Below are 62482 nucleotides of genomic sequence, written 5' to 3'. Positions count from 1 at the left end.
ATTAAGGGAAGACAGGTTGTAAATCTACATTAGCATTCTTGAAGACACAGGTTCTTTTCCAATCCTACTTTTAAACTGATAATCGAATTACCAGAAAGTGAAACGCTGCAGTGTGGACTCCTACTAAAAGGCTTCATGTTTGAGTCTTTCTACAAGTTGAGCCAATCAATAATGAATCAAGCCATTGCTTTGCTTTTGTTCTGCAATAAATTCTGCTTCCATTTTTGAGTTCTCATTATCTGTCCCTTTTGTTTCTGGTACCTAATGAATAGCATCATGAACTTAAAGGTTCCTATCCAAATTAATTGATATTCGCACCTGATCATTTAAGAGTCTCAGCTGTACTGCTGATTCCATTTAGATATTAACATTTATGTGATATTTCAGCCTTCTTCGTGAATCCTATCTCCTAAGTACATGGTCCTGGATTTTTACAGCAGGAGCCAATGTATGCATGAATTTAACTGTTCCTTTGACCTTATCAAATGTGCTTAGCTACATAATAAAGTCGGTTCCAATGGAATTGTATTGTTTTCTGCAATCATGCTCAGCTAAATAATTAATACTGATGAGCCTTTGAAAAATTTCAAGGATAGCACTAACCTCGTTCTATTTGGAGTTTTCGTTCTTTGACATGTTTTGCCAAAATGATCTGAATAAAACATGTCCATGCCAGTCTGAACAATAAAAGCAGGTGAGAAGACACGCAAAGAATTTTCAATATGTTTTGAAGAACTTTCACGAGATCGATCTGTCCCCCCCCCCCGTTTACTTTCCAACCGCACCGAAGAGTTAACTGTTAAAGCACGGTTAGTGACGAATCTAAAAATATTTTTTAGGGTGGACACAAATATATTAATGACACAAATTTTAGTATAGAGTGAGCACAAATAAAATTTCAGGGTAAGCATAATCAATAAAATATATAACTAATCAAACAAAAAATTCAAGTTTCAGAATGGACAAGTACCCACCCTAAACCAAGCGTGGATCCTGTTGAAAATTGATAAATTCCCCCCGAAAGTTGGAATTGAAAAAAAAATCAATTCCACCTAAAACTTTGAAAAAGGGAATGGTAGGCATGAATTAGGTGTTGAATATTTTGAATGGAAAAATTAATTTAGGCATTAGACTTTAGGGTATTTACAAGATTAGTCCTTAAAATTTAATATAAATACCCTAACTCATTTAGCTTCAAAATCATCTCAAAGCATTCTAGCTTTCTTCCAATACTAGAGAGAATTTAGAGAGTTTCTTGATAGTTGTTTTCTCCTTTTTATCGAGAGAGAATTATCATTGTTTTCTCCTTGGTAGATCGAGAGAGTTGTAATTCCTATTTTCTCATAGTGAAATTCTTCTACCGTTGCCCGTGGTTTTTACCCTATTTTATTTAGGGTTTTCCACGTAAATTTTGTGTCTCCTTTTATCTTCATTTTTATTTTCTCAAATTATCAGTTGCGATTTTGCTCTATCCGATAGCCGTCTTCCGCAACAATTGGTATCAGAGCTAGATTTGAGTGCGTAATATCTGCTTATTGTCTTTGTGGTTGCTACCAAAAGGTGGATCCTCCAACATAAGAAAATAAGAAGGTATTACCCATTCTTTGAGGTTCTAGAGAACTATTCACGATAGTGAAATAGTGGGAGCTATCAATAATAGAAGCTATGGCAAAAATTTGATATTGAAAAATTCAATGGGAGAAATTTCTCACTGTGGAAATTGAAAAAGGTGGATCCTCCAACATAAGAATAAGAGGTATTACCCATTCTTTGAGGTTCTAGAGAACTATTCACGATAGTGAAATAGTGGGAGCTATCAATAGAAGCTATGGCAACAAAATTTGATATTGAAAAATTCAATGGGAGAAATTTCTCACTGTGGAAATTGAAGATGAAGGCCATCCTGAGGAAAGGCGGGTGTCTAACGACTATCAATGAAAGGCCGATGGATTTCGCAGATGACAACAAATGGAACGAGATAGACGGAAATGCTATGGCAAACTTTCATCTAGCATTAGCAGATGAAGTATTATCAAGCATCGAGGAGAAGAAGACAGCTAAGGAGATATGTGATCATCTCACCAAATTGTAGGCCAATCGTTGCACATAAAATTTTCCTTAAGAGGAAATTGTACACTCTTCGGGATGTCAGAATCTACTTCAGTGACGGAGCACTTAACACACTGAACACTTTATTTTTCTCAGCTTACATCCTTAAGCTGTAAAATAGTAGAACAAGAACATGCTGAACTTCTACTTTTTAAGTCTACCGGATTCGTATGAACTCATCATCAACTTGACAAACAATAATGTCACCAGTCTAGTCTTCGATGACATTGCAGCTGTTCTACAAGAAGAAAATCGACGCAAGAACAAGGAAGGCAAACAAGTAAATCTGCAACAAGCAGAAGCGTTGACAACGATAGAGGGAGATCAACAACGTGGCCAAAAGCAGTAGTCACAAACATGGTAGATCAAGTCGAGGAGCAAGAAGAATTTAAAGTGATACAATTGTGGAAAGAATGTCACTTGAAGAAGGATTTGTTGGAGTCTAAATAAAAACTCTAATCCACAAGGCAATACCGCAACACTTCAGATGATAGAGATGCACTATGCTGTGAAGCGTCAACCACCGTAGAAAGAAGAAAAAGATTTGCAGATATATGGCTCATTGATTCAGGAGCAACATATCACATGACCTCAAGAAGAGAATGGTTCCATCAGTATGAACCTGTCTCAGGAGGATCTGTGTATAGTTGCAATGATCATGCCTTAGAGATCATTGACGTGGGAACCATCAAATTGAAGATGATGGAACAATTAAAGTTGTTCGAGATGTGCGGCACGTGAATGGCCTAAAGAAAAATTTATTATCCACGGATTGTTGGATAATATGCAAGCATATTGAAACACATAAAGGAATCATGAAGGTATTCCGTGGAGCGCTTGTGGTGCTGAAAGGCGAAAAGATAGCAGCAAACTTGTACATGCTGAAGGGAGAGACTTTGCTAGAAGCAGAAGCCTCTATTGCCTCATGTATTTCAGATTCTGCAATGCTATGGCATCAGAAACTTGGACACATGTTAGAACAAGGAATGAAAGTCCTTGTGGAGCAAAAGCTACTTCCCGGCTTAACAAATATCACTTCCTTTGTGTGAGCATGTATAACAAGTAAGCAGCACCGGTGAAATTCAACACGTCAAATTCTAGAGGCAAAAAATGTTCTAGAATTGTTCATTCTGATGTATGGCAAGCACCAGTTACATCCCTAGGTGGAGCAAAATACTTTGTCTCATTTATTAATGACTACTCTAGGAGATGTTGGGTGTATCCTATTAAGAAGAAGTCAGATGTGTTTTCAACTTTCAAAATCTTCAAAGCGCGGGTGAAACTTGATTCTGGAAATAAGATCAAGTGTTTCAGAAAGATAATGGAGGGAGAATACACAAGCGAAGAATTTGATGACTTTTGCAGGAAAGAAGGCATCAAAAGATAGTTCACATGGCAAACACTCCTCAACAAAATGGAGTGGCAAAGCGGATGAACAGAGCCTTGTTAGAAAGAACAAGAGCAATGTTGAGGGATACAGGCCTAGAAAAATCATTCTGAGCAGAAGCAGTCAATACCGCTTGTTATTTGGTGAATCGAGCTCCATCAACTGCAATAGAGCTGAAGACACCAATGGAGATGTGGACTGGTAAACCAGCTGATTATTCAAACCTCCATATATTTGGAAGTATTGTGTACGTGATGTACAACTCCCAAGAAATCTCAAAGTTGGATCCAAATCCAGGAAATGCAAATTCTTGGGGTATGCTGATGGAGTCAAGGGTATCGCTTGTGGGATCCCACTGCCCGCAAAGTGATCATCAACAGGGTTTCTTTGTAGAGGATAAACTACAAAGAAAAGAAGATAATGATAGCACTGAAAAGTCAGAGACTACACAGATAAATGTGGAAAAGGAGTTTGAACAAGGAGATTCTTCATAAGCAGAACCAGCACATGATGAACAAGAACCAGAGAGTTCTGAAGCACCAACAACTCGTCAATCAGATCGTGTAAGAAGACGTCCCAATTGGCACTCAGATTATGTTATAGAAGGTAATATTGCATACTGCCTTTTAACAGAGGACAATGAGCCATCAACATACCAGGAGGCAATAAACAACTCAGATGCTTCATTGTGGGTGATGGCGATGCAAGAAGAAATTGAAGCCCTTCATAAAAATAATACATGGGACCTTGTGCCACTACCACAAGGAAGGAAGCCAATTGGTAACAAATGGGTCTTCAAAATCAAGAGAAATGGTGACGATCAAGTTGAGAGGTATCGTGCAAGACTGGTGGTCAAAGGATATGCTCAAAAAGAAGGTATTGATTTCAATGAAATATTTTCTCCTGTGGTTCGACTAACAACAGTTCGAGTAGTTTTGGTAATGTGTGCTACATTGAACTTACATCTAGAGCAGCTAGATGTTAAAAAAGTTTTTCTTCATGGAAATCTTGAAGAAGAGATTTATATGCTCCAGCCTGAAGGTTTTGAAGAAGAAGAAAAGAAGAACTTGGTTTGCAGGTTGAACAAATCTCTGTACAGTCTAAAGCAGGCGCCGAGGTGTTGGTATAAGAGATTTGATTCCTTAATTATGTGCCTTGGATACAACAGACTTAATGCAGACCCTTGTGCTTATTTCAAGAGGTCTGGTGATAACGATTTTGTTATATTGTTGTTGTATGTGGATGACATGTTGGTTGCAGGACCCAACAAAGATCGTATTGAAGAATTGAAGGCACAACAGGCTAGGGAATTTGAAATGAAGGACTTGGGATCAGCAAACAAGATTCTAGGGATGCAAATTCACCGAGACAGAAGTAATAGGAAGATTTGACTTTCACAAAAGAATTACTTGAAGAAGATATTGTCACGATTCAGCATGCAAGATTGTAAGCCAATTTCTACCCATCTTCCTATTAACTTCAAATTATCCTCTAGTATGAGTCCTAGCAGTGAAGAAGAGAGGATGAAGATGTCTCGAGTACCGTATGCATCAGCAGTGGGAAGTTTGATGTTCGCTATGATATGCACAAGACCAGACATTGCACAAGCAGTAGGAGTGGTTAGTCGCTACATGGCGAATCCAGGAAAAGAGCATTGGAATACAATAAAAAGGGTCTTGAGATACATCAAAGGGACCTCAAATGTTGCATTATGTTATGGAGGATCAAATTTACTAATCAATGGGTATGTAGATTCTGACTATGCAGGGGATTTGGATAAAAGCAAATCTACTACAGGGTATGTGTTCAAAGTTGTTGGTGGAGCTGTAAGCTGGGTTTCAAAATTGCAGTCAGTTGTGGCTACATCCACAACAGAGGCAAAATATGTAGCAGCTACACAAGCCAGTAAAGAAGCAATTTGGTTGAATATGCTATTGGAGGAGCTTGGGCACAATCAAGAGTATGTCTCTCTGTTTTGTGATAGTCAAAGTACCTTGCATTTAGCAAGGAATCCAGCATTTCATTCAAGGACAAAGCACATACGAGTTCAGTACCATTTCATTCGTGAAAAAGTGGAAGAAGGGATGGTAGATATGCAGAAGATCCATACCAAAGACAACATAACAGATTTCATGACAAAGGCGATCAACACTGATAAATTTACTTGGTGTCGATCCTCTTGTGGTCTGTCAGAAATGTAAGCAACATGATGGTACAAGGTAGAAAGAATGGTGTGAAGATATGATTGTTCCAATCAAATCTTCAAGTGGGAGATAGTTGAAAATTGATAAATTCCCACCGAAAGTTGGAATTGGAAAAAAAATCAATTCCACCTAAAACTTTGAAAAAGGGAATGGTAGGCATGAATTAGGTGTTGAATATTTTGAATGGAAAAATTAATTTTAGTCATTAGACTTTATGGTATTTACAAGATTAGTCCTTAAAATTTAACTATAAATACCCTAGCTCATTTAGCTTCAAAATCATCACAAAGCATTCTAGCTTTCTTCCAATACTAGAGAGAATTTAGAGAGTTTCTTGAGAGTTGTTTTCTCCTTTTTATCGAGAGAGAATTATCATTGATTTCTCCTTGGTAGATCGAGAGAGGTTGTAATTCTTATTTTCTCATAGTGAAATTCTTCTACCGTTGCCCGTGGTTTTTACCCTATTTTATTTAGGGGGTTTTCCACGTAAATTTTGTGTCTCTTTTTATCTTCATTTTTATTTTCTCAAATTATCAGTTGCGATTTTGCTCTATCTGATAGCCGTCTTCCGCAACAGATCCGCCACTAACTCCGGTACGAACAAGAAGGCAACATGTTTGGCAATTGCTATAAAAAAATTCGATCATGCAAACCAGACGAACAAAGATACACAAAATTAAGTTATTTGGGTACTGAAGTAGAATATATACAAGGACATTTATAAATGACACAAGGCAGCAAACTTGATTGAAGAAATGGAGGTCAGCAAACTTTCAAGAAGAAAACATTCACGACAAACATGTGATTTTATTTTAGGAGGATAAATTTATAAAATTTTAGGAGGGATTTTTTTTTTTTGATAAATCCTAATTCTAATCCTAAACCTATCTAGAATGAGGGTAAGGGAGACTCTAGGGAAAGGAAGGGGGTACTCCTAGTAAGTTTAGAACCCATCACTTAAGGTAATATGAGGGACAAAGATGATTCACTCCCCTACCTGACCTTTTGGACAAAGGATAATAATAATAATAATAATGTGAAGCAGTAAGGTTTAAGGCCCAGAAACAGCATTGTGACCTTATTCTTGTTGATAAGGGAACCTTAGTGGTCCTTAAGAGAGTATCAAAGGAGATAAGAGGAAAAAATCATTCTAATGGATCACAATCAACAAATTTTGATTAGAAGAAACACAATCAAAGGGCCATTGCGTGTTTACAAGTGCTTGAGAACTTCATAGCTGGTAAGACTTTTTTTGGTTGAATCAGAAACTTGGAAATGGATTCTCTGCCTTCATCGTGGATTATGGATTTTGCGTGGAATTGGGAGCATTACATCCATGTCAGTCCTAGTATTCAAATACGTGTCTGGTAATCTCCCACCAAACCTGATCTCGATTTTATCATAACCAAGAAGGTCATGAAACATATGATGTGCGACCTCTAACAAAAAGCATAGTTCATCATTTGAATCTCTGCAATCGGAAGCTTCAGCATGCAACCGGATTTCCTTGCGTTCTCTCTCACTCCCTGTCTATCAAATATTTCATCATCCTTTTTTAAATACGATGAAGCACAATTTCAAGAGTAGCTACTGTACATACAAATGATCTTATTAAAGATTATGACATACAATTGAGTGCAATCATATGGGGGAAAACTGCTGAAAATGCTAAATTGGCACGGGGAAAACATACATAGAATAAGTTAAAATCATGTAACTTAAACAAGTCAAGACCGCCAGTTCCATGAGTCATAATCATAGTAATTTGTGGGGGAGGGGCAAAATTAAGATGATGACATAAAAGGCCAAGATAAAGAATCCGCAGCAGGCTTTTCATGGTTTATGCTCATCTTTCACTTGTAAAATGTAAGTAGCTTATTCATCACCCATGGCTAGCTCCAATGCATAGTCATCCCTTTCCTGCCAAAGTTCCACATATACAATTTTAAGACCATTTCAAAAGAGTTAATTAAGCATTAAATCCTGAAAGGGGCAATAGCTGTGCATCAGCTTAGCTCCTTTTAAACTATCCTTTTGTCTTCTACTACTACTTGTTGCATATTAAATGGTACAAAATTTTCAGAAGTCGTGGGCTTACAATTGGTCCTCGAGCAAAATATCTTCCAAATTGGAGCCAATACACCTGCACATGCCAGCAAACTCAAGTTATTTTTGACACGTATAAATAAAGGTTTAAAGACACTCGAGAAATCCTATATGAGTTGGCAGTTCTCTTTATTTCTTGGACATCAGATAAATGCCGATGAAGACAAATTCAAATGCCCATATCACAAGAAATTTGAGGCTTATGAGTCGGCAATCCACCTTTGACGGGTTACAATGACTTCATTTGGTTATCATACAAAGAACAGATAACAGTTCTCCTAAATAAATGAGGAGGGTTTTATACATTACCTCGTCCTCATCTTGTGTTTCCACCTCAACATCAGAAGAAGGAAACCCCACACAAAGAAGCGCATATCCCTGCATTTAAGCCCCGAAAATAAGAAGAAAGAAATACACAGTACACTCAGAACACTAAATAGAACAAACATGCAAGAAGTTTAACATGAGGTAGTATAATTTCTCTCTCTCTGTGAGTGCGTATTCGGTACATTTTTCACTTATGAATGCTGTTACACCATTTCGTTGTTTTCAAAAAAGTCCAGAAGCACATGGGTAAAAAATTAGGAGTCCCGCCACTTACCGATGACAGAGAGAATAAACTTAATGTCTCAGACCTCGATCTATGAACTAATCCTAGGATAACCGCAAGTTCCAAGAGAAAGAAGTTATAAATGGGAAAGATGGGCATAACTCAAAGAGAAGAAAAGAAGCCCAGAAACTACCGTGTAAACCCTAAACTCATAATCACCGTGTAACTGTTGTAAAACACCACCTCACCCGTTGTACATCAATATTGATGTGGTGAACATGGACGATCTTCTTAGCCGATAGAATCAATCAAGATACTTAACCCATAGTAAACCCAAAACAAATCCCATGACTCGGAAGCTTGTGAAGAAGTATAATAAAACTAGCACCCAGGTCAGGATCTGCCCAATAACCCGACGAAAAACATGCAAGTGAATTTGAGTCATATTCGCAATCAACCAGTCCAACGACAAGGCTTTTATGAACATCAAACTGACCGGTACAAGCAATATTTTCCGGCTTATCCTGGGATTCAGCATCTTCATCGCAAGAAACAACCAACTCAGGGCTTTCACAGGATTATAGTTCCTTCCAGCTAATTTCGTTGCCGGCAGAGCTCAGACAACTCCAAGAACAGTTTAGGACTTCCCAAGTACTCCACCAGCAACGTCAATTGTATGGGAAACAATAATAGAAAACCATGCAAAGTGCTCTGAATGAACTCTTAGCTATCAACAGACGAACGGTCGGGGAACAAGAAGATGAAAACGCTAGAAATTCTGCAACAGAGGAGCAACAACAACCAGATGTTGTAGACCCTCCGCTCGAAGACCTCCAATTGAGCCACGAAGATGCCCACAAATCCTCACCATTAAGGGAAATGTATTAATTTTTGTTACTCTCGGCTCAAATCAAAAAGAGTGAACCACCACAAGTCCTCTGCTATTAAGAACATCAAGATGACTATGAGTTTCAACACAAGTTTATGGAGATGCCTCTGTAAGTCATGTCTCTAAATGAGATGCTCTTATTAGAATGCTAGTTAGTGAGATGAATCTACGACTCTCTGCCCACACCAAAAAGAGTGGAACGTCAAAGTCCTCATGGTTTATACCCTCTGTCTGTACAAGCGAAGATGTCATAGACTCCAACATCGTTAGACCGGTGCTAAAGAGATCGTAGGGATGTCTCTGCACACTCAGCGAAACTGTCCCGAAATAAGATGTCTCACTATAATGAGATGTAAGACATGAATCTCCACCCAAATCAAAAGAGGTGAATCATAACCTAGAGAGGAACAAAACAAAATGTCGAAATATCGGAACAAGTAAAAACATAAAGAGGATAGTCGTAAGTTCTAAGAGAATGGAGTTATAAATAGGAGGGCCCACCTCTTATCGACAACATAAAGAATAAATATGGTATATCATACCTCGAGCCCCGACCAATGAGCTGGTCCTGGGATAGTAGTAAGTTCTAAGAGAATGGAGGTATAAATGAGAAAGATAGACACAATACAAAGAGGGGAAATAAAAAGAAGCCTAGAGTCCACCCTGACTTGCGGATCTCCACTAAAACCAGAAAGTGTAAAGCTCAAACCCTAAACCATTGTGTAAACCGTCATAAACCACTACCTCACCCGTTGTACATACAATTGTTGGTTAGAAAAACCAATAATAAACTAAGCTTGTTAAAAAAGAGAAAGTTACTCGTTAATTTAAGAATCAAATGAACCTAAAATTGGTGGTGTGACATTTGTTCAGTTATGACCTATAGAAATTTCAGCAAAATTTAGCATCGATGTGAAGAAGATTACTTCCAAATTATGCTAGTAAACTAATAAAAGAAGCCTAGAGTCCACCCTGACTTGCGGATCTCCACTAAAACCAGAAAGTGTAAAGCTCAAACCCTAAACCATTGTGTAAACCGTCATAAACACTACTCACCGTTGTACATACAATTGTTGGTTAGAAAAACCAATAATAAACTAAGCTTGTTAAAAAAGAAAGTTACTCGTTAATTTAAGAATCAAATGAACCTAAAATTGGTGGTGTGACATTTGTTCAGTTATGACCTATAGAAATTTCAGCAAAATTTAGCATCGATGTGAAGAAGATTACTTCCAAATTATGCTAGTAAACTCTTAATCTGGTTAATCTAAATGATCGAGGCCATGTTATGAATATTCTTCCGTTTAAGTTTACGTTCCTTGTGTGTCTACAAAACAATTATATATCTTTGGATACCTCGCCCATTGGTTAAATGACTACGATTCTTAAAGTTGCAATGACTTGATTTCAAATAGAAACCTATGATATGATAAATTTGATGAGTAAGACATGAAAAGATGATGAAACAGTATTTGAAGGCTTGAATACAATGAAATAGCATTGAAGTTTTGATTTGAAACTAAAATTCCAGAAAAGGAAGCAAAACAAGCAAATGAATTCATAACCCAGAAATCAGAAACATAAAAGTCATGCCTTTGCTTTCAGTTCAGCAGATATCCCAAGAGCTTCAGGCTGTCTAATTTGTCCAGACTTTACACGTACGGCACAGCTAGTACAACAACCTGCCATGTAAAGAAACTATTCATTGAACACAATTTCATCCAATAAACAAAGATTAACATTCAAAACAGACTTAAAAGTCCAATAAGTAAGCTGAGCTCAACTATAATGATATAACCCAAAACTCAAATCATCGATAAATGTGACACCGTTTTATTTCATTTAAAAATAAAACTTAATCGGATTTTAAATAACAATACCGTGCCTGCATGCGAATGGAAGTGTGATATTTTGAGATTCAGCCGTATGTAGTATGTACTGGTCCTGCAATTTCAGTCAAATATCCCTAAATCAGTCTCTAATCAATCAATTAAGTTGTTCTATCGAATAAATAGCAAGCAAAAAAAAATATGCAAGTCCTAATTATCTTTTTTACTAATTGAGAATTAATTGTTTTATTCCAACTACAAAGTAGATCAATCGTCTCTTCCGCATTTTTCTAAGGAATAAGCGGAGTGAAACGCCGTACCTCAGGAACAACAAACTCGTGAACGACACCTTGTTTTCTGTCGTGGACGGTGACTTTATGAGTAGGAATTGAAGGGAAAGGATTACCGTTGGGGCTGATAGCGCTCACCGGCGACTGGAGCTCAGACGTAGTTTTGCGTCGGCATCTGAAGGAAAAAGCACCACTTTTCGGAGATGAGATTCGGGGGTGAAGTGGCTTTTGCCGGTAGAGGGAAGTGAAGGAAGTGCAGGTAACCACTAGGTCCATTGACACCGGTTTCAGAATCTAAGCAGTTATTGGTCACGACGAGATAAAACAATTCAAAGGAGAGAGGTTTAGATATCCTACTTTCCTTTTTTCCATGCATGTTTTGGGCGTTTATCCCAAAAATCACTTTTTTCAATTAATATTTTTATCGGACACATATTATATTTTTTTATCTAACATTTTTTTTTTGTAAAGGAAGCGTCCTTGTAATGCGTTTAACGTTAATTTGGCGTCACGTGGGATAAGACGCGTCTTATGCTGACATGGGATATACGTGTGTATAGTGCGGCCCCTAAGGCATGCCTTAGGCCACGTAGGGTATAGCGCAGGGCAGGGGCCGCGCTTTACCTGTGAATCTGCCACGCGTCAGTAAGGCGCGCCCCTACGACGCGCCCCTACGACGCGCCTTAGGTTTAATTATCCACTTACCCCGACGCTTGACTCCCCAATCTTTCCCTATAAATACCTCATCCTCAATCACTTTCATCATACGAACTTCTTTCAATTTCTCTCAACTTCTCTCAAATACTCTTATATTATCTATTTAAGGTATATTTTATTATATTTTTAATATTTTGTATTTAATTTATAGGTAAAGTATAGTAATGGTCACTGAACATTTCTAAAGTTTACATTTAGGTCTCCCGACTTTTAAAACTTACAATACAGTCCCTCAACATTTATTCTGTTTGCAATATGATCCCCCAACTTAAACCACCGTTAAAAAATTAGGATAAATTATATAAACGATCATTGAACTTTTTAGGCACTTGAATTTAGGTCCCCAACTTTTAAAAACTGACCTGCAATTTGAACAACGAGTTCTTATTTGTGACATTCATAAGTTCGTCATCACATTGTCCTCTTCGGTAAGCCACAACTGCCAAGGTGGGATCACGTTTCTCACAGTACTTACCACAACTGTCAAAAGAATATGTTAGAACGAGTGGCTTTAGACCCTTTGGAGCTCGAGTAGCCAAATGATCTCCTGGCATCCCTCCGTGATTGCATACCACTGCTTTTATCGAACGAATAACTGTAACCATCTGCAACTGCTCTGGATGTATGTGCAAAATGTTTCTTCTACAAGTTCCTTGTCTCTTCTTCAGAGTCATACCTTGAGGGCTGCAGAAAGACAATGTTGCAAGATAAATGCCATATTTGCAAAGAATAACATATACCATAATAAATAAAGTTATTATAATGCTCCTCCAAAATTCGAAGAGGATAACATATACCTTGGTAGGGTCTAAAAGTACTGCATATGTTTCTCCAATTATCTTAAATAGTTTGTCAGCATCCTTGTAGACTTCTTCTCTTATCTCCTTCCAGATTTTATCGTCTCCATTTTCAGTTCTTACCAGGGATTGAACAGCCTACATGTGTAAAAAACCTATCAGATAACCACCAAAATTCTAAAAATATGCGTATAGCAGCAGATATAAGAAACCTTGTCAGGATGATGCCTAAGAGCAGCTTTCTGATATGCCTTCTTTATTTCTGCTGGTGAAGCAGATGGTTCAATCCCCCTGCCATTACAGTAAAAATAACATACATGGTTATAGATGAATGGAAAGTCTTAAACCCCTTTCATGAAATCTAAAATTTACTACCCACACAATTATATTAGAAAGGTTTAAGGTAAAAAGCTAACGAAGTATTTAATATTAAGCCAAAGAAGATATTAGCATCAAGATCCAAGTACATAAGAAACTCACAAGATGAGATAGAAATCCAAAGGCACTTCCTTTTTGCTTTGTTCCTCAATTTCAGAAAGCCACGAACGAGCATGTCTAGTATCGTTTGCCAAGTTAACAGATCTTTCAGATAATCCAGTTTGATTGGTCATCTCCGTTTGCTTCATGAGAAGAGAAAGAAGTCTTTCAAGATCACTATTTGCTTTCCCATAATCTCTAATCTTCTCATATAATGTGGCACGTCTAGAAAGTGCTGCAAGAAATTTTAAAATGATCTAAATTTCACAATAAATCTAACCATTTATGTTGACTTTGGTTCAAGCACGCATCCTATACAGTATAAAATCAAGAAATTCCCCTAGAAGGTGATAGAAAGCCAAAAAAATGTATTGAAAGTGGATAAACACACAACAAAGGATGCGCCTGAAGCTCCAATCATCAGAAAGCAATATTTTCCAACAGTGAAAACTTGCAATAGATATCTAAAAAGAAAATAATAAAATGTAGTCCCAAAGTCCAGAGTCCAGAATTCATACAATCATTTTCTGTTGCTGCTTACTTTTGAGATCCATACAACACAATACTAAGCCAAACTTATCAGGCATACATGAGAACTACTGGAAAAAATAATTGTTGTTAATGAGAAGAGAACAAGGAATTCCCCATTTTAACCAGCAAATTAAAAATATTTTCTAGTAAAGGGATTGGTTAGCATTTTCTATGTCCTTAGTATTCAACATTTATAATTTCCTTTTTTTCTTTTGTTCATATTCAACATTTATAGTTTATTGCACCTTTCAGTAACATTTTATGTGCCAACCACTGCTGCTTAGAACAGAATAAACAATAGGCTGATAAGAAAGAATCGTATGCTTGTCAATACAATGATAAAATTATCCAGGCAGTCCTACAAATTGAGCTTGCGCATATGCTTAGTAGCTATTAGATGACTTCATTCACTTTCTCCCTTTGGAGGTATTTTTCAGTTAGATTAACCAATTTTATTTGGAATACACAATGGACCGACTGATTCAATCTCCCTACTCAAATTCCTCAAACCACTTCCTTCGATAGAAAATCATATGAACAGGTCAGAGCACAAAGATAAATCAGTTTGCAGGAAAAAAACCTTCAAATAATTGCCATAAAGTGTTATGGCGAGGCTGCAATCAGCAATAGCATCAGCAATAGCTGCAAAAGGATGTGACTCTACATTGCAAGTTTTAAAAATTGGGGGACCTAAATTCAAGTGCCTGAAAAGTTCAATTATCATTTATATAATTTATCCTAATTTTCTAACGGTGGTTTAATAGCGGGGACCATATTGCAAACGGAATAAATATTGGGGGACTGTATTACAAGTTTTAAAAGTTGGGGGACCTAAATGCAAGATTCAGAAATGTTCAGTGACCATTACTATACTTTACCCTTAATTTATATAAGTATTTAATTTATTTAATATTTTACTTATATAAATTTTTTTGCAGATATATAATGGAAGGCAGTCTACTTCGCTTGGATGAAAATCATATATCTCGACACTTTGCTAATACGGTAACATTTTAACGTTTTAATTTAATTTAATTTAAATTAATAGTAATAATTTGTTGATTTATTCAATGCATGATTATTAGATTAAGAATTAATTTTTGTAATTATTTAATTTTAGGAGAAAAACTGTATATTAGATCATTTTATTAGGAACCTTAAGTTAGTGATACCTAGCTGTGTCTTGACGTATTTAGTAGACACTGGATTCGATTATATATGTAGATATCAGGGTCACTGTAAGATAGAACCACACCTTATTTCTACCTTAGTAGAGCGGTGGAGGCTGGAGACCCACACATTCCATCTTCCGTGCGGAGAGTGCACGATTACACTTGAGGATGTTGCTATGCACCTGGGGCTTTTGGTGGTTGGAGATGTGACATCAGGGATCGCGCAGGATTCCTGGACTACTTTGTGTCGGGAAAATCTAGGACGTGTCCCGAAAAATTTTAACGGTGGTCGAATACCGTTAAATTGGTTAGATGCCAATTTTCGGGAGTTGAACGATGACGCCTCTGATGATGAAGTTAAAATGTATGCACGGGCATGCATACTGCAGCTGATAGGAGGGTTGCTAATGCCGGAAAAATCGTGCAACCAAGTTCACTGCATGTGGTTGCGATATCTTAGCGATTTTCATCTGGTCGGATCACTGAGTTGGGGCTCGGTAGTTTTGGCTTTCTTGTACAGGGAGATGTGTCAAGTCATTGACTACAGGAGAAATGCTATCGGCAGATGTCTCCTGCTGCTGCAGTCTTGGGCATGGTATCGATTGCCCTTTTTATGTCCCATTGTCAAGAACACATTCGTATTTCCACTACTATTGAGGTAATTGTAAAATTGATTTCGTATATTAATCATTTGATACAACATATAATAAATTGTTTTCCTTGAATAGATGGTCTACTAATAGGAAAAATCATTAGGAGCTACCTGATGATTTAGAAAAAATTATGGTGCTAATCGATCAGAAGGCTGACACACAAGTATGCCTTTTAATGTTTAAAAATTGATTTTAGATTATAGTTGTATAATTAGATTATTATTTTGATAAAAATTATATATATTTGTTTTAGTTTGAATGGGTGCCATATTCTAATGATGATGTAAGGACGGTGATCCCACCTGAGTTGAGGGGCCATCAGATGTTTGGATGGCGATAGTCCATTTGATCTGTTATGCGACCGTTGAGTGGCACTCCACTGATCGTGTGCTCCGGCAATTTGGTTGTTTTCAACCAATTCCGGAAGCACCTCGCAATATGGACGAGTTACATAGCACAGATAGACACGACAAGACAGATACAGATTGGTTGGTGAGGCATCATGAGTGGGTCGTATTGTGGGAGGATCGATATCGGCGCTTTCCTCGTAGAGAGCCCATTTTACTTGACCTCTTAATGGTTGTTGACGGTTATTATGAGTGGTTCAACAGTAACGAGAAACTGTTTCTGCTTCTCGATGATGCACGAGGGCAGACCTTTCACGACGTCGATAGAGACATTCACCGACACATCACCATCGTCCCCCGGCTTGTGGACGGAGAGCAGGTGCTTTCGGTTCATCCTCAACTGCACCAGCAGGACCTGCACATTAGCCACCATATCCATCGACTTACATACCGTAACCATATAGGATGTCGCCACAGCCTTTGCATTACCAGATGCCGTCGTCGTCGCCTTCACCTAGTTTTATGACCCCGCCGCCGCCACCGTCCCAGAGTTTTATGACCCCTCCTGGAGGCTATTATGGGTTTATGTTTGCATATCTGACTTGGGGTTCATATGCTGGATATTTGGCTGGTTCAGCCTCATCACCCATGGCCGTAGCACAGACACCTCCTGTACAGTTTTCACACTCAGCGATGTCTGGGTTTTATGAGTTTTCCCAGTTTTCGCAGGTCAGTGAGATAGTCAGTCATACACTTCGAGGGTCCTTATTATATGGAGGTGCTTCATCGTCACCAGCTCCTCATAAAAAAAATGTAGCTGCTGACGACGATGATGATGACAGCGATGAGTCATAACTAGTGATACGAAGAAATCCTCCTCGAGATCGACAGCCACCGCCCTGCGGAACACATTTACGTCGCATGCATCGATAGGTTTTATTTTTTATTATATTTGTATTTAGTACTTTTTTATTGTAGTTGTTTATTGACTTTTTTATTGTAATTTTTTTATTATTTATCATTTAATACTTACTTTAATTCGTAAATGTGGTTGGATTGATTTAAATTTATTTTGTTAAATATGTTGGACTTTTTGTTAATTTATTTTGATTAATTTTGTTTAGTACCATTTAATATAATTTATTGTAATTTGGTTATCATTTACCATTTAACACTTATTGTATCGTTAATATCAATTATTCGTTAATATAACGCCAACGTCCAATCTCGTATAATTGAATTATTTTTTTAATCTTCATCAGCGGTTATCGAATAACATTAACTTGAAGTAAATGCAAATTAAAGTACAAGAATTATAATTTGATAAACAACTACATCATTTCCTCATCAATTGTTACTTGATGACAACAGAAGTGGACATATTTTTCTAGTGTGTTCTGGGTTTATACAATGCCCACATCTTCTGTCTTGTCTAGATCTTTCTCGAATATCCATATCGCAATGAATTCAATTAGATTTTGGACGACCACGCTCCCTCAATAAACTCGGATTTGGTACAATCGGAAGGCAATCTTGAACCTCATCAGGGTCTTTGTCATTACCTATGGGGGGAACTCAAATTCGTATACCTTAAAAACTTCAAATAGTAGGTATACGAGATCCACAAAATGGTTATAGTCTTGACGTGTATGCGAGCAAGCTACTATCGCATGTTATGTCCCTTAGATTTACTCTTAACGACACAGCTTCAATCCCTTGAAGAGGTCGCGGTAACTCTGTGACACGAAACATTTCATGCCTTCTAGAGAAGCTTGACATTCCATTTGAAGCATAATTTTTTTTCTGTAGATCTGCAACTAATCTAGGGTGATAGACATAACCGCCTTGCATCCAGGTTTGAGCTTGTCCCCCGAGCTTCGCAAAAAGTGCCCCCAAACAAAAATATGTAGTCTTTACCAAAGTCGCTACTGGTAAGTGACGTGCACCCTTTAAGGTTGAATTTATTGCCTCTGTCAAGTTGGTCGTCATTTGTCCATATCGATATCCACCATCATATACGTTCGTCAACATTTCTTTATCGATTAGGTGATGTAATTGTATCCTTCCTCGTTCTTCGCCCGTAAATCTTGAAGCATTGATTTAAACGTTCGAGGAAGTAGTTCGTAACCTGATAAACAAATGTATAACTTACTAACTTGCTTTCTTTGCAAAAATTAAAAGGATCGAAAGAAAACAAACTACATCAGTTTCACTTACCCATGCACACAATTAATTGACGCTCATCATTCTTCTTGTACCTTACATGGTAGTTCGCATCAATGTGTCGGAGACAATACCTATGTTGAACAAAGGGTGGTTGCCACATTGGACCCAAAGACTCCATTGCTGCTTTGATCCCAGCTCCGCGATCTGAAATGACGTAGATGTTTTCCCTCGTGATAACATGTGCACGTAAATTTCAGAGGAAAAAAGCCCAAGAATTTGTATCTTCTCCTTCGACAAGAGAAAAAGCAACTGGAAGAATGTTGCGATTGCCATCTTGGACAATTGCCAATAATAAAACTTGCTTGTATTTTCCATACAAAAAAGTCCCATCAATTTGGACCACATGCTTGCAGTATTTGACAGCATTAACGCACTGTGGGTAAGTCCAAAAAACCTGGTAGATTGACATCGATCGCGAAGAACTCGATCATTATGGTATGCATAGGAGGTTTCGAAGTCCACAATTATCCCAGGATTCAACCTCCACACCAGCCTAAACCAACTTGGAAGTTCATTGTAAGATGCATCCCATTAGCCATGAAGTTTCACAATGACATTTTGTTTTGCCAACCAAGCTTTTTTGTAGGAGATAATATATCCATACTACGATTGTATAGCTGAAATCAACACAGCAATAACTATATGAGAGCTTGCTTTTACCATGTGCATGATGGCTTGGCATATCATTTCAGAGTCCAAGTTGGGATGATCTTGGTTAACCCCTCCAGCATAACATGTGTAAGGACCGTTGTATACTATTAGTTTCCATCTGTTGTTTTTCCTCTTCCTCTTCGATACGTGAACCATCCAATTGCATCCGTTTTCGCGTCGGGCACAATAACATACATATTTTTCTGTCATGGAGCGGTCGACTCTGGATTGAACAGAATTACGAATATTGTATTTTTTTTATAGCCATCATCGCTTCTTCTTTTCTTGAAAACTCAATGCCTAAAGATAACTTACTATTATTGTAACATCTTCAATATCGGGTTAGTGATCAAATTGTAAAGTTTCAAAATTTGGTGACTAGAGTAGAACCATGTATTAGTTCAATGATTTATTTGGAAATAAATCATAAAAGTTGTTGGTAATTATTAAATGAAGTAAAGGGTAAAATGGTCAATTGACAAGGAAAGATATTTTCTCCCCTTTATTAGGAGATTAACACGTGGGGAGAGGAAGATGAAAACTCTCTTCTTCTTCACTTGATTTCTTCTTCTCCAACGTGCCCAAGCTAGGCAAATATGAGTTTCTTTATTTGTTGATTATTAACTGAAATTTAAGGTTGAGTTTTGATTAGTAGGTGATAATTAAGCATAAGAAGAGCTTAAATTATCTTGAAACAATAAGATGAAGAGAATAGAGGGGATTAAAGAAAAGAGAGGAATAAGTGAAATCTTGAAAGAGGGTTCTTTAATGAGGTTTTAGAGTGAATTTGACTTGTCATCAATCTAATTAACATGTATGAAGTATTAGAATTGGATTTGTAACATGTTAAAATTTGGGTATGATTCTTGAATTTCTTAAGGAGAATAGGATATGGGAGGTTAAAGAAGTGACTATTGAGTAGAAATGAGGGCAAATATGTATATGTAAGTAAAGAATATGAAAGGGGATGAAATATGAAGCATTTGAGTTGAATTAAATGGATTTTCGGGCTTAAAATGCAAATTCTGGGCAAGGTGTATCGATGTACATTAAATGTAATGTGCATCGATGCACTCTTTAAAGAAGAAACATCGAATGCAAATGGTGCTTCGATGCATAAGGAGTGCATCGATGCATCCCTTTAAAATGAAAATATCGAAGGTAATTTGTGTATCGATGCATGGGTAGTGCATCGATGCACATGTTAAAGAATGCATCGATGCACTTCAAGGGGAAATTGAAATAGACATTTCTTATGGTCTAAGAAATGATAGATTAGATTATAACAATGGGATACTAATATGTATCAATGTATAATTATGTAGATATCGAACACGAACAAGTTCTGGGTTGTGTATCAAGTTAAGATTCGATCGAAAGAGAGGAAATCATAAAGTGGATTGAAACTTAGTGAGGCCAAGGTGAGTGCACATTATTTAGTATATGATGTTAAATGAAAAATAAGACTTATGATAAGTCTATTTCCAATAGTAAAATGCATGAATTCATAGAGGTATGTGTTTGTTATGATTTATATGTGTGCATGAGTATATGTCTTATTGATATGATTCTATGATCATAAGATGTAAACTATGTGATAAGTGATAAGTGACAATATGGAATTATATGAGAACAAGAGATGACAGTGATTTACATATCATATGAAAACCAGAGAAGTGTTATAAGCAAAGTGACATATATGTGATAAATGAATGATATGAAAAGTGAGATAAACAAAGCATGGTTGATATAGGGTAATATAAGAATAGCTCATAGGTTATATGATAAAGATAGAACCATATAGGAACATTAATTGAGTACTTGATAATAAGTCATAAGGTTATATGCATAGGTAATATAAGTTATAAGATGAGAATATATAGGAATATCAAATAAGTTATAAGATAAGTTATGTGACATTGATATATAAGCTAGATGAAAGTATACACATGAATACATATATAAGTTTATATGTTATTTTATATGTTATGGGATAATACCCATGAACATATGTGATGTGATATATGTTATGAGAAATGACCCATGTGACTAAGTGTGAATTGATATAAGTATGTGATATGAAGTTATGGGTATATGTGTCATATATTATTATATGTGACATGATATATATGAGTTTATGTGATATAAAAGTGTATATGTGAAATAACATGATAGGTGATAAAACCGTAAGCCTATATGATTATGTATTATATGTTACATGATATGACATGCGAGTTACATGATCAAATGAGAAATGGTATAAGTCATATGAAACGATCTACGTGAATACATGTGATATGATATGAGATATATGGTTAAACATACAGGTGGTATGTGACAGAAGAGAAATAACAAGTGATATGAAATGTTATAAATGATAATGTCCATGTTATGTGATATGAGAGCTAGGGGTATAGTTGGCATGCCAAGAGTCGAGGGTTTACCCTATGTCTTTCGAGACATATGGACAGTTTACCTAGGTTCTTCGGGACCTATGGACAGTTGTTGAGGTTCTTTATGACCTCTGGATAGTTGTCGGGGTCTTTGTGACCTCTGGATAGGTCCTTCGGGACATTTATACGAGCTGTGGTGACAGTATAGTGGTGCACAACCTCAATAGACTCACGTATCTACAGTTCTCAGATATGTACCATGGGCTAATAAAGAGATAATATTAATAAACTGGATATGAATGATAATGACATATATGTATGTATGTATTTGTTACATATAACAATATATGAGTTGTAAGAAATGATTATTAGTAAATGTTTACATTATATGTTTATTGCCTCACTAAGTCATAGACTTAGCGTGTGATTGTTTCACACGTAGGTTACAGAAGTGAGAAGAGTAAAGAGCAATGTGGAGCAAGACAGGTCAGTTCTCCTTACCGAAGGTCAGATCAAAAGAAACATGAATAATATGTATGTTAACAACTAAAGTTTTAGTTGTCATGTATTCAAAATAATGTATTGTATAAGCTCTGAATAGTTTTGTAAACGTTTTGAATAAGTTATATGTTATAAAAGTTTTAAATTATTCACTAATTTTGTATAAACAAAAGTTTTGAAAAGTCAATATGATACCTCGGACTCGGATCCGAGTCGGATACGGGTTGGGGTGTTACAATTATTTATTGATGAGTAATATCCATAGTCACCGAGATGAGGCATATCCGTAAATTCTGACCCGTACATTGCACCATAATCAGCTTCATACATGTGTGCTGGAGGGTCAGTTTGTGCCACATTTCCTGGAACTTCATCTACATCATCATCATCATCGGAGTTGAATTGCGGTGATTCTAGGTGAATGAATAGTCCAATCTCAGCACCATCCGCACCAGGCTCACGAAGCGGTTCTTCTGGTAGAGATGATGGTTCCTCCATGCTCTCCATATTTAGGTCGAAGAACCTACTACATGCACGTCTTCCCATTGAACTGGAAGGCATATCGACATTGAGATCGAAAAAACTCGCAGTCGAATGCATCTCCCTGGAGCTTGAAGCCATCATGTCAAATGGAAACTGCACAAATTGTTGCGTCGATGGCATCTCCATATTAAGATTAAAGGGATTTGCAGATGAATGTCTTCCCCTTGAACTGGACGCAATGTTGACATACAGATTATTTTTGACCCAACTCGGTACATATCGTAAGGGAGTCGCGGATGAATGTCTCCCCATTATGGCATTAAAATCATTACACATTACTGTCGTCGGGCTGTCAACTTGATCAACTTGTTCAGCCAGCCCATAGTGGGAGCTTAATGATTGACCCCGAACAACACACACTTGAACAAATTTTGCATACATCTCAATATCGGCGTTTGAATAATTACTTTGAGCTTCAACCATCATTTTAACATCATCATTGTTCGAACGTTGTATAAGTTAATGGCAACAATGATGTTGGAAATCTGTACTGCAACGACGACATTCTTCTACTACTTCCAACATGAATCTTCCTCGAAATCTTCGTTATCAGCTTCTCAAGAGTTATGTTTCTCTTGAATGATATTTTAACACTTTCATTTGATACGAAAACAACGTCGTTTTCATCTTCTCGAATTTCACCATCATAATAACCAATAGCTGAAAGTCGCGCCATTCTTTAAGTTTAAAAGTGCAACAATATTAAATCTGCAAAAAAATAACTGAAACAACCTGATTAAATAAATAATATATGAACGAAAATATAACAATAAATATTTTACACATAAACGTAATAATTTAAATAATATAATTTTATATTATTACCTGCACCGCAAAACTATTTCGAATTATGCTTTCACTTTCCAATTTTACAAACACAGAAATTAATTGACAACAATTAATATAATATTTTTTCATATAATCATAATAAACAATAAGTATAATAAAAAAATTATAACAATTATCTTATAACGAAAATCGAACGAACTTCTTAATCAATATGAAGATTGTCGGATTATTGTATTAATTTTTTTCTGTTGAGATGAGATGTGAGGAGTTTCGGGGAAAGGATATTTATAGCCGAGAAAAGTTATTATAATTATACAAGACACGGTACGTATACCGCGCCTTACATAATTATATCAGATAAAGCTAAGGCACGGCCCTTGCCCCATGCTATACCCTACGTGGCCTAAGGCGCGCCCCAAGGACCGCGCTATACACACGTTTATCCAATGTCAGCATAAGGAGCGCCTTACCCCACGTGACGCCAAATTAGCGTTAAGAACACTGCAGGGGTGCGCCTTTCTGCAATGGGTGTTAGATCGAAAAATATAGTATGAATGATGTCTGATCAGAAATATTAAATGAAAAAGGTGATTTTTCGATATAAACGCCCATGTTTTGTTAGAACTATATTTTTAACCATTAGATTGAATTTATTCTTTTTTATTTTAACTCTTGATCTTTTAACTCTTGATGCATAAATGCCAAATTATTTATTTTTATTTTAACTCTTGATCTTTTAATTTTTTTCAATCAAACCATATAATTATTTAATTGTTATTAATCAAGCCACTGATTTTACCATTGTAGTCTTCCCTGGTACTCAACAACACCGCTGGATTTAACCATCATGGGACATCACCTGAGTCTTCACATTAGCTCGTCTCGTACTGCACTTCACTTCAAACTTGGGGTATGGCTTCTGTTCATTATCTGCACCTGGTATTTCTGGTAAGACTTCATCAAGGAACTCATCTGCAACGTCTTCATCTTCATCTTCATCTATTCTTAGACGCTTTGCATACCATTTCAGACCCTGAATAGTAAAGTCGACACGAAAATATTAATCATTCGAAACAGGTTTGATGAAGATACGCAATAAAATGAGTAGTTGAATGAAACCAACAGCCTGAGATACAACTATCTCTTGGTACAGAACACCATGTCAATAAAAGCTACTGCAACTTCCACATGGACATTCATTTGCCTCAAGCTTATATGAAGTGATCAATGGTAAATGAATGGTATTCACATGTAGAAATAGCATCGATAATAAGTTGCAATTTTGGCCACCCTCTGCAGCTATTTCTTTACTTCACGTACTACGCATAAAAAAACTTGTAACGATGTCCAGAATGTGACAGAAATTGATTCAAAGGTAAAGTATGATCAACTTGCAAAGGAAATATATAACATCTTCACATTTACATGTCAGCATGTTTATTACACACGAACTCATGTGGCATTGCCATGTTCTGCAAATTATGCTTCAAAAGGATAAGGTTAATTGATTCAAACAGACAATCACTTGTCTTGTGTTAGTTTTGCTAACAATTTGGACATAATAAAAGTTTCTTAGATTGTAATTCAATTGTTTAATCATGTGTTTTGTGTTAGAGAAAAGTCCGTTCCGGGTTTTTATTGAAACGATGAATAAAGGGGACGGTGGTTGTCGAGTAATTGATGGAAGAGGCGAGGGGAAGAAAGAGATTTTCGTGGAGGACGTGGATGCCATCTTGTTTGAACACATGCTTTGGTTGATGAACAATGATTGTTCTTTGTTTCAGCTTAATCTCGAGGAGATTATTGACTTCTATGCTCAAGATTATTACAACTCCAATTTTTGAGAGCTTGGTGTTTCAATATAGACACGCCTTTGTTAAAATAAGATATTAGGAAGTAGTCATATTCAAGTTTAATATTCTTTATTCTTGAAGAGTGATTGGTTATTGGACACTAAATCTTAGCTAAAATATAATATCCTAATTTGATCCAACTCTGATGGGTTAATTGATCATAAAACATATTTGTCGTATTAAATAGATAAGTATAATTATAAAAAAATATGAAGTTCTAATATTACAAACCAAAAAATAGTAATAAGTGGGATGATACCCATTATGAGCAAACGATTAAAAGTTTTCAGTTTACACCCCTCTCTCTTCTTTATGTTTTGGGCTCAATACTCATTAGGAGCTAAAAATTCTCCTTCCCCTCTCCTAAGTGGAAATTGTTCAAAAAATAATAATAGTAATAAATATGGCCAAAATAGTAATATAAGATTAATGATTAGCCATACTCACTATATAATCCATTTTTTTTGTTGCCCTTCCGGTTCCCAAGGTTAATTCGAACCGACTCAGGTCGTACACAAAGACTCTAACTTGAGACATGCTTAAGCGATATTAAGTCGCTTACCACTTGAATCAACCCCGTTGATATATAAACCAATAATTTACTCTCAAGGTAAGTTAGTTGGGACTCTCATTCAAAGATAATATTCCTCAAATCCACACCTACGAATCTATTAACAGAAACATTCTGAACACTGAGCTAATACATTTAATGTCACAAAAATAACTTTATTTATTATATATGTCGTAACCGTTTTTGTCCGGGCACGAATTTTACTTGGCGGGGATAAAAATAATTTTGATTTTAAAAAAAATGTTTTTAGGAGTCGCCATTGACCTTTTGGGGTTAGGTAGGTCAAATACTTAAAAAAAATATTTTAAAATAGTTTTGAATAAAACATAATTTAAAAGATAAAATTGGTCTGCGTATAACCAAAAATTTTAGTAAAATAGGATTCGTGGTCGATTACGTTTGGGGAAGGATTAGCACCCCCACAACGCCCAAAATTGGTACTTATTAATTATAAATTGTCTCTATTATTAGATATTTAAAATTTCAAAAATATGGTTAATTTATAATCTTATTATTTTGAATTTATAATTTTAAGAAAAATAATTTTTATAAAGTAAAATGTATATTTTTTAGGGTTTATAAATAAAATATTTATTTATTTAGAAATATCAGAAAATGGCATCTAGTTGCTTTAAGACTGCTCATTTCTTTAATATTAATAAATAAATATTAATAAGAATATAATAATTATTTTCTAAACATATGATTAACTAAGAGTGAATTAAATATAATATTTTATTAAAATATAAAAAAAACATCTAATTACCTTAAGACTGTCAATTTCTTAATATTTAAAATAAACAAATATTATTATTTAATAATAATATATGACTAAAATAAAATAATAATAATAATAAAATTAAAGTACTAATTTAAATATTGAAATTAAAAAGTTAATGATAAAATTAAATAAAATAAACATGATAAAAAATTAAAACTATATGATTATCACAACCAGTTACAAGAAAATTTTGATTTTTAATATTAAATTTTACATAGAGATTCTTCACAATGATTGATGCCATTGATTAAGGAGAAAGACTAAAAAACAATTTATTATATTATTTTACAATAGGTAGAAGGAAATTATGGTCATAATAGACCAGTAACGTCTTTATCCTAATGTAATTTTAAATTATTATTAAATATATGTTATTTAATTTAATTTAATAATAATTAATAATTCAAGATCAAAATAAAATATATTAATAATTAAAAGGACTAAATATGGTATTTTACCTTATTATTAATATAGTGACTAAATTAAAATTATATTAAATTCGAATATCAAATTAAAATAACTGGGATTAATATATTAATTATTAAAATTAAAGGTCTAAATCTGTTATTTTTCCTAAAATATTTATATTTCATGAATATGACCAAATTATAATTTAATTAAAATTAAGAGTCTAAATTAAAAGGTTCGAGACTTGATTAAAGTGACTAAAATGTAATGTTACAAAGTTACCAGGGTAGCGGAAAGGGTTTTATCATGTGTGAAATTGCACAATATTAATACCCTTTAACCGGCCCTAGAGGGCCTTTTGTTTCATTTTCTGGCTTGGCTTCTCTCTTTTAGAGAGAGAAGCTCTGCCTTCTCTCTAAATTCTCCAACCGGAGGAAGGCCGGTTGCCACATTCTGGCGCCGATCACCGCCGTCGGCCACCGTCTCTGGTGGCCGAAGATTACCAACTACACCAAATTAAAGATTTCAACTCCTAAAGGCCAATTCGGCCTCCTTTTACCCCAAATCCCCTTAGATCGACCTAGATCTAAGGTTTTTTTTACCTTTGATTTTCGGCTTTCCGACGGCGCGAGGAGGCTCCGATGACTGCAGTTTCCTCGGTAAGTTTCTCTCTTCTCTTTTCTTTTGATATTTGGTTGTTGGGTGGTTGCTGTCTGTTTCCCCTTTTCTACTGTGTTGGGTATGGTTCTCGTTTGTTCCTCCGTCCTCCTCTGTGTTTGTCTCTCTGCAGGAGATGGCCATTTATAGGCCTCGCGGTGTCTTCTTCGGACCAGTTAAAGGAATGGCCCTCTGTGAGTCACCGAACTATGGTGGTGACTCACCATAGGGTAGCAACGTGGACAAGGCAGCTGGCTTCTGGAGGCTTCAGCGTGGCAGCAGGGCGTTAGATCACCTGGCAATGCTAGAAGCCGCTGCAATTGATGCGTGGAGGGGCTGCTCGCTGGAAGCTGCTGGAAGCTGCTGGAAATGATGCGTGGAGGGGCTGCTGGATGGAGGGGGCTGCTCGGGTAAAAATTTAGTGTCTACAGCTGCCCCTCTTTGCTCATTCTTGTGTTAACAAGAATAGGGAAAAGACGAAAAGACAATAAATTTTTGTTCATTTGACTTCTCTTAATTAAGATGGAAATGTTGAACAAGTTCTTCTTTGTTTGGATTAGTTCTTCTCATTATGAACTCTTCCATTCTTCCACTGGGGATGACAATTTATCTTCTTCTGTAATGTAATCTAGCAAAAAGTTGAACAAATTCTCTTTCTTCTTCAGATGAGTTCTTCTTATTATGAACTTTTTATGGAAATGCTGATACTGATCTATCTCATTCTGTGATAGAATCAAACAAAGGTTGAACAAGCTCTTCTCATTATGAACTTCTTCTTCCTTCTTCAGATGAGTTCTTCTTATTATGAACTTTCTCTGGCAAAGTTAATGTTGATCTACCTTATGATGAATTCAAGCAAAAAGTTGAACAAGTTCTTCTCATTATGAACTTTCTCTGGAAAAGTTGATCCATCGAATGATGAATTCAAGCGAAAAGTTGAACAAGTTCTTCTCATTATGAACTTCTTCTTCCTTCTTCAGATGAGTTCTTCTTATTATGAACTTTTTATGGAAATGCTGATACTGATCTATCTCATTCTGTGATAGAATCAAACAAAGGTTGAACAAGCTCTTCTCATTATGAACTTCTTTTTCCTTCTTCAGATGAGTTCTTCTCATTATGAACTTCTTCTTCCTTCTTCAGATGAGTTCTTCTCATTATGAACTTTCTCTGGAAAAGTTGATCCATCGAATGATGAATTCAAGCGAAAAGTTGAACAAGTTCTTCTCATTATGAACTTCTTCTTCCTTCTTCAGATGAGTTCTTCTCATTATGAACTCGACCTGGCAATGCTGATCCATTGAATGATGGATTTAAATCTTTGCTAAAATCTTTGAAATTCCTGTCAAAATTCAACATGGATAAAATGAATGAAAATGCACCTATTTTTGCAAATGCCTAAATATGATGCATGAATGTTGATGCAATCTTCATTTGACTTCAAAATGGTGAACTTGGTTTTCCTCCACTTCATCATTTATTGTCAGGGTCACCTCTGGATATCAGTGTAGCAACTTATGCTATCAAGCTTGCATTTCTGAAGAACCATCTGATCAACTTGTATCTTTATGTCTTCTTTGCTTCATGAAAGTCTCAGAAGAATTGTTTCATTTGTGGAACTCTTGTCGTAGTCAGAACTATGACCTTGATGCCCCATTTTGTCTTGGATAAAACCAACTTTCTTTGCTTGGGTGCAGAAATCTGATAAAGCTTTCATCTTTGAAAAGATAATCTGTCATCTTTAAAAAGGGAATCTATCATCTTTGAAGAGAGAATCTATCATCTTTGAAGAATGTAGATGTAGATATGTTTGACTCAGCAGGGATTAATTAGGAGAGTAGAGTCTGTTCTGATTTGACTCTTGAAACATATCACAAGGAGGATTTATCTTAATTCCTTTCATATCTCCACATCTAATCCAATCTCGAATATGGCAACTTGGACCATATCATGTCGAGATGTTTAACAACAACCTGTCGTTCAACCTTAGTTGGTGCCACTAGTTTCTTGTTGTTAAAATTTCTGCTTCCCTTCTGTGGAAAGAAATCTTCATTATATCTCACTTCTAATCTTGGGGTGGAAGAAGACAGACTTGATCAATAAATGGAAACCATATGATCGTAACATTGGTTCAACATCAGAATAGCAGGTTCGTAAAACATTTGACGGCGCATTCATCCTTTCCTGTGGCTTCTGCTCAGATGTTCGTAAAACATTTGATAACACATTCATCCTTTACTGTAGTTTCTGCTCAGATGTTCGTAAAACATTTGACAACACATTCATCATTTCCTGTGGTTTCTGCTCAGATGTTCTCAATCATTGAAGCTCTTTGCCTAGTGTTCAAAGCTTTTGAATGACGTCACAAGACCACTTGAGAACAAAACATAATAGGAATACAAATGAGATGCTGGTATGACCAAAAAGTTGATCAAATTCTCAAGATATGCTAGTGATGAATTGAATAAGAGATACCAATTGATCTTGATATTATCTCAGGCAAGGGTAAGTGTGATATTGATCACGTTTTCTTCTGTAATGAGCGTTGTAGGAATTAGAAACACACCCACTATAAGAGCCATGTATGGAAAGATATCCGTAGAATTCTTGATGCTGGGGATGAAACTCACATGATAAACCAAATAGATGAAAACTCGGTTCAGTCTAGTTGGCAATGATAACCCCAGTAACATCGGGAAAGAGCAATATACATGAGCTTCTCTCTTCAATGTCATCAAGTAAACAAAACTGATGTGAAAAACAGCTTCGTAACCTCAACAGTATGGTTGAAACTAACTGACAGAAATCTCAAAGAAATATTTTCAATTATCACCGACACACAAAAGGCCAAATTCAGATTTCGAGGTCTCGAGGAACTGATCCTTGGATCGAATGGTTTACAAAGGGACCATATTTATTCATGTAACCATGATGTAGCTTAACAAAGAACACACTATCATGTGACACATGGTTTAAGAAGATTAGGTATTTGAAACCATACTTGCTGAATAAATATTTGTTCAACAACAGGACCCTAATGCAACTGCCTGATGAACGAAGCAATTATGTGTAGTCAGATTGACTGTTATTGTTTCACCATTTTCATTCTTCATATTTTTCTGTCTTATTGGAAATATCTACTCAAGTCAATGGTTTTTAACACATGATGATGTGGGCCTTCAGCATGCCCCAGTATTTGCTGATACGATCGTTCAAAAATGCATCAACAGTCATAATTCTGATTGAAATGGGCTTTCAGCATGCCCCGATATTTGCTTCTTGTTAATCCGAGCCTTCAAAATGCCCCACATGGATCTGTCTGAAGGAACCTTTAAAATGCCCCAACATTTGCTGATACAGATGTTAAAAGTGTGCTCAGCATTACTTCTTGTTGAGATGAGCCTCTAAGAATGCCCCAAATATTCATATTGTTGTGAGCCTTCAAAATGCCCCAATATTCTATTTCTGATTGAAATGGGCCCTCAAGATGTCCCTCTAGATTTGTCTGATTCACTCTCAATGTATGTTTGACTGAAATGTCATGATCCCCACGAGGTCCAATTTTGACAATGAACTGTTGTAGGTACTTGTAGCTTTATTCGTGCCCTAAATTTGTTTATCTTGAATACTCTCATTCTGGTGTCACTAAACAGCAGTGTTGTCCGGTAACTGGAAGAATTCTCTTCATATTGTCACAAACTTAAGAAGTACTCAATCATTCTGACAGAAACGTCTGAGATATGTACCTCTTATAAATGAGGTGCCCATTTTTGAATCTGGAGAGATCTTAATCGGATAGAGTAGTATAAATAGCTTGGTAATCCGTTCCAGGCTGACATAGTGAACCTTGTTTTCAGTGAAGGCTATTTCTAGAATATACTTTTCTGAGGTTGAGAAACCAATTTATGTGAACAGTAATCTGATACAACAGCAAGACTACATATACAGTGGTACAGGCTTTTGAAAAATCTGCATCCATGCAACATGTTGATTCTGATAACAACTCATCTGATTATGAAGTGATCTTTCAGGATGATTTCACAGATATTGATAGTTCTTCTGATATCGAGGAAATCCTGAATTCTGATTCTGATGAGGAGAATAATCTGTTATACTTGACAAAAATGGGATTCTCAGAGGCTGAGGCTTCAATATCCATGGAGAGATGTGGTCCCGATTCATCAATTGCAGAGTTGGCAGATTTTATATGTGCTGATCAAATGGCTAAGGCTGCTGACGTACTTCTTCCAGTAGAAGGTAGGAATTCATTATACAATGAACCCAATTACAAGCAAAGGCGAAACTTGGGCTATGATTTTTGAAAAGGAAGAAGCAGAGGAAGCTTGAAAAGAAGCTTCTTAATGAAGACGATCATGCAGTTCATCTTTTAATTCCAATGATTGGTTCTGGGGTTCCTACCGAACCAGATCAGATAACTCAAAGAACACTTCCAGAAGATGCTATTGGGTCTTCTTATTTCTACTATGAGCACATGGCACTTGCTCCAGTTAATGTTTGGACTGGAATATCACAGTACTTATTCGATGTAGAGCTAGAATTTGTAGATTCGAAGCATTTTCATACTACTACACTGAAAAGGGCTATATTCATAATTCTGCCAATTGAAAACAGATTTTCTCTTATTCTGCTTCCTCCATGTGTTGATGCTTTTCCATTGACAAAGAAATGATGGCCTTCCTGGGATCCAAGAACAAAGTTGAACTGTTTATAAACATGTACAGGAAGTGCCAAATTGACAGAAAAGATCTGTAAGGCTCTTGAAGCTTATGACAATGAGCCACCTTCGAGTGTCCAGAAGTATGTTCTTGATGAGTGCTGAAAATGGAATCTGGTATGGGTTGAAAAGAATAAAATTGTTCCACTTAAATCTGATGAGGTGGAAATGCTTCTAGGTTTCCCTAAAAACCATACACAAGGATCTGTATAGAGACATGTTCCATGGTGGTATCAATGTCCTGTCTCTTTTCTCTGGGATCAATGATGCAGAAGTTACCTTTTACTGTCTTGGCATACTTTTGAAAACAGATGTGAAAGAACTGAATGATGATCGGTTGGAGCAATTGATGAGTAGATTTGTCGAATTCGACCTTGTTGTCGATTGCATCCAGTGTAACAACCTTACTGGAAGAAATAAACATCATTGTGATGGGCTTGAAGATTTTTGTTGGTGCATTTACTTGCAATGATTGCTACAACAAACTGTCTCTTCTGCTGCTTTAATATATCCCACTCTTTTCGAATCATGAAATGGTTTAGTTGAAAGTAAAACTGGTCATCTTCAACTTTTGGAATCTTGTAACCAATGTTACCCTATATAAAAGGCATACAAATGTAGAATTTGTTCCAATGTCTTATTCTGTGCCATATGTTCTCAAATTCAAATTCAACAATCTTCTGAAGGACATAATGAATATCATCTTGACAAAGAAAGTGATTGACATAGAAGAAGTAGCAATGATGTATCAAGACTTGTGCCAGCATCACGGTATAACCAGAGTGTAGGTAGTGACTTGTTCATGGTTCTATGATGTAATCTTCTAGAGAACATGAATTGATGGTTGGGGAAAATAATCTGTCTGGTGATGCTTATCGCCCTCAGCATGAGATGAACGATAATCTTTCTTGATGGATTATTAATAATATCATAGGAGAGTGTCATAAGTTTAATTCTCCAGACTTTCTGGCTTTTCGGACCACTTGCCTTTAAAAATGTGAAGTGCTTCATTATTATGGCCTCGTTCATTCTTTTTCTATAACAGAGATAGAACAGACATCAACTTGCTTCAAGGACCTTTCTCATTTGAGACTGCCCTGTTTGAAAATGTTTTTTCCTCCTTTGTTTATTGAAGAATGAAAGAATTTTTCAAAGTATTGCCCTTCTCAGGTTCACAATGGAATCAGATCATAAACAATGAGTTTAATAAATATCAAATAAATCAACTACACTTTTAAATCATTCAAAAATCATAGTCCTATGGCAAGTGTCAAAATTATTGACTGATTTGAGGTGTAGGTTGATTCTGATAAAGTAAGGTCTCTCAGGTTCTCAGGTTAGTCCAGCATATATGTCTCTTTGGGCTAACTTGAAGAAATGATTGTTATGCTCATCTTGTAGAGATACTTCTCGTTGTTATGCTCATCTGGTAGAGATACTTCTTGTGTCTGACTCTCAGGAACATCTTTGGGATGTGTGGTGCTTCATTAAGAGGTTAAGATTGTCTCTTATGTCGTTGTTGCACCATTCAATATTCGAGCCGCCTTTTCAGGTTTTCAACTCGAATCCTCTTTTGGTTCTAAGATGTTATTTAAAAATTTACATCTTGAACTCCCTTTTATCATTTTTCATATCATGCATTAAAGATTTTAAAAACCAATTTTTCAAATAAAAATCAATCTTGAGAGGCGGAATGAATTCTAAAGATATTCTCTTTTACTTAGAAATCCATGTATGATTAAAATGGACTTTTCATGAAAGAAAGGGATAAAAAGGCCCAAATAAGTGTTTAAGGGTAATCAATCCAAGGATCAATTCATTCTGATGCCATCAATCTTGCCTTGCTTAACTTAGATCTGTTTTGTTGGGGATTTTCCATCATCTGGATCCCTCTAGACTGCCAAATTTTGGATTCATTTCCATTTTCTCATATCTTCAGCATTTCTTGCTCTTCTTGTTTGTACTTGATCAACCTTGTAACTTGAGGCTCAATAAGTCACCCATCTTAATTTAATTTTTTCTTTTTTTCCTTTTTATTATTATTTTTTTTATTTCTTTCCTTTTTTTCTTTTTTTTTTCTTTTTTCGTCTTTATTCTTTTTTCCTTTCTTTGCTGGATTTTTCTTTTTTCTTTCTTTGTTGGATGAGTATAATACTTCAATTGCTTTGAGCACCTCCTTTTCCTTTTGCATTTTGGAGATTTTCCATTATTCTTGATTGGATTGATCTTCAAGCACTCTGTATTTGACATACCTTGTAGTTCAAAACTTTCTTGACTTCATGGAAACTTGTCTTCGTAATAAAACTGTATTGAAAATCTTTATTCTTGTGAGCCAATATCATTTACCTTGCCCCCCAATGTAGAGGGTGATCCTTGGTTAGGGTTGAATTAGTAGAAAAATTATTCAGGCTCAAATAGGGACAACAAAGGATATATATATATATATATATATATATATTAAAGGATAAATGAAACAATGTCGTTCATCATCTCATACACAGAAACCTTTGTAAAAAGAGGTATCCACAGGGGGATGAATATTCAAGATTAACTTTATTTACATGAAACAAATGTAATTAATGCATGATATATTTATTTCAATCAATCACTTTTTCCTTCTTCTTTGAGTATGTCTCAATCACTCGAAATTATCTTCGATAAGTTGGTCCATGATGCCTCATCTCATCTCTTCTGGCAGGAAAATTCACGGATAACTGAAAGTTTGGTTCTTTTGAGGTCTTTTGGTTTATGATGGTTTTGTGTTTGGAAGGACAAATGTGTGACTTTTAAAGTCATGTATATGGTGGAAGGGGTAATATCATAAACCAACCAACTCTATCCGAGAAGGTAAACATCTAGAGTTGGTGTCTCAAAAACAGGTAGAGACATTTCTTCAGAATCTCAGATAAATGTACGGTCAAAATTTGGTATTAGTAAGGATCAAGTAATTGGCATTGGATGGAAGGTATAATTTTATCACTTGACAAAGATATAATTCTTGAAAAATTAAAAGAATATTTAATCTACTTGATACTCAATAATCTCAAGATTAAAAATTGATTCCTTGCTCATAACCATAAAAGCAACACAAGTTTATTTATTACACACAAGGCGGAGAAAGGAACAAAAAACATGTTCAAACAAGATGCTGAAAATAGAAAGATACTACAATAGTAGATATCACTTCCACTTGTTTATTTATTATGCATCATCACTCCTCTAATGTTGAGTGTGTAACAGGATCAGAGTCTTTGTCCTCATTTGCCCCCCATTTCTTGATCATTTCTCTTATCTGGGCTCGTTTGGATGATTCCTCAGACGTACTAATCTCTATTTCTTCCTTAGCAGCTTTGTGGTCTGATCTTATCTCCTTGTTTAGCGGTTGGAATTTGGGCTCAAAACAATCTTTATTAGTGACAATAGCTTTGTCCCGGTTCTGAACACATATTGCAGCTGTGATTGGCATAATATTTGTCCTGTTCTCTAAACTTCCCAAAGTTTCATCTGTCTTCAGGAAGTCTGATATGGGTGTTTGAGATGTTTTCATGGTTGCATTTTCCCAGTTTATTTTAGGCCTACAGGCCAATCTCTGATTACATCCATGGGAACCTTTTTGCTTTGATTTCCTTTCCCATTTTCTTGTGTCTGATATTATTCACAGGATTTGATCACATTAGTCTCAGTCGAGGCAATAATTTCTGAGTGTTGAACTTTAACCCCTTCTTTTACCTTATATTTTTGAATTGCTTGCTCTAAAGGATCTTGGAAATTTCCCTCAAGGTTATCAGGAACCTTAGTTGAACAACTGGGAATTCCAGTTTGATTTATCCAAGGAACATCCTTATAGGTCCAATTCTCATTTGGAGGCCATTGTGACTGAACAAGTCGTGGAGTAGTTAAGCTAGCTGAGAGCATTTTTGAATATGATTTTTCACCTGAAAAGTGGAAAGGAGGAAATTAAAAACTCTGCACATTCTTTTTCTTCTTGACTAGCCTTTGACCCTTTTCTATGTCCTTTTTCTTTGGGTAAAACTTATCTCTCACAAGTGAACTTTTTCCATTCATTGATTCTTCATTCACTATTAATTCATCCACCCCCTTCGGGACCAAATCTTGAAGCTGTCCTGAATTACCATACTTACTAATAGGTTCATAATCATCAGACAATATCACGTCGAATTCATCATTATCATTCAGATCCTCATTCATAGCCTTCACTGTGGAATCCTCTAAGGGTTTCTCTCCATGGATCATATCATTCATCATATCCATTAACGTGGTCATTTGTTCTTTTGAATCAACTTGGATCTTTTTTGCGTGATTAGTCATTTCTTGTTGAGTCTTAATAAGTTGCTCTTGCAGTTTCTCGATTCTACTGACCCTTGCTAAGATCTCATTCATGGTTCTTATCATTGTTTAGGAAGACCAAGTTAGCTCCACTTTGATTTCATAAATTCTGTCATGGAATCCTACACGAATTACTCTCATTCATGTTTAAATGTATGTAAAATAGTTTAAAACCAAATGTAATTATGTAAAAATGAAAATGTAAATACAAACGTAAAAATGCAAATGTAAATGCAAATGTAAATATGTGAATGTAATAATAAAAATGCAAATTGTATAGTACAAAAACAAATATAAAAGTATAAATGCACAATGAAAAATGCAAAGATGCAAAATGCATGTATGAAAAGGTGTTTACTCAAGAGTGATCATCTTAGAACAGATTTCATTGAACACAAAAGTTTCGGTACATCAAACAAAACTTTACATATAAGGATATCTTTCACTCCTAACTTTAGTAAAACTTTACATATAGGGGATAACTTTCCCTCCTGACTTCTCTAAAGCCAAGTTAATTTCCATTCATGCTCAATAGTTGAATTATCAGTCTGCTTCAATTCCTCGTAAATTTAGGTTGGTCTATCAGCTTATGGGTCATATTGCTTGTCTGGACTGCAGCTTCTTCCATGACATTCTCTTTCATCTTCTGTATCAATTCTTGGAGTTGCTCATTTTCCCTTGTAAGAGATCTTTTCTGTCCAAGAAGTTCTTGAACAAGATCTTCATATATGTTGCAGTTCTTTTTCAGCTTGGTGACCCCTGTTATCCATTCTTCTGGGGTACTTCCTAGGCCAGCATTTTGAAAGGTTTGACTGATCTTCTGAAAATCTTCATGCATGGTTTTCATTTCTGTGCTCAATTTCTCGTTTTGGTCGTTCAAGTCCTTCAAATAACATGCTTGAGCTTCATAAAAATCTCCACTATTCTGAATGTCCCGACTGATACTCTTACCATAGACTGCTTTTGGTATCAATCTGGCAGAATCTTTATGGATTACTTTTGGTATTAATATAACCGGTTCTCTGTGTGCAGAACTTCCCTCGATCCTCGTAGTTTCTTCAGGATGTCTTTCCTTGGTCGTATCATATTTTGTTTGATCATAAAACTTTTTGTCCATTTACGATTTCTTTCTAATATGATGAACAGTCTTTCAAGTAAACACCTTTTGGTTATGCCATGATCATGCAACAAAAGAAATCAATATGAACAGATTAGAGCAATGTAAAATGCATGAAAAAAATAAAAAAATAGAATAGTTATTACCAACTAATGGAAAAAAATCTATCTATCAAGGTATAAATCTTAACCTCATGCTTTCTAGTTCCATGCTTTGTTTGGAAAAAGTTAACCTAACCACATGATTTCTAGTTCGCATGCATTTATTCAGGAAAAAGAAAAGGAAATAAAATAAATTAAAAGCTAGAGCTTATTTCTCCTTTGTGTATGCCTATGAACAGAGGTTCAGTATTGTCTTAGATCAGGTGAATTTTTAGGGTTTATTATATGCAGAGTTTCAGTTCTAGGAGTAAAGGTACTCGAATTGTCCTTGTTGATGCCCTCTTGGGCTGCCAACCCTCAATCATAGTCCACTACAGACTTAAGCAGACCGAGTTCAATTCGAGGGGACACATTTCTCTATGCCTGACACGGAGAATAAATTCTCACGAAGACAAAAAGCATATGAACCCCGAAAGTTACTTTCTAGGTCTGACACGGAGAATAAATTCTCACGAAGACGTCGCTTTCACTCCCACTTAAAATGGATAAACTCAATTATAGAGCTTTATGTAATGCAAGTGTTGTGTGTGAGGAGAAATGTTCAACCCTCTGACAAACAAATAATATGAAATTTAAATAAAATAAAAATATTAATAAAAAATATACATATAAATATTATGAAAATAATAAGTAATAAAAATTTTGAAAGAAAAAAATTAAAAATTAAATAAATATGAATTTTTAATTTCTAATTGATAGAGACAATTTATAATTGATTTTAATGTTTGACCGGTCCCCAGTAGAGTCGCCAAGCTGTCGTAACCGGTTTTTGTCCGGGCACGAATTTTTACTTGGCAGGGATAAAAATAATTTTGATTTTAAAAAAAATGTTTTTAGGAGTCGCCATTGACCTTTTGGGGTTAGGTAGGTCAAATACTTAAAAAAATCTTTTAAAATAGTTTTGAATAAAACATAATTTAAAAGATAAAATTGGTCTGCGTATAACCAAAAATTTTAGTAAAATAGGATTCGTGGTCGATTACGTTTGGGGAAGGATTAGCACCCCCACAACGCCCAAAATTGGTACTTATTAATTATAAATTGTCTCTATTATTAGATATTTAAAATTTCAAAAATATGGTTAATTTATAATCTTATTATTTTGAATTTATAATTTTAAGAAAAATAATTTTTATAAAGTAAAAATGTATATTTTTAGGGTTTTATAAATAAAATATTTATTTATTTAGAAATATCAGAAAATGGCATCTAGTTGCTTTAAGACTGCTTATTTCTTTAATATTAATAAATAAATATTAATAAGAATATAATAATTATTTTCTAAACATATGATTAACTAAGAGTGAATTAAATATAATATTTTATTAAAAATATCAAAAAAACATCTAATTACCTTAAGACTGTCAATTTCTTAATATTTAAAATAAACAAATATTATTATTTAATCAAATATATATATGACTAAAATAAAATAATAATAAAATAATAATAATTAAAGTACTAATTTAAACATATTGAAATTAAAAAGTTAATGATAAAATTAAATAAAATAAAACAGTGATAAAAAATTAAAACTATATGATTATCACAACCGGTTACAAGAAAATTTTGATTTTTAATATTAAATTTTACATAGAGATTCTTCACAATGATTGATGCCATTGATTAAGGAGAAAGACTAAAAAACAATTTATTATATTATTTTACAATAGGTAGAAGGAAATTATGGTCATAATAGACCAGTAAATGTCTTTATCCTAATGTAATTTTAAATTATTATTAAATATATGTATATTTAATGTAATTTAATAATAATTAATAATTCAAGATCAAAATAAAATATATTAATAATTAAAAGGACTAAATATGGTATTTTACCTTATTATTAATATAGTGACTAAATTAAAATTATATTAAATTCGAATATCAAATTAAAATAACCGGGATTAATATATTAATTATTAAAATTAAAGGTCTAAAACTATTATTTTTCCTAAAATATTTATATTTCATGAATATGACCAAATTATAATTTAATTAAAATTAAGAGTCTAAATTAAAAGGTTCGAGACTTGATTAAAGTGACTAAAATGTAATGTTACAAAGTTACAAGGGTAGCGGAAAGGGTTTTATCATGTGTGAAATTGCACAATCATCCCTCATCAAAACGATGTCGTTTTGATGAGGGTATTAATACCCTTTAACCGGCCCTAGAGGGCCATTTGTTTCATTTTCTGGCTTGGCTTCTCTCTTTTAGAGAGAGAAGCTCTGCCTTCTCTCTAAATTCTCCAACCGGAGGAAGGCCAGTTGCCACATTCTGGCGCCGATCACCGCCACCGGCCACCGTCTCCGGTGGCCGAAGATTACCAAACTACACCAAATTAAAGATTTCAACTCCTAAAGGCCAAATTCGGCCTCCTTTTACCCCAAATCCCCTTAGATCGACCTAGATCTAAGGTTTTTTTTACCTTTGATTTTCGGCTTTCCGACGGCGCGAGGAGGCTCCGATGACTGCAGTTTCCTCGGTAAGTTTCTCTCTTCTCTTTTCTTTTGATATTTGGTTGTTGGGTGGTTGCTGTCTGTTTCCCCTTTTTCTACTGTGTTGGGTATGGTTCTCGTTTGTTCCTCCGTCCTCCTCTGTGTTTGTCTCTCTGCAGGAGATGGTCATTTATAGGCCTCGCCGGTGTCTTCTTCGGACCGGTTAAAGGAATGGCCCTCTGTGAGTCACCGAACTATGGTGGTGACTCACCATAGGGTAGCAACGTGGACAAGGCAGCTGGCTTCTGGAGGCTTCTGGAGGCTTCAGCGTGGCAGCAGGGCGTTAGATCACCTGGCAGTGCTAGAAGCCGCTGCAACTGATGCGTGGAGGGGCTGCTCGCTGGAAGCTGCTGGAAATGATGCGTGGAGGGGCTGCTCGCTGGAAGCTGCTGGAAATGATGCGTGGAGGGGCTGCTGGATGGAGGGGGCTGCTCGGGTAAAAATTTAGTGTCTACAATATGCATTTCTTAACATAAACATGCCAATAAGTATAGTCAGAGAAGCAAGATCATCAACCAAGGACAGAGGTAGAATTTTATTTTGTGTTAAATTTAGAAATTATTAAAAAATTAAGTGGAGAAATTGAATTTTAATTTTTTTATTGTTAAATATTTTTTAAAATATGAGGTAAATTTTTTAAGGGTGTCAAAATCTTTCTAAAAGGTGTGTCATTTTTTCTTATATATGAATAAAAAATTAGAAAATTTTGGGGTGTCATTTAACAACCCTCAATATATGTCGGCTACGTCAGTGTCATCAACACAATATAATTCCACATGTATACATGTAATCAGCATGATGTATTCTAGTATCACATAATTTCGTAAATAGATATCCCTCTAGCCTACTAACATCGGTACTTGGGATGAGAATTAGTTCACTCTAGCATTAGGAACTACATCCACTAACCTCATAAATGTCAAGTACTTCGGGTGAGGTCTGGATCACCATAGCATCAAGTATGTATACTCGGGTAGCCTACTCCACTTGAGTATCTCGAATGAAGTCTAGGTCACGCAATATTAGAACATGCATTCAATTAGCATACTTGATGTGCTACAACACAACTCTTGAGAAATTTGGACAACTCACTAAAAAGATAAACGATCGTCGCACATAAGTAACCCGGGTTTCCTTTTTATTTTCATACGTATAAAACAAAGATATAAATTTTATGGAATATCTCATCATAAATTTCTTATGCTAAACAATAACATATTATTGAGTTCTCATTATTAAAGCTCGTTATTAAAGATTGTTAATTATTCTCGAGTACCATCAACCCTCTAAACTCGAGTATTGCTCATTCATGTATTCGATAAATAAGTATCATTGGTGGTATCAATACTTATATCAGAGTAATGGTATTAAACCTAGGGGTACTGATACTCTCCTTGAGTATTTGTACTCATTTTAGCTTTGATGAAATTTCAAATCTTGCATTATTGATACTCCTACCTGAGTATTGATAATGATCCTTAGATATCGATGTGATCTTGACAATTATGAATATCGATACTCTCACTCAAGTAACGTTACTTGTCTATTGAGTTTCGATATTAATCTTAGCCTTAATGTTTGAATAAACCTATATCATATTTGAATTGGTATATAATGTTTAAATTTATAATTAGATTAATGAAATAACTTGATTGATATAGTGCTGATTATTTTGAAGATTTAATTAGAATGTTTGAAGTTTAGGACCAATTTATAAGGTAAGTAACTGGTGGTTTGAGGAATTTTACTGAAATTTAAACCAAGAAAAAAAATGACATTACGCACACGGCTCTCATTAAATAGTAAGAAAATCTGCGACATTACTCGTCACTTCAAACACTTTTGGGAGCCAACTCGATTAGTTTGTTCTTTTCCTTACTCCTTTAAGTCCCAAACACAACTCTCTTGTAGATCACAATTCTACCCAATGATCCATTTCACGTTTTACTTTAATTCCTAGTTCCTCTCATCAATCTCTCAACTATTAGAAATCCATTCAAATTAAGAAAAGGGTTCATCAAACACTCGCCTCAAAAAGGAAATGGACGTTTAGGGGGCTTCTTATAGGAAATGCTCTGTCACGTTATGGTAATATTTTGCATTGATTCTCCTTTTTATCATTAGTGAATTTAAAGCAACGTTTTTTGATCTGATTGAGGGGTTTGTTTGTTTGTTTTTTTTATCAGATTTGATCACTTCGTTAGGGACTTAAACTCTCTATATAGAGTTCGATTATTGTTCATTGTGCTGTGTTTTCAAGGTAAGATTCCTGGTTCTCGTCGAATGTGTGGAATGTAAATGTAACAGTCATTTGGTTGTCTAGGACCCTGTTTTAGCATTCAATTTATTTATCCTACAGTCATTTTCTTTTTCGAGTTCCTATATTTTGGGGTTGGTTTATTTTGATTGAAGTGCGTGATCTCGTGTTTTAAGACAAAACCCAGGTCTTATATGGCGTAAAAGATTAAGCTTTGGACTTGTAGTAGAAGCCCGTGGGATCCAAACTTATTGCATTTATGGATTCTTTGATGTACTTTGTTTCAAAAGGACCTATGTTTGATTCTATTTTCCTTCTGGTTAAGAAAGATATCGCTTGCTTATATTATAACTTGCTTTGATGATTAATTCTGGCTTGTACTTAATGTCTTGCCTAACTCGATTGGCTCTTAAATGTGATGATGTGGTAATAACCCTTTTTCCCCTCTTATCATTTTGCTGTTTACAGCTTGAGACTTCAAGTTTTAATTTTAGTTTTCTACTTTTTTCTGATGATTTAATAATGTTAATATCCTTGTTCATAATTCTCTCTATATTGAACCATATTCATGCAACCGAAGATTCGAACAGCAATATTAGAAGCTTGTAATATTTTCAAATTTAATCATTTGCTCATGGTTATTTTATCTCACTGCCTTTTTTTTCAAGTTGAAGTTATGTTTCATGTTTGATATACTATCTGCTGTTGTCAAATCTTAGCTCAAATGAGCTCTCTACTTTCTTTTGGAGGCCAAAGCAATTTATGCATCAAGTTTCAAGATCATAATCGTTTTTGAGAATGATCATGATCCTTGAATTTTGATTATGGGCTAATTTGTTATCTTAAGCTGTTCAATATCTGTTAATTATTCATTTTCCCTGTATCGCCGTTTCACTTAAAAAGTCGTGTACTACTAATGTTTTGATCTCCCTCCTGTGGATCCTTGCGGTAGAGTAAGCTGATTTTATTACCAGAGACACGGAGTACTGGTTTGTGCTTTTGCTTTATGCCTCTGCCATTTATAATCGAAACATAAGAGTATTTATAAATATATTATCGTCTATATCGACTTAAGATGTGATATCAGACATGTTACTGGCTTTCCGTTTAATGTTTCCGATGCTGCTTCAGTAAATTCATTGTTTTACTGCATGCTTAATTTACTGCAGATGGGAGATGTGGCTAAGGACTTAATATCTGGGACTGTTGGAGGAGTAGCACAGTTGATGGTCGGGCATCCTTTCGATACCATCAAGGTTAAGCTTCAAAGTCAGTCTACCCCACTCCCTGGGCAACCACCCCAATACGCTGGTGTTATAGATGTTGTCAAGCAGACTTTAGCTGCTGAAGGTCCAAGGGTTTTGTGTAAGAGCATGGGTGCTCCCCTGGCGACTGTTGCAGCCCTTAATGCGGCTATCTTTATGGTCAGAGGGCAATTGGAGGATCTGTTGAGATCAGAGCCTGGTGCCTCACTCACAGTTAGCCAGCAATTCGTTGCCGGTGCTGGGGCTGGAGGTTCTGTTTCAGTCTTAACTTGCCCCACGGAGTTGCTCAAATGCAGGTCGGTAACATTGCTCTTTTTTGTTCAAATAGGATAAGTCTTCGAGCATAATATTTACTTCTTGGTACATATGGTGAATGCAAGCACAGAATGCTTTGGCACATTCTGGTTCAGCTAGTGCAGCATTGAAGTATAGAGGGCCAATTGATGTAGTCAGGCATGTTCTAGCTTCAGAGGGTGGCATAAGGGGTCTCTTCAAAGGATTCATTCCCACCTTGGTTCGTGAGATTCCGGGAAATGCCGCTATGTTTGGTGTTTACGAAGCAGTGAAGCAGTACATGGCAGGAGGACCAGACAGCAGTAAGCTGGGAAGAGGATCTTTGATCATGGCGGGAGGTGTGGCCGGAGCTTCGTTCTGGATCGGTGTCTACCCAATTGATGTGTGCAAGAGTGTGATCCAGGTAGACGACTACAAAACCCCCAAGTACAGTGGCTCTGTGAATGCATTTCGTAGTATATTAGCTTCGGAGGGAGTGAAAGGAGTATTCAAGGGGTTCGGACCTACCATGGCACCAAGTATGCCCGCAAATGCAGCATGTTTCTTGGCATATGAAGTCACAAGGTCTGCTTTGGGCTAAATCAAGTTTTATTGCTTTTCTTTCCCCTTTTTTTTGCGCTAATGCAATAATTTTATTGAAATAAAGACAATATAAGGACGCAGGTCACCGAGCTAAGATGCCAAAATGAGTACAATCACAAGGGAAAGACGCCAAAGTTTAAAAGAAGATAAAATCACAACACCCTAAACTTTAAAATGATTAAAGTGTTTTCTAACTCGTTTAAAATGACTGTGTTTTGAAACCATTAAAAAAATTAGAGGAAAAATTAAATTTTTTATGTGTTGGTCACTCAATGATTTAATATGAAACTCGAGATCCGATAATGATTTGAATCAGATTAAAATATTAAACATTCTTCGAAACTTTCTATTTGATTGTACTGAATGAATTAATATTTCTTTATTGGATCATTCCATTTTGAGGCAAATAGATCATTTAGGATAAAAAGGAATTAGCTTCAAAAATAATGATTCAAAGTTGTTACATAGTTGAACAATGCAATACCAAACACAAGATTGTCTTTCAAATCTTCCAATTCATGTAGAATCATGCTGACGCTGATCCACTCCTTTTCCTATTCAAAGATTAACCCTTTATCACACTGCCAATTTTTTACAGATGAAGAGAATTACAGATGTTAGACCCCTCCCTCCTTATCTTTTCCCTTCGCTCTGCATTCTGCGAATGGCAGACTCTGAATCTACCACTCACCACCTCACAGTCCCCCCGGGATAACCCACCACGAGTTCGACAAGTTAATCCCTTCCGTCACTATGTTCCACACCTACGCAGTAGGTCCCGGAAAATGTTCTTCCTTATTAGCCAAACATATCGACGCCCCACACGACGTCGTCTGTTCCATCGTCCGCCGTTTCGACAAACCCCAAACTTACAAACATTTCATCAGAAGCTACGCCTTTGAAGAAGGTTCGCGAATGGTGGTGGGCTGCACGCGTGAAGTCAAAGTGATCCCGGGTTAACGGCTGATACCAGCACCGAGAGACTCGATATTTTGGACGATGAACGACGGGTCACCGGGTTTAGCATCATTGGAGGGGAGCACCGGTTGAGGAATTACCGGTCGGTGACGACGGTTCACGGTTTCAACCATGACTGGAGGATCTGGACCGTTGTTTTGGAATCTTACGTCGTTGATGTCCCAGAAGGTAATACGGAGGAAGACACGAGACTGTTTGCTGACACCGTCATTAATTTAAATTTAAAAAACTGGCGTCTGCTGCCCAAGGGTTAGCGCGTGATGATCAAGGTAATAGTTCATAGTGGGAAACTGCGACGTTAAAAAAGCACACGTGGGAAAATGTATGTACAGATTCAAATGAAAATCCGGGAAATAAGGGGCAGTTTGTTGTAATTATTTATTATTATAAATATGAAGTCAGACAAAATATGTTATATGTTTAAAGATAATTTTTAATCTCTTAACATATTTTTTGTATCTATGGTACTCGAACACATGTCCTCAAAGAACAATAACAATTCATTTATCATGAAGTCCACTTGATTCGTATATTTTTTTATTTTAACCGTACAATACAAAATGAATATAAGATATATATATTTAAAAAAATTAATTATTGATGATGTACACACAACTTATAGATACAATTATTTAAATTTAAAACTTTAAAATAGAACAATACTATCTTTAATTATTAAATTCACAGTTCTAATTTCTTATAAGTTGGTCTTGTTACATGCTTAAATTATATTTTAAGCTATAATGAAAACAGAGCAGTGTTCTTCCATTTTGTTTGGCCAATAGGAGCTGTCTCCACTCCCCCGGTCCCTTAATCTTCTAATGAGATCTCTTAATTTGCACATGCATTTGACCCTACATTACTTTCACTACAGCAAAATAGGTATATAACGGTGTTTGTCACGGCGTTTTCAAAAAAAAAACGCCACTAAATTTATACATATCACGGCGTTTATATTTAAAACGCCGCTAAAACTCGTACTTTAGTGGCATTTATTTGACAAACGCCGCTAACAATCAGTACTTTAGTGGCGTTTGTAAACAAACGCCGCCATAGAATAGTTCTTTAGTCTCGTTTTTAGAAAAATGTCGCAATATGGTACATATATCGTGGCGTTTTTAGGAAAACGTCGTTGAAACCTAGTACTTTATTGGCGTTTTTCAATAAACGCCGCTAAAACGTAATACTTTAATGGCGTTTTAAGCAAAAACGTCGCTAAATACTCGTACTTTAGTGGCGTTTCCTAACAAACGCTGCTAAAACGTAGTATTTTAGCGGCGTGTTTAAATAAACGCCGCAATTTATTAGTACATTAGTGGCGTTTCTATTTACAAACGCCGCAAATGTACAGTTTCTAAGTCCCACCCATTTAAGCCTCTTTCATTTTTCCCCTTCGTCTATTTTTTTCATTCTCGCCGTTTACCCAAACCCATCTACTGGTAGTTTCCGAAGAGTGCTTCATCTCATTTTCCAAATTATTTTCTGTGATTTCTTTCCTCTGTTAGTCACTCCTACATCATTCGCCTTCTCCACGTTTTACAAGTTTGTCTGTTTTTTTTCTTTTTTTTTTCATTCCAACAGTCGTGATTTCAGGAATACTCATTTTAAATATCTCTTGAACCCAGTGGATTAACAGTTCAATTTCAGTCCAACAGTCGTGATTTCATCCAGATCTTTATTGGGTTCTTCTTTGTGCGTGTTTTGTTTTGATTTTCTTTTCTTTCCTCTGCGTTCTCCGGCTTGTTCAATCAAATATTGGGTCCGTCCCTTCCATATTGGACCAAGCTGCTGCTTCCACTAAATCTTTCTCTCTCTCCTTCTCAAGGTTAGTGATTGGCTTGGGGTCCAGAAATCCTGAGGAAATCCCATGGGCTGAGGCTGGAGCTGAGTATGTTGTCGAGTCTACTGGTGTTTTCACCGACAAAGACAAAGCTGCTGCTCACTTGAAGGTTTGTGAAAATAATTTTAGCTAATGTACACTTATGGTCTTATTAGAACTAAGTTGATTGGAATTTACCCGACATATGTTTTCCAAGAGGCAGAATTTTTTTTACTTTTGGAGCCTAATTATTTTTCTTATATTTGTGTTTGGTGTTCTTATTTCGAGTTATGTTTTGTTGCTTTTCAGGGTGGTGCAAAGAAGGTTGTTATTTCTGCTCCCAGTAAGGATGCTCCCATGTTTGTTGTTGGTGTCAACGAGAAGGAATATAAGCCTGATCTTAACATTGTCTCCAATGCTAGCTGCACCACCAACTGTCTCGCCCCATTGGCCAAGGTAATATTTGTTCCTAGTAAATTTATTTGTGCGTCTAGCTTATAGTTGTTATCTTTGAGTTGATGACATACTTCTAACTCGGTGGCAGGTGATCCATGACAAATTTGGCATCGTTGAGGGTCTTATGACCACTGTCCATTATTACTGGTTAGTACTTAAGCTCTCATTTTACTTCGTTTTGCAACCATTTGCATATTATTGACTGATGTTTCTATTCTTTTATTCAGCTACACAAAAGACTGTTGATGGTCCATCAATGAAGGACTGGAGAGGCGGTAGAGCTGCTTCTTTCAATATCATTCCCAGCAGCACTGGAGCTGCCAAGGTATGTGTTATGTTAATTTTTAGTTTCTCAAATGCTTTATTATGCAAGTTGTTACTGGAATTGAAGTTTGATGGTTGATAGTGATGGTTATCATGTAATCATATAGGCTGTTGGCAAAGTTTTGCCGGCATTGAATGGCAAGCTGACTGGAATGGCTTTTCGCGTTCCCACTGTTGATGTCTCTGTGGTTGACCTCACTGTGAGACTTGAGAAGAAGGCTACCTACGAGGACATTAAGGCTGCAATCAAGTAATGATTAGAATAATTATCTTATAATCATACCTTAAGTTGTCCTTAAGATAGCACTTTGAATTCTTTTCTTACCCCTTTTTTTGTGCATAGGGCGGAATCTGAAACTAACTTGAAGGGAATTCTTGGTTATGTAGAGGAAGATTTGGTCTCAACTGACTTTGTTGGAGACAACATGTATGATTTTTTTATTTCTTTTTAATGTTGGTTTTCTGGCCTGTCATACGATCTTATGTTACTATGCTTCACATGACTTTTTAAGAGTTTGAAATATTTGAAAATCTAGTCCGAGTAACATAGCCGAGGGTTTTAGATTAGGAAATTGGAACTTATGTTCTATGCAATTTATTATCAGGTCAAGCATTTTTGATGCCAAGGCTGGAATTGCTTTGAACGACAACTTTGTTAAGCTGGTTGCATGGTATGACAATGAGTGGGGTTACAGGTAAATTATACTTGTCTTAATTCCGGTTTTGTGTAGCTCTAAGTACTATACCTTCAATCAGACTTGTATGCTTGTATGAGTTTTCTAATGGACTTCTTCTTGTGTCCCAGTTCCCGCGTTATCGACTTGATTCGACACATGGCTTCTGTTTAAGCTTAGCGAGTGATTGGATTGTGGTTGGTGTTTCCAAGCCTTTTTGCCTGCTTCAATTTAATTTTAATTTAGAAGAGAGATGTGATGAGAATAATCGAATTGTACGGGACATATGAACTTAATTAGCTCTAATTATTAATGTATTTTAGGGTCAAAGGATTATGAGAGAAATCAGTGACATTCAAAGAAAGGTCAGTACATAAACATACAAAATAGAAGTCAAAAAGGAGGAATTAAAAAGATACTAAAGAACATACATAAGACTGTTTTGATGCATGCATTGCAGGAAGTTGAATTGATGGAAGAAAATGAACGATTGAAGCAACAAGTATGACTTTTCCTTCTCGTACATAATACTATTCCATGTTATTATATTTATAAGTATAGGTAATAGGCTACAAGCTTTCATCACTGCATGTATTGCAGATATCCGAGGGTCGAAGACAAGTTGCCGGTGACTCGGAGAACATCTTTGAGGAATGTCACTTGTCGGAGTCGGTGACCAACGTTTGTACTTCCAACGGTAATCGACACGACTACGAAAGCTCCAATACATTTTTGAAACTAGGGTAAATTCAATTGCGCAAACAAATACCAAATTTACTGTTAAAAAGCATCGGCCGACTCCATTTTTATTCTTCCTCGGATGTTTTGTAGGTTACCGTATGTTACAAATAATGTTGGGTAATGCTAATAGTCTCTGCTCTGCAACATGCCATTGGATACAATTGTATATTTCTCACTTGTTATACATCAGGCCATTCACAGTGGTATGTACTTTCCTTGTATTACATATCTCGTTTATTTATTTTCTTCTGTTAGGGGTTAGAAAGCATGTACAGTTTGGCACAGAAAAGCATTCAATTGAAACCAATGGCCTCTGCACATAAGTTGATGGGCTTATAATTGAAATTCTTGGGAAAATACTGAGGTGACAAATGGGGATAAAATATTAATTTACAATCTCCGTTAAATTCTCTTTTGCTTTCTTATCTTTAAGTTAGATTGTGCTTTTGTCTGTTCTCAGGTTGTTTTAGCAGAATGCTTGAAAGGATTTGGTCCTTGGTAAGCTTCATATTTCCATCTTTATATCTTTCTGTTTGTTAGGAATGCAGTTTTGGAGCCTTTTCTGGGTGCTATTGATTTAAAATATGTTTGGTCCGATAAGCTGTTAGAAGTTATCATGAAATTCAAGCTTGGATGTTTCTGCACAATTATTAAGATCTATCTCTATATTTTGCTTATCATCATGATGGTTGCCCATGCCATAGAGTTGTTGACTGCTGGGACTGATCATGCAGAAATGTGTTGTTAACTTTTTTAACGTAAGATATAATGGATTTTCATATAAACTGATGATTTATTTGGATATGAAACTAGAGATCGGGTTTGCATTGCCATGGATGGGGCCTTTTCAAGTGGCATGCCAATTGGAGTAAGACCTCATGAAGCAAAATATCTGTGCAAGAAATGACAGGACGATACTAGCTCTGCATCATTGTTTTCCCATATAAACTGGATTTATCTCTTTGAATTTAAGCGCCTCATTGTGACGAAGAGTTTTGAAGAATGTGTAAGATTAGAAGCAAAATATCTTAGATATTATTGTTTATTATAGTTAATAATGTTGAACTACATTATATTTTACGTTAATGTAAACTTTGATTTATTATTATGGATTTCATTTTTCTTGTTATGGATTTTAAGTTTGTTGTTATGGATGTCAAGTTTATTGGAAAATGCTACAGGTTAAATTTGGGTAATAAAAGAGTATAAAACAACATATGACAAATTAGTTTTAATTTGCAAAATCAATTTCTTTTAGCTATAGAGAGGTGGCGTTTGTATCTTAAAACGCCGCTATAGATATGACCTTTTGCGGCGTTTGTTCTAAAAACGCCGCTATATACCAGATCTTTTGCGGTGTTTGTGGGAAAAACGCCGCTAAATCTCAACACCTATTGCGACTTTTGTGGGAAAAACTCCGCTAAATCTCAACACCTATTGCGGCGTTTGTTGGAAAAACGCCGCTAAATATCAACACCTATTGCGGCGTTTGTTGGACAAACGCCGCTATATATCGTTACCTATTGCGGCATTTTTTGTTACCAAACGCCGCGAACTTTAGCGACGCTATTTTCAACGGCGCTTTTTGCGGCGTTTGTCATAGCGCCGCAGGTGTTTTTGCAGCGCTTAAAAACACCGCTATAGGTAAAAAACGCCGCAAATGTACAGTTTTGCTGTAGTGTTTCTACAAACGATTTGGAATTGTTCGATACGATTATCTAGGTACGAGCATAAAATTTTATATGAAATGATGAATTTATAAAACTTAATAGGACTAAATTTGTAAAATTTTAATTGGGATAAATTTATAAAAATTTTAAAGGATTGAAAACATATTAAATGAAAAATACAAAAGAAAATATAGATCATATTAAAAATCAAAATTTTCAAAGAACAACTATCCCCGCCAGTCCCTTTTTCGATCTATCCCTACAATCATGCACATCCCATTTTATATCAATGTTGTTATTAGTGAAGTTTTTGTTGGCCGAGACAGACATCTAGTTTTATGTCTGGTTATTTGAGGATATGAACTTAAGAAATTATATTATAAATTTAGAAATACAAAATTATAAATTTTCAAAGGATGTAAAATTAAATCATCAATTGAAAATAAATGAAAACATCTAAATTATGTGAAAATTTAAAGTTTTCATTGGTACGAGCACCCTCGATCCATCCTTATCTAATACCCTCATAGTTTAAGTTATGATACCTACTAAATTATTGGAATGTAATCACTAATATAAAAATATATCATCATATCATTCACTAATATAAAAATATATCATCATATCATTCACAAATACAAAAAATAATTATTATAAATTAAACAATAATATTATATTAACTAATTAAAATGTACTTATCAATGATATGTTGTTTTACTACTCTTCTCTATATATTTCAATTTAAAGATAAGTCCCCTGCAATTTCCATTATCACATAGACATCGCCATTATCTAAGCAATTAAGACATACCGGTGTATTTAATTTTCGGCTGGAAAACCCTAGATAGGCCGGTTTATAACTTCACATACTATTTCTCTTAGATTTTCATTAAAGATAATGTCTCATTAAAATCATATTATGATAAAAACGCTATGGAAAAATATATTAATGAAAGAAACAATAACGTATATTTGTAACAAGCATAATATGTTGTCTCGAAGGGACGAAATAATAATAAAGAGAAAGAGAGTACATCGCGTATTTACTCTCTCATGACAACGCTAAATGTGATTTGAGAGTATTCACAATCCGATTATGAATATAGTCTTCAAATGTTAAATAAAAATATTTACTGAAGTATTTAATAGAGTTAAGCTTAAGTGTCCAACCATTTTACTCTTATAAGAATTATTTTTTTGTTAAATTTGCATCTCTTTTAAAAGAAGTTTGAGGTTAAAATTTGGATTTAATTATTATCTTTATCTTAAGATTTTGGTAGAAATCTTAAGTGTTATAGAATAAAATTGTGTCTTCAAAAAGGTTCAAATTCGGGTTAATAAATGTCAGAGAAGCCTTCGTGATGGTAAGCTAAGATAGTAGTTGTAAACTTCATTGAAGAAGTTGCATCGCTATAAGTTACTATGTCTTATTTTTCTTCTTAACTATCAAAAAATTTGTAAATGTTAATTTATCCCCTTTCTTGCTATCGATTTATTGATCGAGCTAACATATTTCAAAAAATGAAAATGAACCTAATGATTATATGAAAGTTAATGGAAGAAGTTAAAATGGAAAATGGGGTAAGGAGAGGCCCGAACTCTTGACCTCAGGAAAACTCAACCAAGCTATGAGACCTACGCGCTAGCCAACTGCACCACCACCACTGATGACAATTCTCTCATAATTTTAATAACTATTTTTTCTCATTTGAATAAATAAAATACTACAGTCAAATTCCCTGTTAGAACTTGTCTGTTATTCATTGATCAATTAATGACTTCGTTTGATCTGAGTAGCTAATTTGTGTAATGTAAATAAATTAACCAGTTTATCCCACTTGAATGAAAGATGAGAAAGGAGATGATGATGACTCTACATTGAGAATAACCGATCGATTAACAGATGATCAAACAAATTAACAAGCAATTACTTGTTCATCGATCAACTTATTTGTTGTTCATTGATCATTCAAGTCCAACAAACTTAGTAGCTTGATTGCCTTGATCATTACTGATATGTAAACACAAACTAGTTTTTTTGCTTGTTGTTCATCGATCAATTACGTGTTTTCTTAGCTGTAAAGTCAAAATCTTTCATGACCATATTTAGAAGAAGAAGGAACAATCGTGGTTCTAAATTTAATACCCAAAGCTGTCCCGTTATCCAAATTACAAACGTATCTGATAAATTCCAACCTGTTATCTCCTTTTTCCAGATCATCACCTCCAAGCTAGCTATATTAAACCCTCGACCTCAGACATCTCTCGTCAACACCCTCCATTGTTCTCTCATTCATCAAAGAACTTTAAAAGAAAAATAAACAAAAGCTATGAGTTTGAACTGCTTGACTTGCCAGGTCCTGAAAAGAACTGACTCGGTCAATGAGAGGGATCACTCTGGCCGTAAACAAAAGCCTAACCTGACATTTTGCTGGGGAAGTGCAGCTTGGTCTCCGAATTACGAGCAAATCAGAAGTGAGCCAACGTCGAAGAAGGTGAAGAAGGGTCATCGCCGCCGGAATACCATTCACACGACGTATGAGTCCAAGGGTCTCGACGCTGATCACGCCGAGCCAAGGCTGGTGAGGAGCAGTGGGATGAGGAGGGATTGGAGCTTTGAGGATTTGAGAGGACCAGGGATGATCGAAAGATGAGAAAATAGATGATGATTATACGTTGACATTATTGTACATGCATGCATGCATGGCTCTTGGCAAATTAATGAACTCTTTTATTTCGTCACTTCTTTAAATTTCATAAATATTTTTTTATTGTTATGAGTTGTAATTTGATGTTAAATTATGGATGGATATGGATTTGTTTTCATGTTGATTGCATAAACCAAGTAGCAACTGTAATTGGTTGTTTGGTTGAAGAAACATTGAATGTATACACAAATGATCATATCCCATATTCTCTGTCAAAAAAAAATCTTCTTTGAATAATTATATCTGGCTTTTAGTTCAACATTCAGCGAACAATAATTTATGCCTTGAATGGAAATAACTCTCTCCTTACGAATCTCTTTTAAAAGAAACATTTGTCCGATGTGAGCTCGAGCGTCGTGAATGATATTCAACGATTGCGTTTCAAATTTTGAGTTGAAAAATCTCCTCGTTTTCACATGCTTTCCTGGTTAAACCTGTTTTACTTTTAACAACGGCATTAACATTTTTGTACAAAAAACAAAACGGAAGAAGAAGACAGTACGGCCAACAGCACGATTGAGTTGTGAATTATTGAATAGATTGCTTTGATGATCGACACTGGATTTTGGTTACCGGCTATGTCCTCCTGTAAAATTCCACCAGCAAACATAATGTCCCAATAGTTGAAAAAGGACACACCTACAGGTCTATAGCCACATGCTCAGCAGCCATCAAAGCTTTCAATCCAATCCATTCATTTTCTTAACTCAATAATCGATCTCAATAGTTAAAGAAATTATTATTCTGTTTTAAGATCTTTAGTTCAAATAAATGCGACTACAAAATGTGTTGTCAATAGTTTAAAAATATTATTCTCTTTTAAGATCTTTAATTCAAATAAACGCGAGTGTTGTTAATAGTTTAAAAATATTATAATCATATAATATCTTGATAATCAAATTATTAAAAAATAAAAAGTCTATTTTACCCGAGGTGAATTCTATCACAAACTGTAAATTTGGTGAAGAAAACATACTTTTAACATGCAGTTTCCAGGGAATTACCAGCTCCCAATCGGATAAGCTCTGTTCCCATTACACACTGGCATGTGCAGAATTATTATGTGGTCGAGCATTTTCGGCACGTCGAAACATTATTATTGTTGTTGTTGTTGTTATTATATGCTCGAAAACAATCCCAACTACTCCCAAGAGTATAATAAAAAAGCATGTGATAAACCTGGAGAACAACTTAACAAACGCAGAACTTCATACTGGTTCCAATATATAACAAGCTATATAAATATACATGCATATGTACATAACAAGATTTAACACAAAAAGGCTATTGTCAGTTGACAACTTAATAACCTATCAAACTATTGAATATGCTTAAATACCACTAAGAACAAAATCCAAGAGTATTTTTACAGAGCTTGTGTGCCACCAGGAGCCTTAAAATGTCCCGGAGCTCTGAGGGCCGTTTTAACAATCGTACCACAGTCGTATCTATCTCCGATCAATCTTTATCCCCATTGCTTATTTGGGTCAAGCTCTGCTCTATCCTCTGTATCTTGCATCTCTGAACCGAACCGATTTGCTTATGTAGGTCAAGCTCTGGTTAATGTTCGATGTCGTTCGTCTCCAATTTTGGATGTTACAGCTAGCCTGAGCTGCTCCTGAGTGTAAAACCGGTTCCCCATCTTCACGGTGGCTTGTTGGATCATCAAGTCGTTCACTACAGTCACACTGGCGTGTTGCACATGGAGGTCTAACTCCTTTAAAGCAGTCATTAACCTTGCTGCTGGATGGTTCTTTCTCTTACATTGTACTTGAATCATTGCATCCAGCCCGATGATCTTCACTTCGATTTCCAGTTCTATCAATTTATTGCACATCAATTGTGATGAATCTTTATTTGCCAATTCTTTCTTCGTCGCTTCTAATTGTTTCTTCAGCTCGAATTTCTCTGAATCTGCATTCTGTACCTTTGTGCTAAGCTCTTTGATGTACGAGATACCATCACCGAGGAGCGATGCTTTATCCATCTTCGATACGTTAGGAACCACAACACGCAAGGCGTAAAACCTCTGATTGAGCCTCTCTCTTCTTTGACGCTCCGCTTCGACATGATTCAGAGGCTCTTCCCTTCCATTTGCTGGCTTTCTCCCTCGTTTCCGAGGCTTCTTTTCAGGCTCCAAAGCTCTGCTACAATCAGGTTCTTTAACGACGGATGCTTCCATATCGGAGTGATCCAAATCGGCAGCACCTCCACTTGATTTCACCATACCAGAAGAAGGCAACACTACACCAGAAGAATCACCTGAAAACAAATTCCCACTCCTCTTACTCTCACCAAAATTCAGTATCTCCTGGGATTCTGGTTTCAGCAAATTAGAAGAATTCCCATTCCTTGAACTGTTAATCCCATCGAAACCATAATCGGAGAAGCTCTGGCCCTGCTGGTGATTCTGCTGCTGTTGATGATGATTTGCAACATGAATAGAACTCGGATTCTCAGTCAAACTACTCGAACTCGGATTATCACCGAACTGAATCGACTTTTTAATCTGCTGATTCTGTTTGCTAGGATTATTGTTTTCCTTATTTTCAACCCCAGAATTTGGATGACTAATCCAAAGCGAAGACGGATCATTTTCGCCTTCATCAGCAATATTATTACACAGAGACAAATAAGCAGCATCAATTCCATTATTGAAGTTAAACAAAACCCGAACCTTATTATCAGACCGGAGCTTTGCGTGATGAGTTCGTTGAACCCAATTCAACCACACCATTTTCCGACGGTATACAAACCATCGTTTGCAAACCGAAAATCTGCCCTTGCCTCGCTCGTTCGCACGTCGAACCGGCTAGCCGGTCCGATCCAACAACCCAGACTGGAGTTGAATTGAAAAAAGCCTGCCCCGGAAGCCCGCGGCCGTTGACGAAAGACTGCGTCATGGAAACCAAAAAGAACCACTCCGTATCGGTGACTTCTTCGTCGATGGCATCGTCGGTGGGAACCATGGAACCGGAAATCAAAGAATTAAGTTCTCTAAAAACTTTTTTACGGTGCTCTTGTTCCGAAACTGCAGATGAAGTTTTCAACTTCCCTTTCCCTTATCTTCTTCGCCTTTGTAATACCCATTGCCCGAACCCATACCGAGGAGCGGAGTAATCGTAGGAGGACTGCCAAAAAATGGCGTAAGTCCAACACTCGCGGGCGCCTTCGATGAGAGCATGGAGACGCTGCTGGAGAGTTTCTTGATTGAAAAGAGAAAAAGAGGGCTGAGATTGAGGTGACTTTGAAAGGCCGGGTGGACCGCTAGCGGCAGCAGAAGAAGTAATAACAGGTGGTGTGGAAGTGGATACAGAGGATTGAGGCGGCGGCGGCCATAAAGCTGAAAGATCGGAGCTCATAAAAACTTCCGTGACCGATGCGTTTTCATCCGTCCAAAGATTCATCGTCGACGCTAATCGAGAATCCGTCATATTCACAAGAAAGTGAATTTCTTTTCTTCGTTTTTTTAATCAGAGGAACTCGTTTCGTGGTTAGGATGAAGATGAAGAATGTAAGGATGGAGGCAAATGGATACAAGGGAATTAAAATATTATTTTAACTTTTTATTTGGAGGGAATTAGAGAGCCGACAAAAAGCGAAGAAATATCTACAAGGCCGGGTCCGAGGAGAGCCGATTAAATCGGTAAATAATAGATATCTGGCGCATGAAGCAGCCGTCATTTTATTATGAAAAAAATATTATTTTAATTTTTTAGAAGGTCGTGGGTTTAGTTCATATGACCTTCAAAAATAGATTAAATTTCTTAAAAGGTCACGAGTTCAATTCTCGTTACCTTCAAAAATAAGTAAAGTTAATGACATGTTAATAGAAGGATCCAAATGGAATTATATTGATAATTTGAGAAATGATATAAAATATTTTAAAGTTTATGGACCAATTTAAAATGTGATCATAGTTTGGGGACTGATAAAATATTTTAAAACTTAAAGAACCAATTTAAAATAAGGATAACAGTTTGACAACGTCTTACGCAATTAACTCTTAAAAGAGTGAAGTATATATTCCTTTGCCTCCTTAAAAAATATCCGCGACATTTTCCAAATAACCGCCACCTGTCAATCACTCGCCCTGATACTTAACTTATTTTAAAGAATCTTTTTGCTTTGGAATAATTCACTTGAAGTCACTATAATAATTTGGTAAACTGCCTATTTGAACACTCACCCATTACTTACTTTATGTTTTGGTCACAAACTATTTTTTTTTAAATATATATACCTAGCATTACATTTGGTTTTGTTTGTCACCCGCCGTTAAAGAATTAACGTGATATTAATGTGACATATTTTAAAATTTTTCAATGTTGATATGGTATTATTTTATGGTGACACATCATCATCATTGTTAATTTTGTAACGACGGGCAATGACAGATTCAAAAATATTTTTTAAGTTACGCACACATATATGAATAATATAATTTTTTTGTATGTGAGGTATGTACAAATAAAATTTCAAGATAGAAACAATCAATAAAATAATTAACTAACCTAAGGAAAGTTGAATTTCAATGCATATCCTGTAAACCATGTAGATTCACCAATGACGATATATGACCAAAACATATACAAAATATTATTTTATTTTAAAAAATAATAACTAAATGAACAAAATAAAAACTTAATAATAAATAATCACAGTTTTACATAGATTTAGGATCATTGGATGAGGAAACTCAAATGTTGAGATTAATAGTAGAAAATGAAAAGATGTTCACTAGAAAAAGAATAAGGAGTTAATCACAGCCTTTGATTTCCCTCCTCTAACAATCCTAAAAATGTGTAAAACTGTTTTTACATTGGTTGTAAGTGGATCATAATCATATATATATATATATATATATATATATGAGTTAAGATCCACTTACAAAATATAAAACTTTTTTAGTTTTACACATATTTAGGATTGTTAAATGAGTAAAAATATATGGTTAAGATTGATTTCTTGTTTTTTTCAGTAAATATCTTCTCATTTTCTACTACTAATCTCAGTATCTTTTTTCACTCATCCAATAATCCTAAATCTATATAAAATTAAAAGAGTTTTACATTGTGTAACAAGATCCTATTCGGATAGAGAGAAAATGTTATCAACTTAGAATTGACACATAAAAGAAACAATTATTGGCAAAACTTAAAGGCATTATGGTAAAAAAAAGTCTTTATTGGTTGCTAATTTTTTTAGTTATGTCCTTAAAAGTGATTTTAAAAATTTAAGTTATATTATTTTAAAATATTTAAATAATTTTATTTTGGATGATCAACTAATAACAAATATTTATCTGATATGACATGATAATTTTAAGAGTACAATTTAAAAAAGAAAATATCGATGCTTTTTTTATTATTTTGTTTTTTATTTTTAATTTATATATTTTCTGATACAGAGTTTATTTTATAGTATTATTTGTTTGGATAAACTATACTACTAGTTATTTTTGTTTTTGGTATGTCTTATTTTGATCATTGATTTTAAAAGTTATATTATAATTATTTTTATTTTTGGTATGTCTTATTTTTGTCATCAAATCGTTAATTCTCGTTAATTTGATGATGTGACATATTAATAAAAATAATAATTTTTAATTTGACCCTTATATTTTAGACAAAATGCTAATTTAACTTTAAGATAAAACATAATTTAACTCCTAAATTTTAAATAAAATACGAATTTAATATCTCATGAATGCGTCTATGAAGCATGGTAATTTAGACAAACAAAAGACAAAATGCCCTAAAGATACCTGCATGCGTCTTCGTACTTGTCCCAATCTTCATATCATGCTAATAGATCCGCCAGTGTCCATCCTAAACAACACACAGATTACCCAGTGCCAGTGACAATATCTCCTACTAGTACACAGGTGACAATCGACTTAATGAGATTACATGCAGACAGTCTATACTGACAAATGTGAGGTACTGTTGTTTTCTTCTTTGTTCTGAAATTCAATTCTACTCTCAATGTGAATTTTCGTTTTCCTGGCCAATTAAATTATTCTTTGTTTCAGGTATATGTATTGGCAAAGAAGTATGAAGAGAAATACAGGCAATCTAGGGACGTAGCCTCTAGATTAAGCATTTAGGAGTCCACATTTCGTGATATTCAGGTATTTAAGAATTTCCTATGTTTTTCAGTGATAGTGATGTGATCCCAATCAGCCCTAACTTTTGTCTTGATCTGATTAAACCATTGAAGTTCACCAAGGATGATTCAAAGGGAATTCTACCTTACTTCATCCTATACTTGCTCATTTATGCACTATATTTTATCATATATTTGTATTTACCTCTTAGGATATGCTTATCATATGATATCATTCATTGCATGAATTTGCATGAGTTTTATTAGTTTAATGACATTCATTGCATTTAATAAGTATGTTGTTCATTAAAGCATGCATTGCATTTAAGCATGTATTTCATTTAGGGAAGTAGTTCATTTATGGATCTAGTTATTTAATAAACTAATTCATTCATGCATTTAGTTCATTGAATAAAGTTAGTTCATTGAATAATGTTATTTCATTAATCAAACTATCTCTTAACTATCTCATGCATATTTACATGTTATGATTGAATAAAGTTTATCTTTATGTTTAGGTGCAATAGGGAAGCTGAACAATCTCAACAGATGCAAGATTATCAGTCAGAATGTCTTCCAATTATGGATTCGATACAGACGTGTTTGGGTCCAACAATCAATTGGACATTATTCCTCTATCTCTTATCTTTACAATGCCTTTTGAATCACCTCAATCCAATATCGGGAGCTTGAGATATGATCGATTTACTGAAGATAGTGCAGGCTGGAATTTTCATTACTGGAATTTCATGCATGGATTATTTGGATGAGTTTGTGCCAAGGAAGAGTCCTTTCATCTTCTACCAAGAGACAAGCAATTGACGACTATCTTAATGCTTCTATTCAAAGCAATTCAAGGATGAATTCTTTTCATCTTTTCAAGGTTGTTCATATTCTTGGAGAGACAATGCATTCAATCCTTCATAATTCACCTATTCAAGTCTTACTTATCATTCTTTGAAGGCTATTCACATGCTACCAAGGAACAAGCAATGAAGGCTGATTTTATTTCATTTAATCATCAAATTAAGTGCTAAAATCAGCAAGGAATTTGAAGAGACAAGGTGATTTGGACATGTAGAATGTCCACATTCATCCTATGACCTCATTTATCCTCTTTTCTTCCATTTGCAAGAAAAACAAGGCAGCCCAAGAGTCACCCTCCTTTTTGGACGAATTTAAGGCTGAAATTATCTCAAATTAAAGCTTAATTCATCCATTTTCAATCTACATGGCCAACCATCAAAGGATAAGAAGAATGACAAGTCATTTAATTGAATTCAATTGCATTTAGGTGATTGTTTTCTTTTAATTGTAAAAACTCTTCATATGGTGCCTATCAACACTATAAATAGGTACCTCCATTGCATTTGTACATAGAACTTTTTGCATAATAAACTCTTTGAAAGGTTGCTTTCATTTTAGTTCTTGGATTAGAACTCTATCGGTTTCTTGTCGGTCTTGAAGCCTTCATCCATTTCATCTTGTTATAGCGTTGGTTCCTAACTCTACTATAGCTAGTGGGTCGCGTTCCACCCTCTATCACTTCGATTCCATCTTTATTATATTGTTGGTTCCTAATTCATATATAGTTAGAGGGTCACAATCCATCCTTTGAATTAATATCATTCTCCACGCCAACCACAAACATCCTTCACCATTTTCGTTGCATCCATTCAACCACTATCACCACCACACTTATTTCATTTACAATCCACTTCAACTTCATTCTATCATTTCCATTACTTTCATACACATATTCATATATACATATTTTCCCTCTTATAACGTTGTTTATGCATTTTCAGTCTTCAATCAAAGCACTGTGAAGTTCTTACTAGAATCACGATCGGGCAAAATTATATATGACTCGGAACACATAACTGGGATCATATCATTTGGTATCAGAGCTAGTCGATTCAGTAAGCGTATCATTTTCTCTCTTCCGGGTTAGTAAAAAAATAAAAAAAAAAGTTAAAAAAATAAAAGAAAGAAAGAAAGAAAAAATTTAAAGATGGAGGGAGTAATTATTTTCATCTTTGAAAAAAAATAATTAAGAAGGTTTCGTATTTGTTTCATCATTTCTTTTATTATATTTACGATTTCATTGCCTATTCGCATCTTCGTTCTTTCTTGTAGCCAATTCTTTCTTTACTCACATCATTTTTCCAACCAAGCCCCAATTATTTCAGCCGAAGTCTACAAGACACCTTGTAAACCTCGAGGGAGTTCCACAAGAACTTTAAAGGAAAGCAATAGCAGTAAAAGACAAGAGTGTGCATTAAGGGTAAAAGCCATCCGGAGTGAAACACGAGA

At 35.4% G+C, this 62482-nt stretch overlaps 4 protein-coding genes, 1 long non-coding RNA gene and 2 pseudogenes across 6 annotated transcripts; 4 read left to right on the top strand and 3 right to left on the bottom strand.

The window, feature by feature from the left end:
- Positions 1-7373: 7373 nt before the first annotated feature.
- On the bottom strand, positions 7374-11740 carry LOC120193469 (ferredoxin C 2, chloroplastic-like). The gene is made up of 6 exons (XM_039195956.1): positions 11395-11740; positions 11126-11189; positions 10839-10927; positions 8116-8184; positions 7799-7843; positions 7374-7620 (listed from the first exon to the last, which is right to left on the bottom strand). Exons 1-6 carry the CDS (start codon positions 11638-11640, stop codon positions 7576-7578), a joined length of 558 nt encoding a protein of 185 aa, XP_039051887.1. The 5' UTR covers positions 11641-11740; the 3' UTR covers positions 7374-7575.
- On the bottom strand, positions 10589-10832 carry LOC120193470. Its single transcript, XR_005522861.1, has 2 exons — positions 10665-10832; positions 10589-10621 (listed from the first exon to the last, which is right to left on the bottom strand). It is a non-coding gene; the product is annotated as an uncharacterized LOC120193470 (long non-coding RNA).
- A 30763-nt stretch (positions 11741-42503) lies between the features above and the next one.
- Positions 42504-44705, top strand: LOC120193467 (mitochondrial carnitine/acylcarnitine carrier-like protein). 2 transcript variants are annotated; one of them, XM_039195953.1, is made up of 3 exons: positions 42504-42550; positions 43717-44108; positions 44185-44705. In XM_039195953.1, exons 2-3 carry the CDS (start codon positions 43717-43719, stop codon positions 44684-44686), a joined length of 894 nt encoding a protein of 297 aa, XP_039051884.1. In that variant the 5' UTR covers positions 42504-42550; the 3' UTR covers positions 44687-44705. The 2 variants fall into 2 exon arrangements, with proteins under 2 accessions (XP_039051884.1, XP_039051885.1); XM_039195954.1 differs by lacking the exon at positions 42504-42550 and adding an exon at positions 43481-43536.
- Positions 44706-45415: 710 nt separating this feature from the next.
- Positions 45416-45948, top strand: LOC120193640 (annotated as a pseudogene).
- An 803-nt stretch (positions 45949-46751) lies between these two features.
- LOC120193595 (glyceraldehyde-3-phosphate dehydrogenase 2, cytosolic-like) lies at positions 46752-49128 on the top strand. Its single transcript, XM_039196060.1, has 9 exons — positions 46752-46764; positions 47338-47615; positions 47795-47941; positions 48030-48081; positions 48145-48266; positions 48373-48515; positions 48609-48692; positions 48871-48960; positions 49071-49128. Exons 1-9 carry the CDS (start codon positions 46752-46754, stop codon positions 49111-49113), a joined length of 972 nt encoding a protein of 323 aa, XP_039051991.1. The 3' UTR covers positions 49114-49128.
- A 4552-nt stretch (positions 49129-53680) lies between these two features.
- On the top strand, positions 53681-54004 carry LOC120193594. Its single transcript, XM_039196059.1, has one exon. It carries the CDS (start codon positions 53681-53683, stop codon positions 54002-54004), a length of 324 nt encoding a protein of 107 aa, XP_039051990.1.
- Positions 54005-55269: 1265 nt separating this feature from the next.
- On the bottom strand, positions 55270-57590 carry LOC120193701 (annotated as a pseudogene).
- Between the last annotated feature and the right edge of the window lie 4892 nt (positions 57591-62482).

The sequence above is a fragment of the Hibiscus syriacus genome, unplaced genomic scaffold, assembly GCF_006381635.1.
Source record: "Hibiscus syriacus cultivar Baekdansim isolate YM2019G1 unplaced genomic scaffold, ASM638163v2 tig00116996_pilon, whole genome shotgun sequence".
In the NCBI taxonomy this organism is placed as follows: domain Eukaryota; kingdom Viridiplantae; phylum Streptophyta; class Magnoliopsida; order Malvales; family Malvaceae; genus Hibiscus; species Hibiscus syriacus.
Note: the sequence above shows the minus strand (reverse complement) of the source record. Positions and strands in the feature narration are given on the sequence as shown.

Coding starts and splice junctions, on each gene's coding strand:
- LOC120193469 (XM_039195956.1), bottom strand. CDS start 11,640: ATGGACCTAGTGGTTACCTGCACTTCCTTCACTTCCCTCTACCGGCAA. Junction 11,190..11,394: donor ACGAGTTTGTTGTTCCTGAG/GTACGGCGTTTC, acceptor CTGAAATTGCAG/GACCAGTACATACTACATAC. Junction 7,844..8,115: donor AAACACAAGATGAGGACGAG/GTAATGTATAAA, acceptor TGGCATGTGCAG/GTGTATTGGCTCCAATTTGG.
- LOC120193595 (XM_039196060.1), top strand. Junction 47,942..48,029: donor GTCTCGCCCCATTGGCCAAG/GTAATATTTGTT, acceptor ACTCGGTGGCAG/GTGATCCATGACAAATTTGG. Junction 48,516..48,608: donor GACATTAAGGCTGCAATCAA/GTAATGATTAGA, acceptor TTTTGTGCATAG/GGCGGAATCTGAAACTAACT.
- LOC120193594 (XM_039196059.1), top strand. CDS start 53,681: ATGAGTTTGAACTGCTTGACTTGCCAGGTCCTGAAAAGAACTGACTCG.
- LOC120193467 (XM_039195953.1), top strand. CDS start 43,717: ATGGGAGATGTGGCTAAGGACTTAATATCTGGGACTGTTGGAGGAGTA. Junction 44,109..44,184: donor ACGGAGTTGCTCAAATGCAG/GTCGGTAACATT, acceptor GTACATATGGTG/AATGCAAGCACAGAATGCTT.